The sequence below is a fragment of the Lissotriton helveticus genome, chromosome 11 (genome assembly GCF_964261635.1).
Source record: "Lissotriton helveticus chromosome 11, aLisHel1.1, whole genome shotgun sequence".
Taxonomy (NCBI): domain Eukaryota; kingdom Metazoa; phylum Chordata; class Amphibia; order Caudata; family Salamandridae; genus Lissotriton; species Lissotriton helveticus.
Window position 1 is genome coordinate 379,755,958 of NC_136072.1, and position 72,089 is coordinate 379,828,046.

General features: G+C 44.4%; 1 pseudogene; it reads left to right on the forward strand.

Annotated features, from left to right (window-relative positions):
• Positions 1-16,416: 16,416 nt before the first annotated feature.
• LOC144790800 (betaine--homocysteine S-methyltransferase 1 pseudogene) lies at positions 16,417-28,069 on the forward strand (annotated as a pseudogene).
• The last annotated feature ends 44,020 nt before the right edge of the window (positions 28,070-72,089 follow it).

Below are 72,089 nucleotides of genomic sequence, written 5' to 3' on the forward strand. Positions count from 1 at the left end.
CAAAAAATCCCCTATACAAAAGTCAAGATATGAATCGTTCAATATTAAATGCAGTTATAGTGTTTAGAAAACAATAGCTCCAACTGGGGTTAATTGATCGTGTGCAACCGAGACAAATCCACAAGTTCAGTCCGACAGCAATGGAGCGCGGGATGGCTGCAGCTGTCGCATGGTACAGTACATACAGTACCTTGAATGCATACTGCATACTGCAAGATACTGCATGCAGTACCTTGAATGCATCACAAAGTCAAAGATGGTGAGATGTGCAGAGAAGTTGAGACGTCACAAAGGTAGGTGATGTGTCATTTTTTTACTGCTATTGAGGTCGTTGGCATGTTGGCGCTCGGGGACTATGCATTGAGCAAAGGAGATGAGTCGTCACTGTAGCAAAGTGATCTGTCGGTGCCTGAAGGCAGTGCAGGGTCATGGAGCCGCTAACACCCGGCGACAGTGCGGGGTGCAGGGAAGGTGATGCATCGGTTGCAGGAGTGAGACCTCAGGTTTTGAAGGCAACACAGTGTCAATGGTGCATTGATTTCATTACGTGCTGCATCGATTCCACTGCGGCGTTGTTGAACCAGCAGGCCGCAGGCGCTGCGTCAGAGTTATAGCGGTGTGTCTCGGACTTCAGTGAAGCGGTGCTCGAGACTCATGCAGCGGTTGTACTTTGGAGGTGCTGCATCACCATCGGGCTTGTGTTGTAAGTTGAGGTTGTTGCATTGAGCACTCACCGAGCGGGGGCCATGGTTTTGGTGCAGGCTGCACCGAACACATCAATTTCACAAGGATGTACCGGTTTCGAAGTGACGCTTGGAGTCTATGCGCCAATTTCTTGGTTGTAGCCTCAGAATCACCTCCAAGTGTCCAGGACTTGGGTTTGCACCATTTGGTAGGTCAAGACACACAGCAGAGGAACCCAAGTGCTGGTAGCAAGATGCAAGTGAAGTCTTTGATGGCCCTGAGACTTCCAACAGGAAGCAAGCTCCTTTCAAGCCCTTGGAGAAACTTTAAAAAGCAAGATGCATTCCTCTCACTCCCTGGTAAGAAGCAGCAGGCCAACTCAGTGGAGCAAGTAATAAAGTGGCGGTACCACCAGTCAGTTTAACAGCTCTTCTTCCTGGCAGAATGTCCTCAGTCCAGAAGTGTTACTACTGTTATGCTGTCAAAGGTCCCATTCTTATACCCATTTTGACCTTTAAAGTAGGGAGACGTCAAAGAAAGGTATTTGTTGTGCACAAAAACCTGCCCTTCTAGGCCCTGGCTCCAGACACACTACAGGGGGTATGCAGTTCCTTATGTGGGGACAGACACAGCCCCACTCAGGTGTGTGTCAACTTCTCCCACAACTCTCGCTCAGTAAGACCCATCAGACCAATGATGGGCCGTCAGGATATGCAGGGCATACCTCAGCCCCCATTGTGTGTAACGTTCTAGAGTGAATTCACAAAGCCAAACTGTCATTCAACCCATACGTGTATTCTAGGGTCATGCAGAGGCACTGAATGGTTAAAGTAAGAAAATGCAAACTTTCTAAATGTGTCATTTCAGACCTGCAATTTAAAAATTAATTTCACAAAAAGATGTGTTTTTAAATGGTAAGTCCAAAGACACAGAATTCCAATTTTCTATCAGTTCCCAATTGGAAGATACTCATGTAAGAGGCTACAGGGCAGTTCCAATGCTATTCTAGGGGAGAAATTGCTCTTGTTGTAGTGAAAAGGCAAATTTAGCAGCTTTTCACTACCAGGACATGTAAAACTTAAAAGCACATATCCCACCTATTAGACACACAGCATTCAGCCCTTGGGGGTACCTGGGACCTACCCTAGGGGTGCCTTACATGTAGTAAAAGGAATGTGTTAGGCCCAGCAAGTAGGAGGACTTGTCAGGTTGACATGGCAGTAAAAACTGGGCACAACGGCTCTGCAATGGCAGGCCTGATACAAAGTTGGAGGGCTACTTATGTGGGTGACACAATCAGTGCTGCATACCCAATAGTAGTATTTGGTTTACAGGCCCTGGGCACATGTAGTGCACTGTATGAGGGATTTCCTAGTAAATTACATGTGCCAATCATGGAGAAACCAAATGTCATTACAAATTAGACACAGAAAACATGCACTTTAGCACTGGTAAGCAATGCTAAAGCACCCAGAGTCCAAACACCAGCAAAAACTAAGTCCATCACGCAATCAAAAATAGGAGACCAGAAGGAAAAAGACATGAGCAACCATGCCAAAAGATGCCAGGTCTAGCATAAGTATTCCTACAATTAAAATTATTGTGATAAAAATTAATCAGAACAGTAAACGAGGATGCAGCAAAAGAAAGGCAAATTATATGGAAAAAAGGAGTATTAAAAAAGTTAGGCCAACATCATAATGGAATAAAGCCCTTTAACATGAAGGTTGCTACATGACCATTTCTCCTGTAAACGAACACTATGAAGATCCTTGATCACATTGGTCCAATTAGCATCATCTAACTTGCTTGCAATAGCAGCAATATTCCATAAAAGCAAGTTAAAATCTGAGACAGAGGGCATGATACATGTTTTGTGGCTTGGAGCATCTCCAGTATATTCTATGTGAGCAGGGATTTGCAAGTCAGTTGAAGTTATATTTTTAGCAAACCTCATATCACCATTGTCGACATTGGCCATATTGCACCTGTGCGGACTGATTGATGACTTGTACTATTGCACTAGGTTTTGTATAGGAGCAACTTGACAGGGCTTTAAAGTCTAAGGCCACTGAATCCATTCAGGCCTTCCTTTCTATCCGTCTATGATCTTGATCATACAGAGTCCAATTCCTTGCTGCAGTTGAACCTTTGTTGCATCCATGTCAATCAACTTGTGCTAAAAGGGAGTAGCAAATGACCACTTTCTTTCAGTGTGTTAATCACTTGTATGTTCGACTTCTAAGTGGCCAAAGGTATATTTCTAGATCCTGCATTTGCCTGTCATGCCCTTCTTTTTTGCCAGCGTAGATCCCGCCGAGCCTGTATAAGATGTATTATCAGAAATAATTTCTAGATCAGCTGGGAAAACAAGGGAATTATTGGGCACCTTCCCTTGGCCTTCCTGTAGGTGCTCTGCACTTGTACGAACTAGCAAGGAATCTGCTAGCCAGGAACATAGATAGGGCCTTCTTTGTAGCTCCTAGTCTCTGTTGCACACAGTCAATTTCAAAATTAATGGTACCCACAGAAGTGGTCAAGATCATATTATTGGTATTCAATCAATCAATCAATCAGGGGTTATAGAGCGTAAGCTACACAGTCGGAATGGGTCTCAAGGTGCTGAGGGAAGGGGGCAGGTGGGGGGTGTTCTGCAGATCCTGGAGGTTCACTTTAGGAACTTAGGGAGCAAGGCAATCTGTCGGAGGGGGAGGGAGTTCCATGCCTTTGCCGAGAGGATGGAGAAGGAGCGCCCTCCTGTTCTGTTTTTCTAGATGTGAGGTATTGTTGCAAGGGAGAACTTAGCCGAGCGGAGAAAGCGCTGGGGTGCGTGGTGCATGAGGTGATGGTTCAGGTTGGTGGGTCCGGTTCATGGAAGACCTTGTGTGCGTGGGTGAGAATCTTGAAGGTGATTCTCTTCTAGACAGGCAGCCAGTGTAGGGTCCGTGGGTGTTGGCTGATGAGGCAGTGGCGCAGTAGGTTGAAGACTAGTCTAGCGGCGGCGTTCTGGATGTTCTGGAGTTTGAGGGTGAGGTTCTTGTTGATCCTGGTGTAGAGTGTGTTGCCGTTGTCCAGTCTGCTACTGATGAGGGCATGTGTGACTGTTTTCCTGTGTTCAGGGGGGATCCCCTTGAAGGTTTTATGGAGTAGGCGGAGGGTGTTGTAGCAGGAGGAGGTCATTGCGTTGACCTGGCGGTCCATTTTGAGTTCGGAGTCTAGGATAATTCCGAGGTTGCATGCGTGGTCCGAAGGGGGAGGAGGTTGCCGAGAGTGGGGGCCACAGGTGTCGCTCGGGGTGTGGGCCCATGATGAGTATCTCGGTTTTGTCAGTGTTGAGTTGAAGGCAGCTGTTCTTTATCCATCTGGTGACGGCTTCCATTCCATCTTGGAAGTTGCGTTTGATGATGTTGGGTTAATTGGACAGGGAGAGGATGAGTTGGGTGTTATCTGCATACGATGTGGTGTTGAGTCCGTGTGCTCTGAAATTTGATGTGAGAGGGGCGATGTAGATGTTGAACAGGGTCAGACTGATGGAGGATCTGAAGGATCTGGAGGAGATTCTGTCCTGAAGTGCTTTCTTCCTGGAGAGACTGAAGAGCTTGTGGTGTGCCGCGGTGGCTGTTTTGAAGTTGTCATGGTCAGTCAGGATTTTGGAGTTCCTCCACAGTTTTTCGAGTCATCTGCAGGTGTGTCTGTAGTCTCAGAGTTCAGTGGAAAATCAGCTGGATTTCTTGGCGTGGGGCCTGGAGTCTTTCTTGAGGGGGGCGATGGTGTTGGCACAGTTGGTGATCCAGTTGTGTAGGGTGCGGGTGGAGGTGGTGGGGTCATCGTCTTTGGTGGTGGTGGGAGCTGGGCTGCCGAGGGCGGCAGCAAGCTGGTCGTTGGAGATCTTGTTCCAATTCCTGCGTTGAAGCTGATGTGGACATCTGCGGGGGATGTTGGATTTGAAGGTAAAGTGAACGCAGCGGTGGTCTGTCCATGCGAGTTCGGAGGTGTTGCTGAAGGTGATGGCAATTAGTAATTAATTCTTTATTGTTTGATTACTTAAAATCCTACAATTTGACATATAACATTTACTGTAATGTAAAATCATTAAAAACAAGATAAACAATGCAACATCAAGTTCTAAACCAGTTACAATAAAAATATACCAAAAGTGTAAATACGGTTTCATACTATGCAAAAGATTTCTTAATTATTATCTCCGTTTTACTTTTACTCTTAATAAAAACTTTACAAAAGCAGAATTCATACTTATATCATTAGAATGCAGACATCTTATCAAAGCCTGCCTATATGTCCTTATTCCTCGTGCATTAAAACATGTTTTAAGTATAGTTTTTCTTTCCGTTTGGAGTTCAGGGCAGATGTATAACAAATGGACAATATTCTCCTCTCCAGTTTTATACAATCTGCATATTGTATCCCCCTCTGACTTCATCCATGGGGAAGATGACTTAGTCTGGGGAGTGCACCAAATCTTGCTTTTATAAAGATTTGTTTATTTTTTAATGTCCATGGTATTTCCAAATAGGGTTGAATCTGCTTTTTTGTAAACCCATTAATTATTGGCCATGCATGTTTTCTTTTTGCCAATATATCTTTATCTCGTATGATTGATAGGTGATTTGTTGTTCTGTTCATTGCCTTTTTAAACTATTCCTTGTTTATTGTATTGTTCCAAATTGGCATGACAGCAAATTCTTCCAACGCTATTTTTAGATAATTCCATGCTTGTGAATTTCTATTGTTATTTATTTCTTGCCATAGTAACTGAGACAATTGATTGTCTTGATCATTTTTTATCCTGTTCCATGCTTTGATAAATTGACCCTTTTGTGTGTACAACTGGTTACTTAGACCAAACTCCAGCCTTATTTGTGCTGGTGATGCATTATTTGGTAGATAAAAAAGGGATTTAAAAGTTTTTGAGACTGCATTATTTATAGTCACAGTATCTTTCCCAATTAATGCCTCACTACCGGAAGTAAGAGTGGGGAGGTGTTTTGCCGATATAACCTTTAAAAGGGGACAAAAAGTAAGATTTCCTAATGATTTCTGCAGTACCCTGAATGCTGCCGTCAAAGCATTTGCCTTCCTTTGGATATCCGATTTTTGTGGGCAAAAGTTTCCTTTTTCTTCGTACAGTACTCCCAAGTACCTGTATGTTTCAACTTGTTCTAGCTCGATATCCTCATAAACCATTCTGATTTATGTTTTGATCTTCCATTTTTAGCAATAACTTTAGTGTTGGTTTCATTTATCACCATTCCGTTTTCTTTTGAGTATGAGGCTATTCGATTAATTAGGCGTTGTAGTCCCACTTTTGTTTGGCTTAAAAGAATGACATCATCTGCATATAGCAGATTAGAAATTTGTTTGCAGGCTAGTTTTGGTGGATGTGCATTTATTTCATCCAAGGTCTCCATTAAATCCGCTAGAAACAAGTTAAAATGTAAGGGTGCCAGTACTCATCCCTGCTTAAGACCTGCTATTGTTAATATTTCGTTTGTTAGTGTGTGGCCATTCCTCATACACACTCTAACCCATGTATTGCTGTACAAAAGTTGGATAAGTTTTAGCAATTGGTCTGGAATATTTTTTTGCTGTAATTTCCTCCATAGGACTCATCTTTGGACACAATCAAATCAGCTCTAAAATCTACAAAGCATAAGTACAGCGGCTGTTTCTTTAATGTTGATTTGTCAATTAAAACTGATAAAGCTAATATATTTGTTGTTGTTCCTAGTCCCTTAACAAACCCAGTCTGATTAGGAGGTAATACCTTGTTACCCATTGCCCATTCAGTAAGATTTATAAGTAGGATCCCTGCAAACAGCTTAGCATCTGTATCTTGTGATGTTAAGAGACGGTAATTTTCAGGGTGTGCCCAGTTTCCTTTTTTATAAATAGGGGATATTAACGACCCTCTCCAGGATTCTGGTATAGTTCCTGTCCGTACAATTTCTTTAAACACTTCCGTAAGGTATTCTGACCATAAATCCGGTTTCTCTTTGTAGAGGGCAAACGGAATTCCATTAGGACCTGGTGCCCCATCTCTCTGTTTAGTAATTAATTTAGTTACTTGGGATTCCGATAATGTTGATGACACCACTAACTTATTTGGTCTCACTAAGCCATTTATTATTTTCCAGAATTCCCTTGAATTTGTTTGGTTGCTTGCGTAAAACAGTTTTGACCAGAAGTCTTGCTTAGTATGATTTCTTTCATTCCATTTCAGTTTCCTTAAATTCTGATTTAAGGTTTTTAGTTTAATTGATAATTCATCGTTTTGCGGGAAATTTATTATCTGTCTTCTTAAGGTATTACGAGTGCTCTTCAATTTTTTTTATTGTGTAAGGAAGATTAATATGTGATTTCCTTTTCTCTCCTTGTGTAGTTTGGTTCTTCTTAACTACATATGTAGTGACCTGAGGTTTGACAAGTTTACAAGTAAAGTTTAACCATTTTTCAATTGGTGAACTCAAGCTTTTATTTTTAAAGCAGTCTTTAATGAGTTTCTGCACCAATTCATTGGTCCCCTCTTTGTTATGTACCGTCCAAATAAGATTCCTGTAGTTGATCGTTCCCGTCTGACCGTGCATGGACAGGTACGTTTGATGTTTTTTACTCGAGAAGTTTGTAGTGATTGTCTGTTGACTATGATCACTATCTGGAACCTTCCTCAATTGATACGAGGTAATATTGCTAAAAATGTTAAGCGATGCGATCGTATAATCAATTCTTGTCTTTGCATTAAAGGACTGGAAAGTAAATGCTGCTGGTGAATCTAACATAAATCTCCCATTTAGTATTTGTAGTCCCATCACTTCTATATCCTTTACAAATTGTGTTCCAATTTTAATTCGTGGCTGATTTGTCTCCATTTCTAATACCTGGTGAGGGATAGCCCATTGATGATCTTGTGACTGTGTACGTCATCTCTGGTAAATGGTATTAATAGATTTAGATTAAAAACCCCCGTCAGAACAGAATCCACCAACATTTGTTCCAACTGAAAGCAATTAAGGGTGGCACACTTTTTTTCTCTTATACTTTGAGTTGGGTGTATATATACATTAATTAAAACTAAGGTCTTTGGTTTATTGTGATCATTTGCTTTGAATTCCAACGTAACCATTAGGATATTAGGACTAATTGTATCTAGTTGCTCATGTTCAGCTAGTAAGTCAATGGATATAAAAGTTGCTACACCCCCACTCGGACGGCCATATTTATGTGTTTTATTTGCAGGCTCGAAGTAGCCTTTATATCCCTGTAGTATGATTGGATTGGTTTCCCATGTTTCTTGCAGAAAAATAATTTGGTATGGGTTAAAGATAGAATTTAAGTGGGCACTGTTAACCTTACTTCCTACCCCGTTTATGTTCCATGAACACATCATGAATTTTTCAGTGTCCTTTTTTTCCTACTTTGTCGAAGCAATACCTATATTCTGTCCTAGGTCTTTATTACCGTGCAATGCCGAAGCTATCCATTTTTCATTTATTCCCGCTGACTTTTCTATTGTGCTTTGTGCCAATACTACCTCAATATTTTGATCAGATCTGCCAATGGCATTTTTTAATACGGAGCAAATTTGCTTGTTGTTTTTTGCCTTCTCTGCCATATTTTCATTGTTAATGAGAGGGGTTGGATAAACCTTTGGAACTGGCTTACTAATTATTATACCCCAGCTGTTGAAGATTTGTTGTTCATTTATGACTTGCTCTGCAATTAACGCAGAATTTACAATACTCAAAGTTGATCCCTGGGTGCCCTCGATATTTAATATGAATACTATAGATTCAATATCCTTACTTGTCACTTTTGCTAGAGACGGGATTGATTTAAATAGGTAAAGGATTTTCCCTCTGTTTAGTATATATTGATTACCTCTCGAGTCAAATTCTGGTTTAAAAATCAGCTGCACCTTCTCATTAGTTGAATGTTTTTTATACCTATCTTCTTCCATGTTTTGTATGGCCCTATATGTAACGTGTTTCTCCCCACCGTATCTTTCAATGACCAGATGATCCCATTTTGGTAATCGCCTTGTCATTTCTGCTTGTTCTATTATAATATTTCTCCCCTCAATATTTGGATTAAATTTATTTTGCTTTTCTGTATTTTGTCCAATCTGTTGTTGGGTTATTTTTAAATTTGTACTATGGGGTATGTTATAATCCCAAACCTGGGGCCTATGTACAATAGGGAAGGTATCGTTTTCTTCATCGTCTTTTTCTAGTACCCTATCTTTAGCTATAAAAGGAATAGGTACAGTCTTTAGCTTCACTATCTCTTCTGATGGTTCCCTTTTTATATCCTCTGGTGCCTGATCTATTATGCACCCATTTCCTGTTGTCTTCAATTTCTTCTCATTCATACATTCCTCCATTATTTCCAATGTATCCCCAGTATGTTTTACATTGGCTGTTGTAGTAAGTATATTTTTCTGTGAACTCATTTGGTCAATAGTTTGTTCTTTTTTTAACATAGCAGCATATTTATTATCCTTGTTCTTTGTTATGGGAGGCCAATTTTTGTTTGAGACTTTTTCTTCTATCCTAGACGTTTCCTTCCATAATTCATTTCCTTGACTCTCTACAAATGGTGGTGCTTTGTCCTAGGACTGTTCTAATAGAGTATTTGACTGTTTCACCTTTTTTCATGCTTTCGTAATTTTTTCCTATGTCTTTTTGACATGATAAAAAATGGAGAAACTAGGTATTTAACTTCTTGATCGTCCATTAAATATTCCTTTTGAGCAGCCGAAGATTTTGTACCTATCATCTCTTCCCTTTCCTCGTCCCGTTTCTGCAATTTTGCCGGTGTTGTTCTATCTTGCCCGACTTGCTGCAAGATCCGCAATTTTCTAGGGGTTATTAGATCCAGGCCATCCACATCTTCTTGGGAACTGAACTGCTCCATATCGGTAACTATAGTGGTGTTGTCACTTTCTTTTGTTCTACCACTGTCTTCTTTTCTTTCCCTCCAGATGTTCATTTTGACATCTTCTAGTATGGTATTTACAACCTCTGGTATTGTGGCCAATTTGTCTATTATAGGTGCACAAGTACAATCAGTGCTTATTTTGGCACTTTCGCTTTGAGCTCTAACTATCAAACCATTCAGCTGGGCAAGTTTGTGATTAATCCCAGCAACTGAATTTGCCATCCTTCTTAGTAGATCTATTTGTATGTCCATTTTATTTGATTGATATGTTAGTGCTTCCAATGTTAATGATCAGGTTTGATAGAAGATATCCCAAATAGACCCCATATCCTGGTTATCTGTAGTTTGTATCTTTTGTTTATTTAGTTGATCATGAACACTAATGGTAGTGCCTTTAAGTAGAATACTCAGGTTTTCTTGTACTGCAGTTGTTTTGATTAAATTATTCATATCCATGCCGTATGTTTGCTGAGATCTTGTTCTTGTCCATTATATTGTATTTTACTAATATTGCTGGTGTTTTTAGATAAAATGTCTGCCTTAATTCCTAAATTTTCAGTTATTCTCAGTCGACTATCTTGCACAGGTCCTACCCTTTGTTCTTTATTGGTCACTGGGTTGAGATAATCCTCCATATCCTCATTTTTTATTTTTGGATTGCTTCCTCCATTTAATTTAAATGTTAAGGTAACCTCCGAATTGTGATTATCCTGATTATCATCTTGATAATCCTGAGTATTTCTGGATATCCCCAAGCCACGGTTGTGGTTGGCTAATTGGCTATAGATTGCAATATAACCAGTTGTTTGTATTATTTTCCATATTTCTACGTTCACTTCTAAAGGTAATATGGACCTTGGAGTCTGCATTCTTTGATCTGCTTCTCCCTGATATGTCTCATCTTGCAGGATTCCTGACATATACATATCTTTTTTACTTATATTGGTAGGTGATGTTATGTTTAGCATTAGAAGCTCAGTAATTTGAAAATCATTGTCAGCAGCGTGTTATGTCTTATCTTGTAAATGTCGCTCCTCCTATTGTTGACTGATTTGTATGCTTTGTATACTTTGTATCTCATTACTAATTGGTTTAATTGGAGTTTGTAATTTAATTTTTTCCGATTCTATTTGCATTGTAATTAGAGCTCCAGACGGATCTTTCATAAAATCAGATTTAGCTGGGACTTTTGTGTACAACTGGTTACTTAGACCAAACTCCAGCCTTATTTGTGCTGGTGATGCATTATTTGGTAGATAAAAAAGGGATTTAAAAGTTTTTGAGACTGCATTATTTATAGTCACAGTATCTTTCCCAATTAATGCCTCACTACCGGAAGTAAGAGTGGGGAGGTGTTTTGCCGATATAACCTTTAAAAGGGGACAAAAAGTAAGATTTCCTAATGATTTCTGCAGTACCCTGAATGCTGCCGTCAAAGCATTTGCCTTCCTTTGGATATCCGATTTTTGTGGGCAAAAGTTTCCTTTTTCTTCGTACAGTACTCCCAAGTACCTGTATGTTTCAACTTGTTCTAGCTCGATATCCTCATAAACCATTCTGATTTATGTTTTGATCTTCCATTTTTAGCAATAACTTTAGTGTTGGTTTCATTTATCACCATTCCGTTTTCTTTTGAGTATGAGGCTATTCGATTAATTAGGCGTTGTAGTCCCACTTTTGTTTGGCTTAAAAGAATGACATCATCTGCATATAGCAGATTAGAAATTTGTTTGCAGGCTAGTTTTGGTGGATGTGCATTTATTTCATCCAAGGTCTCCATTAAATCCGCTAGAAACAAGTTAAAATGTAAGGGTGCCAGTACTCATCCCTGCTTAAGACCTGCTATTGTTAATATTTCGTTTGTTAGTGTGTGGCCATTCCTCATACACACTCTAACCCATGTATTGCTGTACAAAAGTTGGATAAGTTTTAGCAATTGGTCTGGAATATTTTTTTGCTGTAATTTCCTCCATAGGACTCATCTTTGGACACAATCAAATCAGCTCTAAAATCTACAAAGCATAAGTACAGCGGCTGTTTCTTTAATGTTGATTTGTCAATTAAAACTGATAAAGCTAATATATTTGTTGTTGTTCCTAGTCCCTTAACAAACCCAGTCTGATTAGGAGGTAATACCTTGTTACCCATTGCCCATTCAGTAAGATTTATAAGTAGGATCCCTGCAAACAGCTTAGCATCTGTATCTTGTGATGTTAAGAGACGGTAATTTTCAGGGTGTGCCCAGTTTCCTTTTTTATAAATAGGGGATATTAACGACCCTCTCCAGGATTCTGGTATAGTTCCTGTCCGTACAATTTCTTTAAACACTTCCGTAAGGTATTCTGACCATAAATCCGGTTTCTCTTTGTAGAGGGCAAACGGAATTCCATTAGGACCTGGTGCCCCATCTCTCTGTTTAGTAATTAATTTAGTTACTTGGGATTCCGATAATGTTGATGACACCACTAACTTATTTGGTCTCACTAAGCCATTTATTATTTTCCAGAATTCCCTTGAATTTGTTTGGTTGCTTGCGTAAAACAGTTTTGACCAGAAGTCTTGCTTAGTATGATTTCTTTCATTCCATTTCAGTTTCCTTAAATTCTGATTTAAGGTTTTTAGTTTAATTGATAATTCATCGTTTTGCGGGAAATTTATTATCTGTCTTCTTAAGGTATTACGAGTGCTCTTCAATTTTTTTTATTGTGTAAGGAAGATTAATATGTGATTTCCTTTTCTCTCCTTGTGTAGTTTGGTTCTTCTTAACTACATATGTAGTGACCTGAGGTTTGACAAGTTTACAAGTAAAGTTTAACCATTTTTCAATTGGTGAACTCAAGCTTTTATTTTTAAAGCAGTCTTTAATGAGTTTCTGCACCAATTCATTGGTCCCCTCTTTGTTATGTACCGTCCAAATAAGATTCCTGTAGTTGATCGTTCCCGTCTGACCGTGCATGGACAGGTACGTTTGATGTTTTTTACTCGAGAAGTTTGTAGTGATTGTCTGTTGACTATGATCACTATCTGGAACCTTCCTCAATTGATACGAGGTAATATTGCTAAAAATGTTAAGCGATGCGATCGTATAATCAATTCTTGTCTTTGCATTAAAGGACTGGAAAGTAAATGCTGCTGGTGAATCTAACATAAATCTCCCATTTAGTATTTGTAGTCCCATCACTTCTATATCCTTTACAAATTGTGTTCCAATTTTAATTCGTGGCTGATTTGTCTCCATTTCTAATACCTGGTGAGGGATAGCCCATTGATGATCTTGTGACTGTGTACGTCATCTCTGGTAAATGGTATTAATAGATTTAGATTAAAAACCCCCGTCAGAACAGAATCCACCAACATTTGTTCCAACTGAAAGCAATTAAGGGTGGCACACTTTTTTCTCTTATACTTTGAGTTGGGTGTATATATACATTAATTAAAACTAAGGTCTTTGGTTTATTGTGATCATTTGCTTTGAATTCCAACGTAACCATTAGGATATTAGGACTAATTGTATCTAGTTGCTCATGTTCAGCTAGTAAGTCAATGGATATAAAAGTTGCTACACCCCCACTCGGACGGCCATATTTATGTGTTTTATTTGCAGGCTCGAAGTAGCCTTTATATCCCTGTAGTATGATTGGATTGGTTTCCCATGTTTCTTGCAGAAAAATAATTTGGTATGGGTTAAAGATAGAATTTAAGTGGGCACTGTTAACCTTACTTCCTACCCCGTTTATGTTCCATGAACACATCATGAATTTTTCAGTGTCCTTTTTTTCCTACTTTGTCGAAGCAATACCTATATTCTGTCCTAGGTCTTTATTACCGTGCAATGCCGAAGCTATCCATTTTTCATTTATTCCCGCTGACTTTTCTATTGTGCTTTGTGCCAATACTACCTCAATATTTTGATCAGATCTGCCAATGGCATTTTTTAATACGGAGCAAATTTGCTTGTTGTTTTTTGCCTTCTCTGCCATATTTTCATTGTTAATGAGAGGGGTTGGATAAACCTTTGGAACTGGCTTACTAATTATTATACCCCAGCTGTTGAAGATTTGTTGTTCATTTATGACTTGCTCTGCAATTAACGCAGAATTTACAATACTCAAAGTTGATCCCTGGGTGCCCTCGATATTTAATATGAATACTATAGATTCAATATCCTTACTTGTCACTTTTGCTAGAGACGGGATTGATTTAAATAGGTAAAGGATTTTCCCTCTGTTTAGTATATATTGATTACCTCTCGAGTCAAATTCTGGTTTAAAAATCAGCTGCACCTTCTCATTAGTTGAATGTTTTTTATACCTATCTTCTTCCATGTTTTGTATGGCCCTATATGTAACGTGTTTCTCCCCACCGTATCTTTCAATGACCAGATGATCCCATTTTGGTAATCGCCTTGTCATTTCTGCTTGTTCTATTATAATATTTCTCCCCTCAATATTTGGATTAAATTTATTTTGCTTTTCTGTATTTTGTCCAATCTGTTGTTGGGTTATTTTTAAATTTGTACTATGGGGTATGTTATAATCCCAAACCTGGGGCCTATGTACAATAGGGAAGGTATCGTTTTCTTCATCGTCTTTTTCTAGTACCCTATCTTTAGCTATAAAAGGAATAGGTACAGTCTTTAGCTTCACTATCTCTTCTGATGGTTCCCTTTTTATATCCTCTGGTGCCTGATCTATTATGCACCCATTTCCTGTTGTCTTCAATTTCTTCTCATTCATACATTCCTCCATTATTTCCAATGTATTCCCAGTATGTTTTACATTGGCTGTTGTAGTAAGTATATTTTTCTGTGAACTCATTTGGTCAATAGTTTGTTCTTTTTTTAACATAGCAGCATATTTATTATCCTTGTTCTTTGTTATGGGAGGCCAATTTTTGTTTGAGACTTTTTCTTCTATCCTAGACGTTTCCTTCCATAATTCATTTCCTTGACTCTCTACAAATGGTGGTGCTTTGTCCTAGGACTGTTCTAATAGAGTATTTGACTGTTTCACCTTTTTTCATGCTTTCGTAATTTTTTCCTATGTCTTTTTGACATGATAAAAAATGGAGAAACTAGGTATTTAACTTCTTGATCGTCCATTAAATATTCCTTTTGAGCAGCCGAAGATTTTGTACCTATCATCTCTTCCCTTTCCTCGTCCCGTTTCTGCAATTTTGCCGGTGTTGTTCTATCTTGCCCGACTTGCTGCAAGATCCGCAATTTTCTAGGGGTTATTAGATCCAGGCCATCCACATCTTCTTGGGAACTGAACTGCTCCATATCGGTAACTATAGTGGTGTTGTCACTTTCTTTTGTTCTACCACTGTCTTCTTTTCTTTCCCTCCAGATGTTCATTTTGACATCTTCTAGTATGGTATTTACAACCTCTGGTATTGTGGCCAATTTGTCTATTATAGGTGCACAAGTACAATCAGTGCTTATTTTGGCACTTTCGCTTTGAGCTCTAACTATCAAACCATTCAGCTGGGCAAGTTTGTGATTAATCCCAGCAACTGAATTTGCCATCCTTCTTAGTAGATCTATTTGTATGTCCATTTTATTTGATTGATATGTTAGTGCTTCCAATGTTAATGATCAGGTTTGATAGAAGATATCCCAAATAGACCCCATATCCTGGTTATCTGTAGTTTGTATCTTTTGTTTATTTAGTTGATCATGAACACTAATGGTAGTGCCTTTAAGTAGAATACTCAGGTTTTCTTGTACTGCAGTTGTTTTGATTAAATTATTCATATCCATGCCGTATGTTTGCTGAGATCTTGTTCTTGTCCATTATATTGTATTTTACTAATATTGCTGGTGTTTTTAGATAAAATGTCTGCCTTAATTCCTAAATTTTCAGTTATTCTCAGTCGACTATCTTGCACAGGTCCTACCCTTTGTTCTTTATTGGTCACTGGGTTGAGATAATCCTCCATATCCTCATTTTTTATTTTTGGATTGCTTCCTCCATTTAATTTAAATGTTAAGGTAACCTCCGAATTGTGATTATCCTGATTATCATCTTGATAATCCTGAGTATTTCTGGATATCCCCAAGCCACGGTTGTGGTTGGCTAATTGGCTATAGATTGCAATATAACCAGTTGTTTGTATTATTTTCCATATTTCTACGTTCACTTCTAAAGGTAATATGGACCTTGGAGTCTGCATTCTTTGATCTGCTTCTCCCTGATATGTCTCATCTTGCAGGATTCCTGACATATACATATCTTTTTTACTTATATTGGTAGGTGATGTTATGTTTAGCATTAGAAGCTCAGTAATTTGAAAATCATTGTCAGCAGCGTGTTATGTCTTATCTTGTAAATGTCGCTCCTCCTATTGTTGACTGATTTGTATGCTTTGTATACTTTGTATCTCATTACTAATTGGTTTAATTGGAGTTTGTAATTTAATTTTTTCCGATTCTATTTGCATTGTAATTAGAGCTCCAGACGGATCTTTCATAAAATCAGATTTAGCTGGGACTTTTGTGGATTTCTCAAACATCCGTGCTATTGGCGAGATTAAAGATTAATTCAATCCTATTGAATTAGCTTTTGCCTTTTTTAACACTTTTGGTATTTGTATTTTCTTTGTAGAAGGACCTGTCACCCTCTCTTTGCCTGAGCGCATAGTTCTCTCTTTATTTAATGATAATAGTTAGCCACCTGGAGTCCTTCCTGTTCTCCTGCAGTACCCTTTGACAACAGAGACTGACTTCTCCCTCAGCAGCTTCTTATTTTCCCTAGCTTAGGGAAGAGGGTGAAAGGGATGATCCGGCTGGTGCAGGTGCAGGTGAGCAGGTGAGCAAGGTAAGCAAACAAGCAGAGTAATGGCCTTTCCCAGCCAGTTCCCAGGCTGAAAATACTCTGCACTTAACGGTACCAGCATCAGCCCAACCCAAACCTCTGCTCAACTGATTCTCCAAGAGCGACCCACCTTAAGTGTCTATCTCAGGAGAGGACAGTGCTGAGCAAAAAAAACAGGGAACACAACAGATGAGATGGAGGGCAGCGCTATAAGCAAATAGCCTCTTTGGATTTCAATTTTGCGCTTATCCGCTTCCCCGTCAGGGACCTTGTCCTTTTTTTTTTTGCAGAGTTTTTTATAGCGCGAACTAGACCCGAACCGAATCAGGTATCAGAGCGCTTTACATAGCACCAGTTACGTTACATGAGGACACACTTTCATTTTAGGCACGGGGAGATTAAATGATTTGCCCAGAATCACAGGAGGTTTTTGGCGTCGTTACCGAGGCTCGAACCCAGATCCCCAGGTCCGAGGTCGAGCACCTTAGCCGTTAGGCCAACTCCTCTCCCCAATCGTTGATAGTGTCCTGTCCACGCTTCTGACCCCCCGTGGCCCTCCGCAGACCCGTATCCTCTGCTTCCTACCTGAAGATCACCGGTAAGAATCACCGCATCTCCAGCTCCTGCTGCACATCTTATCCGACTGCCTTCCTCCGGGGGATGCAGGAATATGGGGGGGGTCCGAGGAGATTACTTCTGCAGCTTCCAACACACAACCAACTGCCGAGGGGGAGAACACTCGCAACTCCCCCGCCACACGGCTTGGTTCGGAGGCTGGTTGCTCTGCTTTGCGCAGCTTGTGCGTCATGTGCAGGTTTTCCCCCTTCTGGGCGTTCTTACTGACGACTAGTATCTGAACTCACGCTGGACTCCTACTGCTTTCTGCAGCTCCCACCGTTCTTCACTGTCCGCCCACCAGCCAGCTGCCTCAGCTGCCACAGATCACAGGGGTTGGGCCAGCAGGTGCCGGTAGGAGGTGAGGACTGGGGGCTGGGAACTGTCGCGAGGCATCTTCCGTGTCCGCGTCTATTTTCCTCGGATGCCACAGATCACAAGGTGAGAAATAGCAAAGGCGCAAGTGCAGAAAGAGCTGGATCAGGCATGAAGGTGATGGCGTTTCCTGCTGTGAAAACAGGATTGAGGATGTGCCCAGCTGAGTACGTTGGTTCAGGTACGATCTGCTTGAGTCCTATTGTGTGGAGGTTGTCCAGGAGGGGGGAGGAGTTGGCATCCTGGCGGTTGGTGAGTTGGAAGTTGGGGTCTCCTATTGTGGTATTAAGGTACTGATGCAGATGATTGGAAATCATTTGGGGGTGGGGGCTGAGGCACAGTTAAAACAGCAGACTTTCTCCTACCCATTCTCTTTTAGAGATCATTGGTATCCTTTGAGGCAGTGTTGGCACTTTAATTAATTGTAAACAATAGGAGCAGGAGGTGTGGCCCAACACAGCCTTGTTTGGCTGTGGATGGGCGCACACAGGCCCTGCTCTTGACCTGGTCTTAGCCCTGGCACGTCCTACGCTGTGGGGAATGTAAGGGCGCCATAAGCACATTCAGCGACTCCTCCTGCACCTTGGGGACAAGTAGGAGCAGGGCATCCTGGGCGATGCAGATCCCAACACCAGCAGGAACATGTCCAGAATCAGCCATGGTCATAGCTATATCTAAGTCGCCATCCATTTACTTTATGCACTTTATAACTAGCCTTCAAATATTGCTTACTATTGTGGTTTTGTAGTTTGTATTGTGCTCCACAATTTACCTGTCAATATATTCTTTAAATTGTTTGGATGCCACTCTCTTAAGATCAGCAATCTCAACTCAGAGACATATGGCATTCACTGTATTATTCTTAACTCTGCCTACAATCACCTCATGTGGTATGTATAAGTGGAGTCTCGAACAGTAACTATATACTGACATTGCACTGGATACTTCGGTGTATTGGATGTAGTATTACCATTGTGTGATAATATGACCCCACACTGGTATGTTAGATGGTTTGAGGGAATGTGCTAGAGTGCTGTCTCGGCACATTCACATAAACAAGTGCTTACCATAATTTTATTGTGAATTTCACTAGATTTGAACATCATATGCATTAAATGCATATGATAGGTTACATGTATAGGATGGTGTTGTGTGTGTCTGTGTGCACACCACGGATTTTCACTGTGCATTCAGTTTCAATTTATGTTTTGTGGTTCACTTTGGTTATGGGATCGAGCTGGTTATTGTAAAGTGATCTGTGTCCATATATGTCTGGGTGTCACTTTCTGCACTCTTTATGTGCTCTTTACCTATTTTGGATAATATCTTCAATGTTAACACAGGATCTGCAGTGTTAGATGGGAGGGATCAATCCACAAAGATCATACAGCATATATCTTGAGAAGTACAGAACAGAATGTGCCACTCTTTCGTATGAAAGATACTTTGTTATTAGCCTAATGGGAAAGCTGCCGATGAGTGGTAGCAATAGCTGTAACGGGAGGTGATACACTGGATAACTAGTATTACTTGGGCTTCTTTTTGTTAGTGATCACAGCACACAAAGCAGACACATAGCAAAACAAGCAATGCAATAGGTCTCGCATTTGTGAGAGTTTGAACTAATGGCATTGTAAATGACAGTGACTTTTATTTATGTGTTTTGAAAACCTGCAAGTGGAGCACATAAAAAACCTGCAAGTGGAGCACATAAATAAAAGGCATTGTCATTGACAATGCCAATAGCTCAAACTCTCGCAAATGCGAGACCTATTGCATTGCAAATGCTTGTTTACCTTAATACCCCTGAACTGTCCAACATGTGCTTGGCTCAGGGGAAAGGTGATAGAGTGATAGGGGTCCCATCTGAATAGTGCCTACCTTGGTGAGTCCTGCCAACTAAAGCCATGCAGTGCTAGAGTGTAGCTAAATATTATTTTCACCACTTTGTGCTGGAGAGGAATGAAAAAAGTGCATTACAGAAGACTCCCCTCTTAAACTTGATGTTGACATATTCTATGCTATATGTCCTTAGAGAAGATGTGGGTTTATGTTGATAACTGCTGTCTCTATTTTTGAGTGACATAGCAATAACTCTTTATTAAAAGTTCTGTAGCAGGAAGGGTTCAGGCCCATTCTCAGCAAAGCACTCACATAACCAGCCTGGCTGCCACAAAACTTCATATCGTAAGAACACTTTGTTTTGAGCCTAGGGCTTTACAAGGAGACAAGGGGCGGACCCAGGGACAAACACTCACGATGCCTCCCCAAACCCACCCGTCCCTCACTTGCTTTGGACGCGGCACCTCGGGTGACTGCTCTGCCTGCCCTGCCGAGGGTAGGGGCCGGAGAGAGCAGCTCCGCCCATGCCTCCTGGCTCTATTGCTGCTTTACATTGCCACTGCACGAGCGCAGGGGGAGCAGATGAACGTGGAGCAGAAGCTATGGGCTGTGCTGGGCCCTTGATACATGCTGTGCTGCCATACCTGCCGGGTGGCACCAGGGGCTCAGGAAATGGGAGAAGTCACGATACAGTAGACTTCCATGATTAACCCACTGCATCATAACCTACCAGCCGGCTCAAAACACCCGACCGCAACTGTGATATTACCAGGCGCATTTATCAGCAGCAGCCTCCAGCAGCGCTTTGTATGATCTTGACCCCCGAGAGTTTTGATGTGATGGGACAATGATCAAAAAGTAATTATGAAAGCGGGTGCCGTGCTAAAATGTAAAGCGCTGCACCTGTGCATATGTAACTTATGTGCAATGCCGCCCATAAAATGGGAGCCATAGTTAATATTTTTTTTAAATGATGAAAGCAGGTGCCGCACTAAAATATAAAGTGCTGCACCTGTGCATGTGTAACTTATGTGAATGGATGTATGACGTTACAACACATACTTTTACAACGCCTACCTTTACATCGCAAGTTTTACAACGCATACCTTTACAAAGCATAGTGCTTTTAGGCGCTGGATAGTGAATAGTTTAATTTACTATTCCAACTCCAGTCCCCGTGGATAGTAGGGAAGGTGTTGGATAGTACATTAAACCTATTCCCTATCCTAGAGCGCCCCCCAGCGCTATGCGTTGTAATAGTTTGCGTTGTAAAAGTTGCGTCGTAAAGGCACTGCGTGGTAAAAGTTGCGTTGTAAAGGATGTTTACCGTGTGAATCAGTCTTCATCAATGGGGATACCCAGTAAAGTGCAGGACCTGGGGACAATTACATGAAACAAATAGTGGTTCTCCCACAGCACACTTATCCAAAGCTGAATTACTTCAAAGTTGTATCCTCTTCTATGTCTGGGATATCAATGAATGCTATAGATCTCTGTCTAAACACATACTCCAATTCAAATGGCACAAACTAATTGTGTTATTCTGTAATTTATTCAATATTAGGCAGAAAGAATCCTTTATCAAAAAATGAAAAGCAGGTCATTTACACATGGTTAACAGGTTCAGCGGGGAGACAAGGTGAAATAAAGTGTGTAATTTACATGTAACATATGTGAATGGTGGCCCGTGAAGCAGGCGCCATGATGAAAAAATAAAGATGAAACCAGGCACCATGGTGACATAACCAATAGAAAATAAAACAAGTAGTCCCTAAACATAACATATGAACCGTTGCAGATTAATAAAACTGTAGTTGGTGGGTGCTCCTTCCGATAAAACGGAAGTAATTTATTGGGAGCACACGTCAATAAGAACCCCGGAAATCAATATAATGCATAAATTAACCAATCACAAGCAGCAGGCAGGATTACACTTGCTACACTGCTTACAGCAGGTCTTTCAGACAGCTCCTAAGCGCTGCTTCGGCTCAACCTAAAAAGGCTCTAAAAACCTTAAGAGTTGCTGAAAGATGACCCTGATGTACATTTTTTGGTTAAGAGGGCAGAGAGGTGATCCTGAGACCTCAACCTGAAATGAGTTTTCAAAGGAGATTCTAATTTACTAACCAAACTCCATTGCCAAGAAAAAGGTTAACAGATTAGATAGCTACAATGTCTTCACAGGACACAAGGTTGTGGATTTCCTAAAGATCATATAGCACCATGGATCTTTTATTTAACAAGAGGGTGAATGTGAATACTCAATCTGCTCCGTTAGTGAGAATGTAGACCCTGTGATATAAATGTGAATGGGATCCAATCAAGGCAATGGCCACTTTGATCCACGTAAAAACACATTTATGACCCGACAATAATGCATTTAAAGAAAACATTTATGACTCTTGAATACAGCATTTAAGAGGAGGCCGAATGCAACATGGGGCCAGATGTAGGTAAATTCAATTTAGCGAGTCCTTAATAGCGATTTTTACCAAATTGCTATTAAGGACTCGCTAAATTGAATATAGGAAGGAATCGCAAAAATATTTGGAATTCCTGAGTATTCCTTAATGAGAAACGCAAATTGAGATTCGCAATCAAGGAATACCATCCCATTAATTCTTATGGGCCAAGAGGCCCATAGGAATGAATAGGATTTGCGCCCGCAATTTGCGAGTAACCAAGAGGCACTCGAAAATTGCAGGCGCAATTTCAAGGGTGCAAGAGTTCCAAAAGGACACCCTGTTGCACCCCTGGAATCTGCATGTGTGCACATGTGGCACACATACATGCCCTAAAGGCATGAATGAATGCCGCATGGCACTTGAAAAAAAGGAAAAAAGTGCTTTTTTAAAGGAAATTGCTAATTACCACCAACTTGAAGTTGGTGGTAATTAGCGATTTCTTAAGGCTAAAGTGCAATTTCTTTTGTGCTACTTACATTGCATTTAAGGAATCACCATTTGCGATTCCTTAAATGAAATTGCAAAATAGGGAATCACAATTTCTGCAGTTCCTTATTTTGCGAGTAGGTTTAATCTTACCTACATTGCTACAAACCAAATTGCGATTGCAAAGGCTGAAATTCTGCGAATTTCTGTGTTTGTGGTCGCTATTTGGCTTCCTACATCTGGCCCTAAATCTTTTAGCCTGCTGACGAGCTCTATAATGGTAGTTAAAGGAGCTCAATTTGAGTTATCGACCTGAGCCGAAGACCATGGTATTTAATGAGTGAGAGAGCGTATAATAATAGCTACAGCCTGAGGGAGTGGGTGCATATGGCCATTAGAACATTCCATTACTGAGGGTAGAATGTTTGAAATTAAAAATTGAGAAACAGAAAGACAAGGATTGGCATGATGGAGCAGAAGTCTTATACCTGCCATTATAAACCCTGAGAGACCCTATGGTCTTCAATGGAGCTCCCAACATTCCAGTGTTTTAATTTGATGTTCTAGCCTGACAAACATGTTAATTACCATCCAAAATGATGTTTCTTGGTACAAACTTTAGCTCACTAAAGATTCCCCACTTGTTGCACATCCTCAGGTGTCAGGCTGGATCCAGAAACATTTGCATAGCAATTCTCTTGTGTGCTGACAGGTGACATCATGCAGCCTTGTTTTACCTCATGCCATGTCATCTCAAGCAGCTGTGATGTTAGAACCAGTATATACCCGCCACCTTCTTTAACTGGCATAATTTTCTTTTTAAACATCCTTGCCAACAGATGTGGAGCCTATAAAAACGAATATGAAAGGATGTGTGGAATTTTTTAAGATGGAATCTTATTATCATTGGACGGAATGAGAGCATTCCACAGAACGGGGAGGAGAGAGGGCTAGTAAGGAATCTACACTTGGATACAGTCTCTACCAGCTAAGGCCATACCAAAGGTATATAATTTGTTCTTCTGATAGAGACTTCTAACCACAGATTTCTCACCATTTGAATAGATATCAAAGCAGTCCCTCTCAGGTGGTGTGTGTGTGAATGCCTCAGATCAGGAAATCCTGCAGTACCGATTGGGAAAAATGCCTGAAACCCCAAATCTGTCTGTCTAGTCTGTAATGCTTAGTGAACGTATGGAGAGACGCTCATGTAGCAGCTTGGCAGATGTTCAAGACTGTCGCATCACATGCTAGCATCGTGTTATCAGTAAGCATGGAAACATTTAGGGGGGTGCTTTTTGGTTAGCCTATAGCAAATCTTAGTACATAAGAATCCATCTAGAGATGGTTATTATCGATACTGCTTTGTCCTTCTTTGCCAGAGAAAAACTGACAAACAGTTGGCCCTGGTCCTCTCAATTTAAAAGCTGAGGGCCCTTCAAAGATCGAAGCAATGTAGCAGTTCTTCCTTCTTCAATGGATGAGTCAGTACATGAAATATTGATAGGGTGATCGATTCGCTTGTCTGAAAAGGGTGTGATTACTTTAGGCAGCACTGCTGCTTTGGTTCGAGGAATAATTTGTCTGGAAAAAAAGGACTCAAATGACGGAACTGAAGACAAGGCCTGATGTTCACTCGCTCGCCTGGCAGATGTTACCGTGATAAGGAACACCGTTTTAGGTAAGTAGGTGTAAAGGACAACTGTACATAGGCTCAAAAGTCAAGAACATTAGGTAGGTCAAGGCTAGATTTAAATAGCATTGCAGCATTATAAAAGGAGTAGGTGGGACCAATTGTTCAGCCTTTGTGAAAAACAAATCACAACAGGTGATCTGATGAGGGATAGCTGATCTGGTAAATGTAAAAAGGATGAATGTGCCAATAAGTAACCTTTAACTGTGGCCTCAACAAGATGTTGCTTGGTCGATGATCAACAAAATATCAGATAACTATACTTGTTAAGGTTGAAAGTGACGAGAAGAACACCTCACACAAAACTTCTAGCATCCTTTATAGACAGACTTCATTGAAAGACTCCTGGCTGCCAGAATAATACTAAGCACTTTGGGAGGAAAGTTGAATGTCATCAACTGTCACCTGTCAATCTCCATGCAGGCTCAGTTGCAAGACCTGGCCCGGCTGCTGTGACTAGACATCTTCCCTATAGGGCAAGTAGATCAGAGGGCATTGGCTCATTGCTAGAAATTCCGGGTACCACACTCTCATCACTCACTACAGAGCCACTAATATTACTTAGGCCTGGTCCCTTCTTCATTTTCCTGAGCACTCTGGCCAGGAAAGTTAGGGGCAGAAATGCATATAGGAATCCTGAGATCCGATGTAGGTGAAAGACGTCTCCTAAATAAGACTGCCTTGGGAATTCCAATAAACAAAATGTGTGACACCTTCTCTGTGGTGGCAAATAAATTGAGGCAGGGTTCTCCCCATTGCTAGAATACATCCTGTGTCACCTCTGAGTTAAACTTCCATTACTGATCCTAACACCACCATTTGAATCTGCCCTGGTGTTAAAAGATCTTGCCTGGTCTGGGCAATCAGTGAAGTGTCCTGAGCATTCAGCCTCTTCCAAAGGTGTGCAACGTCCAGGCAGAAGACTCACAACCTTACTACTCCCTGTTTGCTGCAGTACCACATAGCAGTTGGGTTGTCTGTGAAAACCTGTACATGTTCCCCCTTAATCATTGAAAGGAACGCTTTCAATGACAAGTGAATCACTCTTAACTCCAACACATTGATGTGGAGATGAGCCTCTGGTAGAGTCCAGAGTCCTCTGATCGCCACCTCACCTGGACAACTTACCCAGCCCAGCAACAATGCATCCATCCCAACTTTCTTGCATAGGGAGGACCTGGTTGAAATTAATGAATTTCCTTTCTGCTACGCCCACTAGAATTTCAGCTCCCACTGCAGAAGCCACCTGGTGTGGTTCACAAGGGAGATGAAGGAGGTCTGTAGGGAAAAGGTCAAGAAACCTCAGAGCTGCCCTCACTATAACTAAGGTTGCAGTTTGAAATATCTGGATCATAGCCTGAATAGCCTCGACTTGTTGAGGCAAAGGGGAATTGATATGCGAACGTTTCCGAATCCAGTCTGACTCCTGGGGACATTCAAGAGGTGGGGAATCTGCATTCAGAAGTCTCTATGAGCCCAAAGGCGAATCAGATTCCTGAATGCTAGGCCAGTGCAGTCTGACAATGTATATTCTTTCCAGTTCCTAGGGAAGTGTTGGTCTACCAACGCCCTTCCCTAACAGCCCAGATCAACTTCACTAGGGATTTTTTAATTAGGCCTAGGTGAAATTGTGTTTATTGCTGACGTAATCTTGATTAATTTCCAGTATTTTGTGTTACATAAAATAACCCAGAGTACACCATAAAGCTAGGCCGCATAGTTAATATTTCGTAAGGGTAAACATCCTATTGTAGGAGCACAGAAAAAATGTGAACAAACCAAAAGGGAGTGGCTGTTTACATCAAGTTTGTGTTGTTTTAGCGCAAAATGCAACAAAAGTGGATACAAAGGTGTATTTAATGTTAAATAATAGTGCAAAAGGCTGAACTAGCATTACGCATAATAATGTGTAATTTTGTTTGCCCATTTCTAATCATTTCCACTAAGGAAAGTAGGCAAAGTTTGCTCACCGGTTTTTCAGTGTGAGAAAGAAATCCTATGGTAATTGTATGGAGCCATTTACTGTGATCCAGCTGGTAAATATGGGGTGTGTAAGTAAGCCCTTGAAAGGCAGTACTCCTTTCTGCCAGGCCAATTGAAGGGCTTCCACTTTTGCCCAGCCAGACCACAACCCACCATATATATAGAGATCTTTTTCTGCCTGGGACAGAAGCAATCACCATTGGATGCTGGCAAAATAGTAATTGGAGATGGTGGTTTTATGTTTGCATTGGAGAAGAGGGGTTACGTGAAAGCTGGACCATGGACCCCAGAAGCTGCAGTGGAGCACCTAGAAGCAGTCCAACAGCTTCAGTGAGAGTTTCTTCGTGCTGGATCAAATGTCATGCAGACATTCACTTTCTATGCAAGGGAGGACAAGCTGGAATACAGAGGCAACTATGTAGCGTCTAAAATTTCTGGGCGGAAGGTGAACGAAGCGGCCTGTGATATTGCGAGAGAGGTGGCCACGTAGGGCGATGCTCTAGTGGCCGGCGGTGTCAGCCAGACCCCCTCTTACCTCAGCAACAGGAGCGAGACAGAGGTGAGGGGCATCTTCCGACAGCAGCTGGGAGTCTTCACATGTAAAAAAGTGGGGGGCAGATTTACAAGTCCTTTGCGCCCGTTTTACGCTGCCGTTGCATCACTTTTGTGACACAGCGGTGACGCAAAAGATGTGTCATGCTGCAGGGTATTTACAACGTGACGCATCTGGGAGATGTGTTACGTTGTTAAGCCCTGCGCCAGATGGAGGCATTCCTGTGCAGGGCCGGGGTCGTTCCAGCGCAGGAATACCTCCTAAAAGTGGCTGAGTGAAATATACAAGATTTCACTCAGTCACTTTTGGGCCAATGATGCGTCATAACCCTGCGCCTGCTTGAAGCAGGCGTAAGGATTGACGCAGCATTGTAAGAATAGGGCCCCCAGAGCATTGATGGAGCTGTGTCGCGCTTGCGATGGAACTCCAGCAATGCGCCGCCTTTATGGCACAGATGCGTGACGCATCTGTGCCGTTTGTGCCCCATGGTGCGCCACATTGTAAATGCTGCGCATCCATGGTGGTGGAGCAGCCACGGCCCGTGGAGGGAGTTTCGGTGGGGCGGAGAGGCGGGGCGGGGGAGGGGCAGGGTGGGGGGTGCTAAAAACCGGAGTATGGATAATTGAAGGTAAGTAAACAATTTAATTAATAAAACAAATTTCGTAGCACACTCTGCATCACATTTTGCGATGCAGGGCACGCTACAAAATTTGTTTTATTAATTACATTGTTTACTTACCTTCAATTATCCATACTCTGGTTTTTAGCACCCCCCACCCTGCCCCTCCCCCGCCCCACCTCTCCGCCCCACCGAAACTCCCTCCACGGGCCGTGGCTGTGGTGGAGGCATGGCGCACAATAACTGGTGCATCCCTGCTGATATGCAGGGATGCGCCAGTTATTGTAAATCTGCCCCTGGATTTCTTAATTGCAGAGTACTTTGAACACATGGAAGAAGCCGCCTGGGTTGTCGACGTCCTGAAGGAGTCGGGGCTGCCAGTAGCTGCTACCATGTGCATCGGTCCGGAGGGGGACATGAATGGGGTGTCGCCTTGCGAATGTGCAGTAAGGCTGGTCAAGGCTGGTGCAGCAATTGTTGTCGTGAACTGCCATTTTGACCCAACGTTTTCTCTCAAAACCATGAAACTCATGAAAGAGGGCCTGGAAGCAGCAAACATCAAAGCACATCTGATGGTCCAACTACTCGCTTACCACACCCCCGACTGTGGCAAACAGGGATTCATTGATCTTCCACAGTTTCCTTTTGCTTTGGAGCCAAGGATAGTCAACAGGTGGGATATTCAGAAATATGCGAGGGATGCCTACAATCTGGGCATCCGGTATATTGGCGGTTGCTACGGATTTGAACCTTACCACATCCGAGCAATAGCGGAGGAGCTTGCACCAGAAAGAGGATTTTTGCCAATAGGATCTGAAAAACATGGCAGCTGGGGCAGTGGTTTGGACAGCACACTAAACCCTGGGTTAGACCACGAAGAGATTACTGGGAGAGAACAGCCCCTGCTTCTGGCAGACCATATTGTCCTTCAATGTCCATGCCTGATGCTCGGGAGTGACCAAAGGAGCAACTAAGCTGATGCAGCAGAAGGAGCCCACCACAGAGGACCAACTCAAGGAGCTGTTCGCAAAACAAAAACTGTGAAGTGTCTCACTTATCCTGACTTTCCTGTTTGTTAGTAAATGAAAAAATAAAAGCCCTGAAATATCAACACAAAAAAAAATCAAACTTCCAAAGTGGGAGTTTATTTTTGAAAATCAATAAAAAATGCCCCTGACCTGCTGGGAGTTTTCTTCAAGCTTCTGCTAGTCACTTATGTGCTTCCAGTTTAGGACCAAATCCTGACGGTCTCAAACAGGAAATAAATATACCAGAATGTCTGCACTAAATAGGGTGGATAATTTGAAGTGAGTTGGCTGGCGGTTCAAGGCTTTAAACCCCAAAGCCAACACGGGGTCCACAGGTGGAACAACTGCAAATAGAGTGGACAAACTTGGAATTAGGTGGACAAGGTACTCTTCCACACTTAGGGTTCAATACTTTTTTACACTTGCTAAAGAAAAAGCTTCTCGGGACGGGGAGACATGGGTTGACTGATGTCGCATCCAAAGCATCATGGAATTTTACAGACCAGTATTTCCAGCTGGTGAAATCGGGGCCGATGTTACTGCACCCTTGAAATCTAGGTCTGGCACACTGGGCCATTTATGAACAGGTGGAGCGGTATACCGCACCCCAAGATTTGGTGCCACCCGCACTGTAAACATGAGTTCGATATTTAAACTAATTTTCCAACCATGGCCACAGGGTCACCTCATCTTTACAGTTTGTACTTACCTTCAAAACATACACTGCTCCCTTTGAAATAGTGAATCTCTGAACTAGAAAGGCTCCCATGTGTAATTATTTCTTGAAAAATGACAAAGAGAGGTTAGGTCTGGATCCCCCCAAAAACGGCATATCAACACTGATTATTAGTATCTTTATGAATTTGTCTTTGCAGCCTTATATAGATGTTTAGCCGCTATTTAACCCGAGGTTGTTCATTGGCTGTCTTTAGCCTTCTTTTGAGAAGTTACTCAGAAGAACATGGGATCTGATGGGCGTTCAGAACAAAGAGATGGCAGCTAAAATTGTCTTACCTGTAGCAGAGAGGACACTCTTACAAGACTGTCTTTTGAGTTGAGAAACTAATCATTGGTTACAGCACTTTTGTATCTAGACTGGATGGTTTAACAACACCTGTGTTCAGACTGAAAAAAAGTAGCTAGGCAAGATTTCTCAAGGTCCTTTAAAAGTTGCCTGGGTAACAAAATAGGTTTTGATTTATTAAAATACTGCATTTTTAACCACACTTAATATTTATCATTTAATTTGAGCAGTTCTCTTACATTTTATGGTCCTTATGATGGTGGAAATTTTCCAAAATTAAATGTGTATCATTTAGAAGTTTGGGGGTAATTGTTTTAATTGTTTGTACCCTCCAGTTGGATTTGCCTGAGGACGTTCTTTCCCGCAATGGTCCATATATATGGATCTCTTCTTAGTGCTGTTGCAGCCTGGTCTTGTAACCCCTACATCCTGGGTGACCTATTTTGCCTGGTTCAGAGAACTAGGAGAGTAGTAGCTTGGTGCCAGGCACTTTAGAATCTGTAGAGGTACGCGCAAGGTCAAGGTGAGGAATCTCTTTATCATCCTACTCTGCCTGAGTTAGGAATAGATTACTGTACACAAAAATATACATTTTTGTTTAACAAGTATGTATTAAACTTTAAGATATTTGGCTTTCAGGGACCAGCAGCATTTCTCTACTTGTTTTAAAAGTCTACCTAACATTTCAACATTTTATGTTCGACCTTTTAGCTTGCTTTTCTCATTATAAGTTTGGGCTTACAAGTCACAGAAAGCAATATGATTCAGGTTTGGAAGCCTGAGCAGGATAAAAATGACACTGTATAGCTAAGTCAGAGTTTCCTTAGGAAGCTTTTTTGTTTGTTTCGTTAATAAACTTGGTGTCGTTTTAGGAATCTTCACAAGACTTTCCCCCAAAAAAGTTAATTCGACTCATCTCCTTCATAGAAAGTTTTTGACAAATCCATAAAGTGGGGGTATTGGTTTTGCCTTAGAAATGATGGTTAATGCTCTTGAAAGCTAAAATGAGAAGATATTTTCTATGAGTTCTCAACTATCTTTCTCATCCATGTCAGTAAATCACTCTGACATGCAGACTGACCACAGAGTTCTAATTAACAACTAGAACACTAACATTATATATTAAAAGTAAAAGTGAGGCACTCCTGATTGCCATTTTGCTGGAATAGGAGCTGTTGAATGTAAAGCATTTCCTACAGTGCAGACTCAAGTAAATGGGCATTGAGATGTTTATGCAGCCATGAAAAAATAGGATTACAGAAGTTTGTGGAGATGTGTTTTTTTAATTTTGAGGCACACTGTATTTTAAAGGGCTAAGAATAGTTAGCGTGATGTCTGCATAAGCATGCATCCCCTTTATACATCTGAGCACTCAACATGAGCCTTCTCATCTTCATATTTGATTGACAGCTCCCTAATTTTAAAATAGCAACATTTTGACACGCAAAAATATATGCAAGTGTGTGTACATATTTTTGTGTATATGTGTGTGTATATATATATGATATGAAACCGTAGGTTTTTTCAGTGAATTTCTAAGGTTTTTTTAATGCATAGTAAGCTATCATTGCCATACCTAACTATAACGTCACTTTCACCTTTGATTTTTACAGTAAAGTTTTACACATTTTAGCATAATATTTTATTACCATAAGTAACGCCAATCCCATGCTGCGCAGGCCTTCGGCTGTGTATGGCCATCCCAGCGCAACCAGCCAACACCACGCTGTTTAAGACTTGCAGCCAGGCCCGGCTCCCAATGACTCACTGAAAAGCAACCCCAAAGACTTTGTGTGGCGTGGGGTTGGCTGTAGGGCCTAGCCTGAAACCAGATCCTGCTTCCAACCCCTCATGAGCAGCTAACCCCCTGCAATACACGTCAGACTGCCGGCGACTATGCCCTATGTCCAAAACCCCACAGGCAAACAAATTCATGCTGTTGCGCAGCCTTCTGGCATGTGCAGTGTGTGGTTGGCCTTCATGTCCTGGCCAAACTCAAGCCGACTTACTGACTTTGTGAAAGAGTCACAACACCAAAATATAAAAAGTGGGCCTATTAGATTCATTAATGGGTGAGCAAATAATATTTATAAAGCAGAGCTATCATGTTTTTTCAAAACTCACCAATATTATCAATAAATTGTATTTTTTAGTAATTCACACAATGCAATGTTTAATAATAGTGATTAGTATGAAAATGTTTAAGAAAGTTTTAATAAACAAAATAAAACCAACATGTCGCTGAGTCGTTCTTCAAGCATTTTTCAGCCCACAAAACGCAATCATCCAAAAAAAACACAGAAGAGCCTTGCACGCCAGCTAAAAAGCATAGAGCTCCAGTGTATAGTAAGTTCTCCTAGGGTCATGGATGCAAGGTCGCAGAGATTTACTGCTTTTTTTAAATGTTGCTTGGGAGCTGCTGCAGTCGATGCACCTGTACCAAAAATGTTTGGGATGCCCCTGCCCCTTCTAGGGGCATCACTAAGTGGCAAAGAAAAAAGTTTAGAGAACCCTCGCAGGGCATAATGGGGCACTCCTCCAATGAACAGTGAATAATAAAAGAGTGACTCCTGCTGCTCATTTATTATTCATATTTTCTTTTTTCTTATTTGTTTACTTATTAGAGAGGAGGGAATTTGGTCCTGCTCTCTGAATACATACTGGACTCATGACCACATCACCTTATTTTAAAGGAGAGTGGATCTTATGGCCCCCTTCCAGATTCGCTACAGACCCTGGGCACCCTTTACCCAGGGCCACATTCTCGTTTAAGTGGAATGGGCACACAGCCGGCTTCCCCAAGTCAATACTGGCCCCAGAGATCCCATACCTTTTGGCTGTTTTACTTTTGAAGGGTATGGGGTGCGCTGTCCCCTGACCGAGCCACTGCTGGTACGGGGATCTCATCTCCTGGGGCTTGAGGAGAGTGCCCTGTTGCCCAGCCGGGGCACCCAAAGTACACAACGTTGGTGGGCTGTGGGGGGAAATTCAGTGCCCACGTAGCCCGACTGCTCCCCTACACACACCCAACCTGAGTGCAGTTGGTGTCAGAAATGCTCCAGTCTGGTGGGAGCTGGCTCTTTTCTCTGCTCTTGTCAGGGTGGAGCAATCTCAGTTTCTGTAACTGCCTGAAATGTGGCTTGGAAAAAATGTATACTCTCACCTAGCAGTGGCCAATTTTTTAAGTTCTTGCCAAGTGGGAGCATAAAAGTCTTCCATGTTGGTGGTCTTGTAGCCAGGAAACAATGTCACAGGGGTAGCCTCCACGTGGCACAGGTGTGCATGCCCCAGGGGCCTTTGGTGGCTCAAGGAGGTGGGCTGCATGTCCCCATTTACTTTTAAAATACGACACTGGGGAATGGGATCCCTGGGGCCTTCTAGATTCAGGGAGGGAGGCTGATGCCCCAGACTCTTTAAAAATGATGCCGCCCTCACGAGATGGGGCCCCCAGGGCCTTATTCGACTCAGCCAAGAGGGGAGAGGCCCAAATATGCCCCTCTCCTAAATTTTTATTTTGTTTAACTCCCAGGTCTGCCCCATGTTCTGTGTCATTTTTATACAAAAATGAATGGTGGTTGCCATTTTAAAATGTGTAACCTCCAAAAGACGTCTTTCTGAGACCTTAACACAAGGGGTAGGGGGGCAGAGTATACCCCTACCCTGCCCCTTTTACTTTTTAAAAAAAAAACATTCTTACTTAGACTGTAAATGGTTTAGGATCTGCTAACAAAAGTTATAACATGAAAGCAGAGTTATAGCCCATTGCCTCCAAAATTATATGCCTTGGGAACACGCCTCACTAAGATCGATTTAAAAAAATGATCACAACTCAGCTTTGCAATTATTGTTGTATCCATTAAGAAAGTTCCAAGAAGGGGAGTTGCTCTGTTGCTGAACTGTAATACTTGGCTGTGTTCAAAATTGAAAAATGATGATAACTCTTGGACCCTCCTGAGGCTCAGCTGGGAGTAGATACGAACGCTCTCTGTTTTTTTAACTTGTTGTTTGTTTTAACAATTCCACTCACCTAGCTCTCCTTGCACACGATTACTGTCTGCAAGCACTCCTAAGGCAGCGGATATTAGCGCTCAGAGGGAGATTCCTGGGCAAATTCCAGCCGCCATTCCCCACGCTGTGACTAGGGACACGCCCACCTTGAGGCCACGCCCCCCGCAACAAGCACAAAAGCGCGCTGAATCGCTAGCGCGTTAGATAACTCTTGGACCCTCCTGAGGCTCAGACGGGAGTAGATACGAACGCTCTCTGTTTTTTTAACTTGTTGTTTGTTTTAACAATTCCACTCACCTAGCTCTCCTTGCACACGATTACTGTCTGCAAGCACTCCTAAGGCAGCGGATATTAGCGCTCAGAGGGAGATTTCCTGGGCAAATTCCAGCCGCCATTCCCCACGCTGTGACTAGGGACACGCCCACCTTGAGGCCATGCCCCCCGCAAATAGCACAAAAGCGCGCTGAATCGCTAGCGCGTTAGATAACTCTTGGACCCTCCTGAGGCTCAGCCGGGAGTAGATACGAACGCTCTCTGTTTTTTTAACTTGTTGTTTGTTTTAACAATTCCACTCACCTAGCTCTCCTTGCACACGATTACTGTCTGCAAACACTCCTAAGGCAGCGGATATTAGCGCTCAGAGGGAGATTTCCTGGGCAAATTCCAGCCGCCATTCCCCACGCTGTGACTAGGGACACGCCCACCTTGAGGCCACGCCCCTTCCCCTCTCCCTGACCCACAAGAATGTGCATCTCCCGGAAGCGCAGCGGACGAGCGCAGCGGGCGCGACGATTGCTCGCCGAAGGCGCGCATAAGGCAAGCTCGTCTGCGCTCGTCCGCGCCGAGTCCGAGCCCAGGGCCATACCCCCTGCATCGCAGTTTCCAGAGCCCAGGTATTACAGTGCGGAAACCCTGTATAGCCTTAGGCCCCCTGCTATCTTCTGCACTCGGCATCTCTACCACGCTGATCTTATGCCACAAACCTGCCCTAAATGTAAGTCCTTCTTAAACCCAAACCCCCGTCGAACTAACCGATGACTTTCATATGTTCCTATTGAACTGCCGTTCCCTGCTGAAACATAAGGCTGAAATTGCACTTTTAATAGAGGAGCATACGCCAGACATATTGTTTCTGACGGAAACCTGGCTCACCTCTGAGTCCGACTCCGCCTAGGTCGACGCCCTCCCTCCAGGCTTCCAAATCACGCGGCAAGACAGACTTAAAGGGAGAGGAGGAGGCCTAGCAATTATTTATAAGGAACGGTTTCAATGTCGAGTCACCTCTGAAACCATTCCCGAATGTGAGAGCCTTACTTTTGACATCGATCTCTCACCTAATAGCTGCTTCTCAGGCACTCTTATTTACCGCCCCCCTGGCCCCTCAAAGCAGTTCCACGAGTGCCTACCTTCGAGTTTGGCGGAACGGGCTAGCACCTCGTCCAATTTCACTCTGCTAGGTGATTTTAATCTTTACTTTGATTCCTCTTCATATCACACAGCCACTACCCTGGCAGACGACTTGGCAACCCTGCAACTCACCCAACACGTGAAGACTTCTACACACATCAAGGGCCACTTGTTGGACCCTGTTTTTAGCAACTGTGCTGACCTTGTAGCCAGGCCGCCAATCCCACTGCCTTGGACAGACCACTCACTGGTCCCCTTTAGCTGAACCTCACTTAAGCCCCCACCGACTGGACCCACCACAAGGGTCATGCGAGCTTGGTCTCGCCTCTCAATTGACGACTGGTCTTTCAAACTTGCCAGCAATCAACCCCCTTATAATGAAGATCCTTGCTTAGCCAACCAGGCTTACGCTGGCTGGATTACTCAAACCCTGGATGCCACACTCCCAAAAAAGAAAGTCACGCTGAAACGCCCCCACAAAACTGCCCCCTGGTATACGGAAGCTCTTAGGGTCAAGAAGCGCCAGTGCAGGAAAACGGAAGACGATGGCGTCTAGATTATTCGCTGGATAACAAAACCTTTTACCGAGAATCAATTAGTAAATATAAAGCAGAAGTTAAAGCTGCTCAGGCTGCATACTTCTCGAACAGAATTCTGCTTGCTAAGTCAAAACCTAAAGAAATTTTTCAAATCGTGAAAAAATTAACAAAACCTTTCCCCGCCCTACAGATTACTAAATCCACCACCCACTGTAATAACGTTGCTGAGTTCTTCCACCAAAAAGTGAACATGATCTACTCAGCTTTCCCCCCTAGGGACGTCACTTCCTCAGCCCAATCCAATGAAGTCTCACTTTCCCTCCCCCCTCATCCTCTAACCACTCTGACTCACTTCCCCCCCCTAGACCTTGCAACCCTCGAATCCATAGCTCGGAAAGTAAGGTCCGGATCCCCTGATGATCCAGCCCCTCCAGACATCATAATGGCAGCCTCACAGTTCATTCTGCCTACCATTAGGGATGTTTTAAACGCATCCATCACATCCGGCACTGTCCCGCCCATCTGGAAGCGGGTCATGGTCAGATCATTATTGAAGAAACCTAACTTAGATCCGACTGACCTTGGTAACTACCGGCCCATCTCCCTGCTCCCATGGGTGAGCAAGCTTCTGGAAAAATATATAAATCTCTAACTGGTAAACTTTCTAGAAGAGCACCAATTACTAGACCCCACCCAGACGGGCTTCAGACCTAAACATGGGACCGAGATCGCCCTTCTTATGGTCACGGAGGAATCCAGAAAAATCCTGGATCAAGGAGGATCAGTGGCAGTGATCGTCCTTGACCTCAGCGCGGTATTTGACACGGCCAGCCACGACACCTTGCTGTACCGAATGTCCAATGCCGGGATCAGGGACAAAGCCTGGCTGTGGTTCAAATCCTTTCTAGAGGACAGATCCTTTCGAGTCTTCGAGGGTGAATCTGTGTCCACCAGGAGACCTTTAAAGTGCGGAGTCCCCCAGGGCTCCTCTTTAAGCCCCGCACTTTTTAACATATACATGAGGCCACTGGCTGAGGTCGTCCGCCCTTTTGGGATTAAGATCATCTCTTATGCGGACGACACGCAGCTGGTGGTCTCACTGGCGCAGGAGGCTAACATGCCTGCGTCAGGCGGTCTTAAAGAATGCCTAGAAAAGGTCAAGGGCTGGATGTCCTCATCATCCCTCAAACTGAATGGGGACAAAACGGAGCTGATGCTCCTAGGCTCCCCTGATCTCTGCCTCCCCAACTCTCTGTGGCCCACTTGTCTAGGCCTTCCTCCAACCCCTAAAAATAACATCAAGAGCCTTGGGGTCTGGTTGGACAGATCCCTATCTTTTAGTGCCCAGGCCACAAAACTCTCAGCCACCTGTTTCGGCCTCATAAGGATGCTAAATAAAATCTTCCCTCTCCTTCCCATGGAGGCCAAACAGGTGGCTGTACAGGGTCTAATACAGTCACGCCTAGACTTTAACAACGTGCTTTACTTCGGCGCCCCAGAGTACACCCTTCGCAGACTCCAGATAGTGCAGAACTGCGCAGCACGCTTACTGCTCGAGCTCCCTCGCAGACAATCAGTGAGGGCCGGGTTGGTCAGCCTCCACTGACTGCCAGTGCGCCAGAGAATTCTGTTCAAAGCCATGTACATTGCACATCAGGCCTTCTGGGACACGGGCCCCAGGATTACCCGCGACTTAGTCACCCACTACCTTCCCAGCAGAAATCTCCAGACTTTTTTGGCTGTGGCACCAAGAATAAAAAGGTCCAGATCTGGCGGCAGGACGTTCGCCTACAACGCATCCAGGGCCTGGAAAAACCTTCCCCTGCATCTTAGAGCCAACTCCAACCTCCCCACCTTTCGTAAACAGTTAAAAACGTTCCTCTTTAACCTGCACCACTAATCTCAGCTAGCCCCCCCTCGTAGGTTCCTGGTTATTCTTAGCGCTTGGACGCCTCCGGGCAGCAATTCGCGCTTTATAAATCCACATCCATTTCCATTTCCATTTCCATGATCAAGATAGATACGCTATAGCTAAATTTAAGAACCAAACATGTACCCTTACGGTTTGCAAACCTTCAGCCCCAAATAATGATGATCCCTCAATTTTCCAGTGGCTTTTGCTTGAACTTTCTCTTTTAAGGGTACTTTCATTCTTTGCATCAATATTGATCTATCATTTCAACCAAAAAAAGATTTTCCAAATCCAGATATTGTTTCTTGTATGTGTTTTCATCATGCAGCACTGCAACTTATCATACATTCCTATGGATTTATACATGTTTGATGTGGCCATAATCCGAATAGACTAGGCTTTACCTTTTATTCTTTTACAAATAATGCGCACTCTTGAATCAATGCTTTTTAATTTTAATTCATATATGTTCACAGGCCTCTATTTGGATGTACCCTCAGGTAATTTTTGATCACAACTCTTCAGTATTAATCATATTTTTTCAATTTCCTTCAAATACTAAATATTTTACGCAAATAGATGTTCGATAGAAAAAAACCTGTCACATTTATATCCCTTAAAGAATTGCCAATTATTGGGAAAGTAATTTGAACTTGTCTAGGATTAATTTGACCTAGTACTGACGAAAAACAGCTATAGGAGGAGGGTTGTAAACGCATGCGAAAAAAGGTATATATTCCTCTTGAGGACTTGCTTTTGCTCTCATGTATAAGGAAAGGCCAGGATTTAGTATTTTTTCTCGTCTAACTTCCCAAATTTCCTTTCTACGTTTCTTCCGAGTCTGCTTAACCCAACTTTTGGTATCTTTATCTTTCGCGTGTTTTCGCAAAGCCCTAATCTCCTTCTTTAGAAGCTTCATTAGCATCTTGATTTCTTTAGTGGCCAGTCTGGGGTTCTGATCTTCAAAAGGGTAAGCCTTATAGGCTGATGTACTTGGATATTGCTGTGAGATCCACAACGTTTTTCCACATCTCGATGTTACAACTTTCTCTGCCCATGTTTGAATTCAAAAGAGAGATGTCAAAATTAGATATTGCTGTTATGGACAAATCCCTCCGTTTAAGTTTTTTCATATTTTCCATGAAAGGGCCCACCTGTAGGATATGTAGGCTGATTCATGGAGTACACATGTGTCCGCAATTTGATCGCCTGGGGTCAATAGCCGCTCTCCGATCGCATTCTATTTTATAAAGCGATATAAGTTTCAGCAATGTCGTGCTAACTAGGGAGCAGTCTTGGTAGGAAGTGGATATATATGAGATTTGTGTCCATGCGGGAGGGTTATTGTCTGGAAATCTTCCATTTAGCACAAGTAAACTGATCTTATTACATTGCTTTACTAGACTTTTGTCTAGCTTGTCTCACCACAGATCAGTAGGCACTATTTGGTATGGAAGGTCAAGATTACGATTGTACTGTAGCGCCTGGTCATCTTTGGTTAAGCCATGAATAAGATTTGTATGAAAGTATCCCATTAAAATGATACTTGCAGCCTGGTGCGCTACTGTTAGGTTCAATAAGGTATCAATCAGTGTGTCCACTAATTTTTTTTGCGCTATGGGCTGGGGTTGACTTAAATATTCACCAAAAGTAGAGGATGTGGTCGTCTCTTGACCACCATTCCAGCTTGAGTGCTTTAATCCATGGTTCGCTGATCGGGATTTGCTTGACTCGTGTCTTTAACTGGGAGCTGATATAAACCAATAGCATAACAGAGTTTCAAATGTATTTTAAAGTGTTTTGCATACATGAAATGTTTCATTGCACACTACTAACATTGACAAAGCCAACAAATCTGGCTTTGGCAGGCTTGTACACTCTCTAATTTCTTTTCATTTTCTTATTAAAAGCATATGCCAAAAAAAGGAAATATGGAAAAAATATGCCACCTTCTAAACATGGCTGTCACAGGTTTACAATAAAAAATAGATTTAAATGTAGATTTGTTTTTTAGTATGTGATTGAGTCAAGAATAAATCACAACCTAACAAGGCGCTAAAATCACAGGCATATACAATGTTACAATGTCACTTAAGCAATGCATACCAGCAAAAAAGTAGGAGAAAAATTAAATCCCATCTATCTGGGCAGCTGATGTCCAGACACAATAAATCCCAAGGGGCAGATTTATGAAGGCCTTGCGCCGCCGGTGCGTCACTTTTAACTTGGGAAAAAGTGACGCACCGGCGGCGCAAGGCCTTCATAAATCTGCCCCCAAGTATTTAATAAGAAAGTATGCACAGGTTTTGTGCGGTCAGTCAAAGTGAAGGTAGCTATTGCATAAAGTGGGTGGGACCGTGCCCCTTTCTACTTGCTGTTGTGAAAGCAAACAAAATGAGAATGGCCATTTAACTGACCAATGAATGAAGCCTTTTGACCAATGGAGTTTTGGGGGGCAGCTGACCATCGGGAGGCCTGTCCCCCACGGGGGACTTTGGGGTCCGGAGGGGGGGGGGGGAGACCTGAGCACTGGTTGTCCGGGGTTCGGGCTGGTTGGGCTTCCTTGTGCGGGTTGGGCTGTTTTTGGGCTGGGTTTTTTGGGCTGGGTGGGCTGGGGGGTATTTATGCGGCCATCTTGTGTCACTGTCCACCATTTCGGTGGCAGTGACACAGCGGCCGGAGGGGGTCCCTGGGCTCGTGGTTTTTGTTGTGATTGGCGTGGCGTTTGGTTGTCCTGCTCGGGTGATAAGGGCAGTGTCCGCGCTATTGTCGGCGTCGAGCGTACCTGTTGGTTGCAGTGGCCATGGCGGGCATGCAGAATCCTCGAGTGGTGGAGGCTCTGAGATTGCTGGGGGATGCAGGGAGGCTCGACCTGGTACGGCCGGATGTGCAGGTGAGGCCACCGCGGCAGCTGTCATAGCCTGCGGGCCCCGCGGTCCCGGCAGCGGAGGGCTCATGGTACAGGAGAAAGGAGCGGGAGCAGCGCAGAGGGCGGGCGGCGGGGGGCGGGCGACGATGAGGCTGGGGACGCGGAGGAGAGAGGCGGGGAGAACAAAGGCGGCGGCATCGAGGGCTGAGCTGGCATTTGTGAACGGGGCGGGGGCGAGAGGTGGGGGCGGGTGGGACACCGGTAAGTGAGGTGCCACGCGGCGGGGAGGGTGGGCCAGGTACTGCTCCGCAGGACGGGGGGCGGGATGATGGGGCCCCTGGTAGTGGCGGGGGGGCAATCGCGAGGCCGCAGGAGGTAGGGGTGGGGGGGATGGAACAGCTGCTGCGGGGCAAGGCGCAGGGACAGTGGTGGGGGGAGGGGCACCGGGGAGTGGGGGGGAGTCCCCATTGCTGAACGAGGAATCCGAGCTGGAGGAGGAGGGGGAGGGGCTGGGTGAGGGGGGGAGACGTACCTGAATTGGGGATTGTCGCCTGGGGAGGGGGAGAATGTGGTGGGGCCCAGCAGGACAGCGTCGCCGGCGGGGGAGCGAGGGAGGGGGAGGACGGGGGGTGCGGGGAGGGTCGCTGGGGGGAGCCGGGGGTGAGGCAGGGGAGGGGGATTCAGGGGGCCTGGGGGGGCAAGTGGGGTGGGGGAAGTGGATCAGAGCATACCGGGGTGGGACTGGGGGACATGGAGCGGGGGGCCGAGTTGGGGGGGGCGGTTGGGGGGGCCGGGGTTGGGAGGAGGGGGGATCGGTGTCAGGCGGCGTGGGGGGCCTGGGGCAGGGAGGAGATGGCAGGGGTAGGGGGGGTGGCGGGAGCAGCCGGCAACAAGGGGGGGCATTCCGTGGGTTGGGGTAGGGGGCCACAGAGGGGCTGGGGTGGGGGCAGTGAGTGGGGTGAATGGGGGGTGTTTCTTCTCCGGCATGCAGGACTCCCTGTTTTTTCCATGGCAGGAGCAGTGGGAGAGGTTCTCGGGTAAGCAGCTTGCGGCTCCGGTCCACCGAGGGGATGGGCCGGCTCTGCCTAGTACGGGCGGTCGCGCTCCAACGAGGGACATGGCAGGAGATCATGACAGCTGACGGGGCATAGGGTCCCCGCCCGCCCTAACCCGAAGGGTCGGAACGGCCGCCGGGGGGGCGAAGAGTGCGAGAGGATGCGGTGAACATTGAGCACGAGTCAGATGTAGCGGATGGGAGGAGAGTGAGTGTGGACTTGGGTGCGTTGATGAGGGTGTGTAGGGAGAAGGCTGGTTTGAGTTGTGTGGATGGCCAGGTGGGAGAGCGAGAATGACAGCAAGGGGATGGTGATGGCGAGCCTGAAGAGGAGGGGGAAATTCGGGATGGGGGGACAGTAATGCTGTTGGCAGTATGTTGCAGGTTTGACTGCCGCTGGACGCGCCCAGAGTGACGGCCCGCCCAGCTCCACTGGTTAGGTGGCGGGATCCGGTTCGGACGCCAGCCTTGACGCCAGGTAAGGTGGTAAACGGAGCGGGGTGCGGTTGGGGCAGGAAGCAGGTGTGCCGTTTTCGCCACGAATGCTCGAAGTGCGGGCGAAGACACCCGGTGGTGTGCTGCTGGGGTGTCGGAGGCCCCCGGGTCAGCAGCATGCAGCGGCAGGGTACCAGCAGGCAGCGGCGGGCAACCAGGCTGGGGGGAGGGGAGGGGGGCTAGGGGGGGCAGGAGCCCTGGGAAAGGGCTCGTACGCCAGTTAGGCTGGACCGACTAGAGCCGTTGCTGGCGGATTACCCACGGGTGGACGATGCGGCTGTTCTGCGACGGGGCTTCCGGGAGGGTTTTCGGTTGGGATACGAGGGGCCGCGGATTGCGTGCTGGGCGGACAACTTGAAGTCGGTGAACGCGCGGAAAGGGGTTGTGCGAGAAAAATTGTTCAAAGAGGTGAGGGAGGGCCAGATGGCGGGCCCTTTCGCTGAACCGCCGGTGCCGAATCTGATCATCTCCCCGATAGGGGTGGTGCCCACAAAGGAGCCGGGGCAGTTCAGGCTGATTCAGCACTTGTCGTGGCCGGAGGGGTCATCTGTGAATGACTTCATATCGGCGGAACTCGCGTCGGTGTTGTACTCGTCCATGGACGTGGCGCAGAAGATTGTGGCGGCGGTAGGGCCCGGTGCTCTGATGGCGAAGTGCGACATTAAATTGGCATTTAGGTTGCTCCCGGTGCACCCGGAGGATTACCACATGTTGGGAATTCAATTCGAGGGGAGCATTTTTGTGGACAAGGCACTTCCGATGGGATGCTCGATCTCCTGCGCGTTGTTTGAGCATTTTATCTCTTTCCTGCAGTGGGTTTTTTCCTGGCGCACAGGCTCTGAGACAGTGACGCACTATTTGGATGATTTATTTCTGGTGGGACGGCCCGGTTCGACAGATTGTCAGCAACAGCTGCACAATTTCCAGGAACTAATGGGTTACTTGGGAGTTCCCCTGGCGCCAGAGAAGACTCACGGTCCCAGCTTGGTGCTGTCATTCTTAGGCATAGATCTCGACTCAGCGGCCATGGAAGCACGCCTACCGGACGACAAGAAAGCGGCTATGGTGGCACTGGTACGCGGCATGTTGGAAAGGCGGAAGGTGACGGTGCGGGAGGTACAGGTGTTGTTGGGGCACTTAAATTTTGCGTGTCGGGTAGTGCGAGCGGGGCGGACGTTCAGCCGTGGGTTGGGCCTGGCGTGGTCGGGTTTGACTTTGCTGCATCATCACGTGAGGCTGTCGGCGGGGTCGAATGAGGATTTGCGGATGTGACTGGCGTTCCTGGAGCGCTTTAATGGTGTGCCCATGGCGCCGCCAGAGGACTGGGAGTGGGACGTCACGATGTATTCCGACGGGCGGGTGTTGGAGGCTTCGGTTTGTACTGGGCGGGTCGCAGGTGCGCAGAGCAGTGGCCGCCGCAGTGGCAGGCGGGGGGGCGCAGCATCGCTTTTTTGGAGTTGTTCCCGTTGCTGGTGGCAGTGATAGTGTGGGTGCAGGAGTTAGCGCACAAGTGGGTGTTGTTCAGAGTGGATAACATGTCCGTGGTACAGGTGGTGAACAGGCAGTCGGCACGGGATCTCCAGGTGCTCAAATTGATGAGAGTGTTCGTGCTTCGCTGCCTTGAACATGACATCTTGTTTCAGGCCAGTCATGTGCCTGGGGTGGACAATTACATTGCGGATGCTTTGTCTCGTTCACAGTGGCAGAGGTTCCATGGGCTAGCCACGGAGGCGGAGGAGACAAATACACCGGTGCCGTCGGAGATGTGGTCGGTGGGAGACGCAGGGTCGTTCAGCTGGTGACAAGGAATACACAGCCTAGCAGAGGCAAGCTTGGATAGTTCGGCAAGAAAATATCTACTTTCTAAAAGTGGTATTTTCAAACACAGAATTTTAAATCAAACTTCACGAAAATATGTATTTTATCATTTTTATTTATGTATTTATTTATTTATGCATTTTTATATAGCGCGGACTTTACCCGAAGGTGTCAGAGTGCTTCACAATAGGAACAGAACTGATACATGAGAACATTACAAGTGAACAAAATACAAAAGCAAACGTTACATTAAATGAAGCAAAAATGACAATTGTGAGCCAACAAAATACAAGAGGTAGCAAACGGTGCATTACAAAAGTAACAATCGTGAACCAGCAAAATAAAAGAGGTAGCAAACGGTGCATTACAGTAGGAAAAAGTGACGTGTGCATGTTACAAAAGCGTACAAAGTAAACATAGAGGTATAATACTGCAATATATGGAGGACACTCAAGCACAAGAACATTCTGAATGCAGGCATACTAAACTTGAGTTTCTACCTAGTTCCCTGAGACAGTTAGGATTATAAGATGTTATAATCAAACAGCCCATGCTGGCCTATGGGAACAGGTAGCCTTGCAATAGTGAAACAGGTAAATGGCTGTAATTCACTATTAGGACATGCCACCCACTCCAGGGCATGTCCTACCTTATACTTACAATGCACCCTGCCCAAAGGCCTACTTTAGGGGTGTATGATAGGAAGAATAGGGAAGGTTTAGGGACTGGCAAGTGGGTGCACTTACCAAGTCGACATGGCAGTACCAGACTGCACACAGGCTCTGCAATGGCAGGCCTGAGACACACTTTACAAGCTGCTTCTGTGGGTGAAACAACCAGTGCTGCAAGCCTGCCAGCAACATTTGATTTACAAGCCCTGGGCACAGACGGTGCACTGTACTAGGATCTGACAAGTAAATCAAATAACCCAATCATGGAGTCACTAATCAATACATCAATTTAACATAGGGAGCACTTGCACTGTGGCACTGAATAGCAGTGGCGCAGTGCCTAAAGCATCTAACCAGCAAAACAGATCAACAACAGAGTAGGCAATCAGTAAACAAATTGAAGGGAGACTCACTCCAATGATACCAGGTCTAACACTCATGTTCTGCATCCTTCAAGGGTTCTTCCTGTATGTCTGCTCATGGTTTAGTACTGAGTTCAGTAAAGTCGAGACAGTCATGTTCGACTTCATCTTTCACCTCTTTCTAGTATGGATTTGGCAACAAGGTAGCTGGGTTCAGTACAGTGCAACTTGCTATGGTCACATTCTCAGCCCCTAGTATAACTCGCTCATACTTTGTCAATCGACTAGGAGTAAGATACTGAGTTTGTGTTCTTGTCAACAGAATTACAACTGAATGTGGGACATACACTTAACCAGGGTGTCCCATCACAATTGATTTGCTTTGTTATAGACTTATACACGTTGCAGCTACAGCTTTTAGACAACATGGCAATGCAGATGCCACAGGATCCAAAGTAGCAGAAAAATATGCCACAAGCCGTCACATTAGGCCATGTCTCTGGGTTAGGACTGAGAGTGCACAAATATCTCTCTCATAGAAGAATAATGCAAACTCTTTCGAGTAGTCTGGCATTCCACGGGCAGGTGCTTCACACAGACAGTCTCGTACCTTTAAGAAAGCCTTCATACTTTCATCATCCCACTCTACTGGATCTTTTGCACGTTTCTTGGTCATTTGTATCAAGGGTTTGGCAAGGAAGGAAAATCCCACAATCCACGGCCTGCAATAACCTATGACTCCAAGAAACACCCTTATTTCTTTTTGGGGTTTTGGTAATCCCATTTGTCTTATTATTTTTATTCTTTCTGTGGTCACTTTCCTAACTACTCGTTCTATTTGGTGTCCCAAATATTTGACATAATTTTTGCAAAACTGTAACTTCTCTGGTGATACTTTATGTCCACCTTTTGCCAAATTATTTAGCAAAGTAATTGAATCAGTAACACAGTCACTTCGGGTCAACGACGCAACCAATAGGTCGTCACTTTATTGCACCAACACTGATTGTCTGGGCAACACCAGAGATTCAAGACATCTTTTTTAAAATTTGGTTAAAGATTGAAGGACTTTCAGTGTACCCTTGAGGAACACGATTCCAAACATAAACACGCTCCTCAAATTGAAAATAAATAAAAACTGACTATCAGGATGCAATGGAATAGAGAAAAGGGCATGGCATAAATTAATTACAGTAAACCATCCTGCTGTCCATGGTATTTGGTATAAAATTACTGCTGGTTTTGGCACTATAGGGCAACATGGTATGACAATCTTATTCATTTTCCTCAGATCTTGAACCACCCTATATTTCCCGTTAGGTTTCTTTATACCAATTATGGGTGAGTTACAAAGACTACTCATTATTTCCTTCGGTATGCCTTGCTCAACCAATCGATCAATTTCTGCTGCAACACCAGCTTTAAATTTGGACTCATTTTGTATTGTCTGGTATTTGGATAAACTGCACCTTCTTTCACAGTTACTTTTACTGGATCTACATTTGCCATTAATCCTACTTCTTTTCCTGTAAAATCCCACACTGCAGAATTTACAGTAGTTCTGACCTCATCTGGTAGCTCGTCTTCGGTCATCATGGGAAACATTTCATTTACTTCTGTTCCCTGCTTGGCTAACATGATTTTGTAAACTCCGTATTTATCGGGGGTCTGAATTGCAACACCACCCGGTGTGCAGAATATTGTGCAATTCATTTTTACACAATAAATCCCTTCCTAATAAATTTACAGGACTTGAGTCACACACCACAAACTTATGCATCTATTTAAAATTACCAATATGTACCTCCATTGGTTTTATAATTGGGGTCCTAATTTTTTTATTAAAAACGCCCACTACTTGGATCGCTTCTCCTGAGAGGGGTAGGTTTGGGATGTCTGCTGTTCTCACAGTAGAACGGGTAGCACCAGTATCCAACAAGAAGGAGATATCATTCAACCTTACCATCTATATATGGACCTGACTGATCTACCAGCAAGGATGCGCCAAGTACGCACTCCTCTTCCTCCCCTCTCAGGCACCGTCATTGTATCTCATTATCGAAATAGGAATCCTGCAAAATTAACTGTGGTGTTACAACATTTTTCTTACAACTTCCTTCTTGGAACCCGGTGTGCACAATGTACTTGGCTTGACTCACAAGATTAGGCATAGGGACAGGTGGCAATTGACTCTGTAGATTTACAACCTGCTTTGGTTGACACATTAACACCTCATTATGTGTCTGTGGATTTAAATTTAGATTTTGGGTGTTATTATTCTGTAGAAGTTTACACTTGTTTTTCCAATGTCCCAGGGAAACTTTTTCTTTGCCTCTTCACTGTTTAATCTTCCTCTTGGTTTACCCACTCTATTTTCACCTTGGCCTTGCTCTTTTCCTTGGTTTCCTGCCTGATTTTTTATTGGAGTTCTTGCTGTTGTGATAATTTAACTTGGGCCCACATTACTTTTTCTTCTAAATTCTTTCATCTATTATCGAGTTTATCTCCACAGTACTTTGCGTACTTGAGGATTTCATCTATGGGCTTTGCTTGCCAGCATAACATGTGCTGCTTAATCATTTGCGATATGTCCAACCTTAACCCAGACACAAACCGATACACGAAATGTGTCATGTCTTTGTCTACAATATTCTCAAACCCACTGTACTGCTTGAACACCTGTAAAAGACGTTCATAGTAGGCATGTACTGATTCATCTTTTTCTTGGGTTGTTCTATCTATTTTTATCCAATCAGTTTCTTTTGGGGGAATTTTCCCTTTCAGGAAAGTGATTACCTGGTGATATTTTTTCATTACGTCTTCGTATGGGGCTCCTGTCTTTGCATCCCTCAGACACTCATCATTGGGCAAATCTACTGTAATTGTACATTCTGTCCACAAATCAGCAGGCACAACTATGTCGAATAGACCATCTAAGTCTTTTAACACATCTTTTGAAACCTTCACAAACCTTTCAACTTGCCTGTACCATTCCACTGTTTTTTCTCTCAGGTTTGGGAAATCATTGGTAAAAGATCAAATATCCTGTCGAGTCTATGGGACATGTACATAACCTCCTCCTGAAACTTCTCTCATTGGGCACAATCTTTCAACTTTTTCTGTTTCTTTCATTAAATACACAGATGTTGTTCGATTCGCCTGTGCTTCTTCCTTTTTCTTTGTCCACCTGGTTTTCCATCTATCTAAATCTCCCAATTTTTGCAACAGAGTTAACAACTCTTTTAACTGTAATATCCTTCCAGACACATACATGTTTTCTAAATCCTTTTTCTGCTCAATATGGTTTCTGCAAAACTTTGGATTTCCCTATGTCAATTCCCATTTCTGAGGCCAAATTCATCAATTTCTCATGAAATATTTTTGTATTTCGGGTGATGATTCTGCATATAAATAACAACTCTTCCTCACTAAAGGTGTTTAATCTATCCATTCCTACATTCCCAGCTATCATCTCTTCCAATTCCACTCTTACCTTAAATATATCTAATATCTTTGGTTGGGGTTTTGGTCTATCTATTTCTCGTTTCCATCTTTCTATTTCTTCTGGGGTTACCATTGTGGCACTTCTCGTTCCTATAGATGCTTCAATTTGCACTTCTTTCTAACAACTTTGTGTGACATCACCACCTTTGGTTTTCTTCACTTTTCTGGGTGAATCATTTATTTGCTCTCCTATTGGTAAATCCATTAAGGAAATTATCGATTCACATTCACAGGCTTGATCATCAATTATAATATTTTCTTTTCTGGGTTGTATGATCGGTGTAGTCATGACAGGTGTCTTAGGGCAATTTTGCTTATCCCCATATAAGGGTACAAGAGGACCTATAGTTACGGGTATTGTTAGTGCTTCAGGATTTGTGTTCAGCTGGCTTATTTTCTGAATTAATTAAGTTCTATTTTTATTTATTGCATCCTTTTCTCTTTCTTGAAGTACCCTTTCCAATGTAGTCTCATGTAAAACCTGCGGAACTAAAGGTGTTTTCAGAATTGGGGCACTAGGAGTAATTCTATTTAACTCCTCTTGGTAAGGTGGTGGATTTTTCATTAAAATATCTTAAAAATAATCTGTATTTATTTATTTATTTATTTTAAGGTTTTAAAGAGCGCGAACTTGACCCGTGAGGGTATCAGAGCACTTTACAGATTCATAGAGTAATACAAAAGGCAGGTCATCACAGGAGACCTGTACATCAGAGAGCTTACAGAGTCGAGGGGTCATAAGGTAGGGAGGATATCACACGAGTACTGTACATTGGAGATAGGAAAAATTATACATCAGGGCATTTTACAGAGATAAGAGTCATACAATAGGCAGGATATCACACGAGTACTGTACAAGGTCGCAGGATAAGGCAATAGTCTCTCAGGTGGCTGTGGAACGGGTTTAGCCAAGGAATTTACCCATGAGGAAGGATTTAGCCTCTTTTTTGAAGCATGCCAGGGAGGGGATTCTTCTGATGTCGGGAGGGAGGGAGTTCCATATTCTTGGTGCAGTCCCGGCGAAAGCTCGATTGTAGGTTTTTATTTTCCTAAAGCGTGCAGGCCGGAGTAGGAGGGCATTGGCCGATCGTGAGTTTCTGCTTCCTCCGGATATCACAAGCTTCTGTGCAAGATACACAGGGGAGTTAGAGAGTAAGGCCTTCTGCGTGATGCATACCAGTTTGAGGTGGATCCCAGCCTCGAAGGGGTGCCAGTTCAACGCTTTCAAGTGAGGAGTGATGTGATCGAATTTTCTAGAGCCTGTAAGTAGTCTGGCGGCTGCGTTGAGGCAGGCTTTTAAGGGTGCCAGCGAGATCTTGGGTAAGTTGGAGAGGGGGGAGCAACCATATTCCAGCCTAGAGATAACTAAAGATTGGACTGCTAGTTTTAGGTCAGGAGCGTCTAGTAAGGGTTTCAATTTCCATAGGTAGCTCAGGTGGAATCTGGCAGATTTGGCCATTGCGTTGATGTGGTCTCGCATGTTTAGGTTATAATCCAAGGTAATTCCCAGAGATTTGGCCGAATCCACAATGGTCGGTGAACAGTTTAAGGCTGTGATAGCTTTAATCCAAGTCTGGATCTCAGAGTTGCTCTTGGGCGGGGAGATTAGAAGGAACTCAGTTTTCTTAGCATTGAGTTTGAGTTGGTTGGAGGAGAGCCATCCGACGGTCAGCTTCAGGGCCTCATTCAAGGTGAGGATCTCCACAAGAGAAGAGATCTTTATGTGGATCTGAGTGTCATCAGCGTACATATGGAAGAAGATATTTGCAGTGCAAAGGACTTCGGCAAGGGGTTCTAAATAGAGATTGAAAAGAGTGGGGGACAACGTTGATCCTTGAGGGACTCCCACCCTGACCACGGAGGGAGCAGACAGTTCGCCATTGGTTAGGAATCTCTGAGATCGGTTTTGGAGGTAGGAACTAAACCAGTCAAGGACAGTGCCATCTAATCCCATCCTCAGTTTGAGGTGTTCGAGTAGCATCTCGTGGTTGACCGTGTCGAAGGCCGAGGATAGATCAAAGAGGATTAGGAGACAGGGTTTGTCTTGGTCAAGGGCTTGAAGAGCGTCATCGACAATGTGGAGCATGGTGGTTTCAGTGCTGTGTTCCGGTCGGAAGCCGGATTGGCAGTCGTCGAGTAGATGGAAGTTGTTGATGTGGTGACTTAGCTGTATTTGTACACACTTTTCCAGCACTGTAGCCAAGAGAGGAATGTTGGAAATTGGTCTAAAGTTGTCTGGGGAGGCTGGGTCCAGTGACGGCTTTTTCAGAATGGGGAAGACTTGGCCTGCTTTCAGCGAGGCCGGTATTGATCCGTGCCGGAGAGAGGCATTGAATATCACAGTCCAGCTAAGAATAATGGATTTGGCAACAGTTGTGAGACAGTTGGAAGGGAGCAGGTCATTGAAGTGGTTGTTAGGGTTCAGGGTGGAAAGGATTGTTGTGACAGCGTCTTCATCATAGGGTGCAAATTCAGACCAGTGTGCTAGATTCTTTGGTGAGGACCATGGTGGCAGGGGGGGAGGAGGCGGGAGGTCGAGGTTCGGACGGGGGAGTGAGGCAGCCTTGAGTTTGATATCTAAGGTTTTGATTTTGTTTGCGAACAACTAGGAGAAATCCTCGGAGGAGGTGAGAGACTTGGGGGTTTCTTTTGCTGTTTTGGACAGTTTGTTTGATTGGATTTTGACCATCTCAAAGAGTTTGCGTGGTCTGTTCTGGGCATTTCCTAATTCCGCTCTGAAAAACTCTTTTTTTGAGTTGACGATATTCTTGTTGTAAGTATTTCTTGCCTGGCGAAGAAGTTTTAGGTGATCTGCCGAGGGGTGCTGTCTCCAGATTCTTTCAGTTTGTCGGAGGGATCTCCTCTCGTCATCTTCTGAATATCCACTACAGGAGATCATGACAGCTGACGGGGCATAGGGTCCCCGCCCGCCCTAACCCGAAGGGTCGGAACGGCCGCCGGGGGGGGCGAAGAGTGCGAGAGGATGCGGTGAACATTGAGCACGAGTCAGATGTAGCGGATGGGAGGAGAGTGAGTGTGGACTTGGGTGCGTTGATGAGGGTGTGTAGGGAGAAGGCTGGTTTGAGTTGTGTGGATGGCCAGGTGGGAGAGCGAGAATGACAGCAAGGGGATGGTGATGGCGAGCCTGAAGAGGAGGGGGAAATTCGGGATGGGGGGACAGTAATGCTGTTGGCAGTATGTTGCAGGTTTGACTGCCGCTGGACGCGCCCAGAGTGACGGCCCGCCCAGCTCCACTGGTTAGGTGGCGGGATCCGGTTCGGACGCCAGCCTTGACGCCAGGTAAGGTGGTAAACGGAGCGGGGTGCGGTTGGGGCAGGAAGCAGGTGTGCCGTTTTCGCCACGAATGCTCGAAGTGCGGGCGAAGACACCCGGTGGTGTGCTGCTGGGGTGTCGGAGGCCCCCTGGTCAGCAGCATGCAGCGGCAGGGTACCAGCAGGCAGCGGCGGGCAACCAGGCTGGGGGGAGGGGAGGGGGGCTAGGGGGGGCAGGAGCCCTGGGAAAGGGCTCGTACGCCAGTTAGGCTGGACCGACTAGAGCCGTTGCTGGCGGATTACCCACGGGTGGACGATGCGGCTGTTCTGCGACGGGGCTTCCGGGAGGGTTTTCGGTTGGGATACGAGGGGCCGCGGATTGCGTGCTGGGCGGACAACTTGAAGTCGGTGAACGCGCGGAAAGGGGTTGTGCGAGAAAAATTGTTCAAAGAGGTGAGGGAGGGCCAGATGGCGGGCCCTTTCGCCGAACCGCCGGTGCCGAATCTGATCATCTCCCCGATAGGGGTGGTGCCCACAAAGGAGCCGGGGCAGTTCAGGCTGATTCAGCACTTGTCGTGGCCGGAGGGGTCATCTGTGAATGACTTCATATCGGCGGAACTCGCGTCGGTGTTGTACTCGTCCATGGACGTGGCGCAGAAGATTGTGGCGGCGGTAGGGCCCGGTGCTCTGATGGCGAAGTGCGACATTAAATTGGCATTTAGGTTGCTCCCGGTGCACCCGGAGGATTACCACATGTTGGGAATTCAATTCGAGGGGAGCATTTTTGTGGACAAGGCACTTCCGATGGGATGCTCGATCTCCTGCGCGTTGTTTGAGCATTTTATCTCTTTCCTGCAGTGGGTTTTTTCCTGGCGCACAGGCTCTGAGACAGTGACGCACTATTTGGATGATTTATTTCTGGTGGGACGGCCCGGTTCGACAGATTGTCAGCAACAGCTGCACAATTTCCAGGAACTAATGGGTTACTTGGGAGTTCCCCTGGCGCCAGAGAAGACTCACGGTCCCAGCTTGGTGCTGTCATTCTTAGGCATAGATCTCGACTCAGCGGCCATGGAAGCACGCCTACCGGACGACAAGAAAGCGGCTATGGTGGCACTGGTACGCGGCATGTTGGAAAGGCGGAAGGTGACGGTGCGGGAAGTACAGGTGTTGTTGGGGCACTTAAATTTTGCGTGTCGGGTAGTGCGAGCGGGGCGGACGTTCAGCCGTGGGTTGGGCCTGGCGTGGTCGGGTTTGACTTTGCTGCATCATCACGTGAGGCTGTCGGCGGGGTCGAATGAGGATTTGCGGATGTGACTGGCGTTCCTGGAGCGCTTTAATGGTGTGCCCATGGCGCCGCCAGAGGACTGGGAGTGGGACGTCACGATGTATTCCGACGGGCGGGTGTTGGAGGCTTCGGTTTGTACTGGGCGGGTCGCAGGTGCGCAGAGCAGTGGCCGCCGCAGTGGCAGGCGGGGGGGCGCAGCATCGCTTTTTTGGAGTTGTTCCCGTTGGTGGTGGCAGTGATAGTGTGGGTGCAGGAGTTAGCGCACAAGTGGGTGTTGTTCAGAGTGGATAACATGTCCGTGGTACAGGTGGTGAACAGGCAGTCGGCACGGGATCTCCAGGTGCTCAAATTGATGAGAGTGTTCGTGCTTCGCTGCCTTGAACATGACATCTTGTTTCAGGCCAGTCATGTGCCTGGGGTGGACAATTACATTGCGGATGCTTTGTCTCGTTCACAGTGGCAGAGGTTCCATGGGCTAGCCACGGAGGCGGAGGAGACAAATACACCGGTGCCGTCGGAGATGTGGTCGGTGGGAGACGCAGGGTCGTTCAGCTGGTGACAAGGAATACACAGCCTAGCAGAGGCAAGCTTGGATAGTTCGGCAAGAAAATATCTACTTTCTAAAAGTGGTATTTTCAAACACAGAATTTTAAATCAAACTTCACGAAAATATGTATTTTATCATTTTTATTTATGTATTTATTTATTTATGCATTTTTATATAGCGCGGACTTTACCCGAAGGTGTCAGAGTGCTTCACAATAGGAACAGAACTGATACATGAGAACATTACAAGTGAACAAAATACAAAAGCAAACGTTACATTAAATGAAGCAAAAATGACAATTGTGAGCCAACAAAATACAAGAGGTAGCAAACGGTGCATTACAAAAGTAACAATCGTGAACCAGCAAAATAAAAGAGGTAGCAAACGGTGCATTACAGTAGGAAAAAGTGACGTGTGCAGGTTACAAAAGCGTACAAAGTAAACATAGAGGTATAATACTGCAATATATGGAGGACACTCAAGCACAAGAACATTCTGAATGCAGGCATACTAAACTTGAGTTTCTACCTAGTTCCCTGAGACAGTTAGGATTATAAGATGTTATAATCAAACAGCCCATGCTGGCCTATGGGAACAGGTAGCCTTGCAATAGTGAAACAGGTAAATGGCTGTAATTCACTATTAGGACATGCCACCCACTCCAGGGCATGTCCTACCTTATACTTACAATGCACCCTGCCCAAAGGCCTACTTTAGGGGTGTATGATAGGAAGAATAGGGAAGGTTTAGGGACTGGCAAGTGGGTGCACTTACCAAGTCGACATGGCAGTACCAGACTGCACACAGGCTCTGCAATGGCAGGCCTGAGACACACTTTACAAGCTGCTTCTGTGGGTGAAACAACCAGTGCTGCAAGCCTGCCAGCAGCATTTGATTTACAAGCCCTGGGCACAGACGGTGCACTGTACTAGGATCTGACAAGTAAATCAAATAACCCAATCATGGAGTCACTAATCAATACATCAATTTAACATAGGGAGCACTTGCACTGTGGCACTGAATAGCAGTGGCGCAGTGCCTAAAGCATCTAACCAGCAAAACAGATCAACAACAGAGTAGGCAATCAGTAAACAAATTGAAGGGAGACTCACTCCAATGATACCAGGTCTAACACTCATGTTCTGCATCCTTCAAGGGTTCTTCCTGTATGTCTGCTCATGGTTTAGTACTGAGTTCAGTAAAGTTGAGACAGTCATGTTCGACTTCATCTTTCACCTCTTTCTAGTATGGATTTGGCAACAAGGTAGCTGGGTTCAGTACAGTGCAACTTGCTATGGTCACATTCTCAGCCCCTAGTATAACTCGCTCATACTTTGTCAATCGACTAGGAGTAAGATACTGAGTTTGTGTTCTTGTCAACAGAATTACAACTGAATGTGGGACATACACTTAACCAGGGTGTCCCATCACAATTGATTTGCTTTGTTATAGACTTATACACGTTGCAGCTACAGCTTTTAGACAACATGGCAATGCAGATGCCACAGGATCCAAAGTAGCAGAAAAATATGCCACAAGCCGTCACATTAGGCCATGTCTCTGGGTTAGGACTGAGAGTGCACAAATATCTCTCTCATAGAAGAATAATGCAAACTCTTTCGAGTAGTCTGGCATTCCACGGGCAGGTGCTTCACACAGACAGTCTCGTACCTTTAAGAAAGCCTTCATACTTTCATCATCCCACTCTACTGGATCTTTTGCACGTTTCTTGGTCATTTGTATCAAGGGTTTGGCAAGGAAGGAAAATCCCACAATCCACGGCCTGCAATAACCTATGACTCCAAGAAACACCCTTATTTCTTTTTGGGGTTTTGGTAATCCCATTTGTCTTATTATTTTTATTCTTTCTGTGGTCACTTTCCTAACTACTCGTTCTATTTGGTGTCCCAAATATTTGACATAATTTTTGCAAAACTGTAACTTCTCTGGTGATACTTTATGTCCACCTTTTGCCAAATTATTTAGCAAAGTAATTGAATCAGTAACACAGTCACTTCGGGTCAACGACGCAACCAATAGGTCGTCACTTTATTGCACCAACACTGATTGTCTGGGCAACACCAGAGATTCAAGACATCTTTTTTAAAATTTGGTTAAAGATTGAAGGACTTTCAGTGTACCCTTGAGGAACACGATTCCAAACATAAACACGCTCCTCAAATTGAAAATAAATAAAAACTGACTATCAGGATGCAATGGAATAGAGAAAAGGGCATGGCATAAATTAATTACAGTAAACCATCCTGCTGTCCATGGTATTTGGTATAAAATTACTGCTGGTTTTGGCACTATAGGGCAACATGGTATGACAATCTTATTCATTTTCCTCAGATCTTGAACCACCCTATATTTCCCGTTAGGTTTCTTTATACCAATTATGGGTGAGTTACAAAGACTACTCATTATTTCCTTCGGTATGCCTTGCTCAACCAATCGATCAATTTCTGCTGCAACACCAGCTTTAAATTTGGACTCATTTTGTATTGTCTGGTATTTGGATAAACTGCACCTTCTTTCACAGTTACTTTTACTGGATCTACATTTGCCATTAATCCTACTTCTTTTCCTGTAAAATCCCACACTGCAGAATTTACAGTAGTTCTGACCTCATCTGGTAGCTCGTCTTCGGTCATCATGGGAAACATTTCATTTACTTCTGTTCCCTGCTTGGCTAACATGATTTTGTAAACTCCGTATTTATCGGGGGTCTGAATTGCAACACCACCCGGTGTGCAGAATATTGTGCAATTCATTTTTACACAATAAATCCCTTCCTAATAAATTTACAGGACTTGAGTCACACACCACAAACTTATGCATCTATTTAAAATTACCAATATGTACCTCCATTGGTTTTATAATTGGGGTCCTAATTTTTCTATTAAAAACGCCCACTACTTGGATCGCTTCTCCTGAGAGGGGTAGGTTTGGGATGTCTGCTGTTCTCACAGTAGAACGGGTAGCACCAGTATCCAACAAGAAGGAGATATCATTCAACCTTACCATCTATATATGGACCTGACTGATCTACCAGCAAGGATGCGCCAAGTACGCACTCCTCTTCCTCCCCTCTCAGGCACCGTCATTGTATCTCATTATCGAAATAGGAATCCTGCAAAATTAACTGTGGTGTTACAACATTTTTCTTACAACTTCCTTCTTGGAACCCGGTGTCCACAATGTACTTGGCTTGACTCACAAGATTAGGCATAGGGACAGGTGGCAATTGACTCTGTAGATTTACAACCTGCTTTGGTTGACACATTAACACCTCATTATGTGTCTGTGGATTTAAATTTAGATTTTGGGTGTTATTATTCTGTAGAAGTTTACACTTGTTTTTCCAATGTCCCAGGGAAACTTTTTCTTTGCCTCTTCACTGTTTAATCTTCCTCTTGGTTTACCCACTCTATTTTCACCTTGGCCTTGCTCTTTTCCTTGGTTTCCTGCCTGATTTTTTATTGGAGTTCTTGCTGTTGTGATAATTTAACTTGGGCCCACATTACTTTTTCTTCTAAATTCTTTCATCTATTATCGAGTTTATCTCCACAGTACTTTGCGTACTTGAGGATTTCATCTATGGGCTTTGCTTGCCAGCATAACATGTGCTGCTTAATCATTTGCGATATGTCCAACCTTAACCCAGACACAAACCGATACACGAAATGTGTCATGTCTTTGTCTACAATATTCTCAAACCCACTGTACTGCTTGAACACCTGTAAAAGACGTTCATAGTAGGCATGTACTGATTCATCTTTTTCTTGGGTTGTTCTATCTATTTTTATCCAATCAGTTTCTTTTGGGGGAATTTTCCCTTTCAGGAAAGTGATTACCTGGTGATATTTTTTCATTACGTCTTCGTATGGGGCTCCTGTCTTTGCATCCCTCAGACACTCATCATTGGGCAAATCTACTGTAATTGTACATTCTGTCCACAAATCAGCAGGCACAACTATGTCGAATAGACCATCTAAGTCTTTTAACACATCTTTTGAAACCTTCACAAACCTTTCAACTTGCCTGTACCATTCCACTGTTTTTTCTCTCAGGTTTGGGAAATCATTGGTAAAAGATCAAATATCCTGTCGAGTCTATGGGACATGTACATAACCTCCTCCTGAAACTTCTCTCATTGGGCACAATCTTTCAACTTTTTCTGTTTCTTTCATTAAATACACAGATGTTGTTCGATTCGCCTGTGCTTCTTCCTTTTTCTTTGTCCACCTGGTTTTCCATCTATCTAAATCTCCCAATTTTTGCAACAGAGTTAACAACTCTTTTAACTGTAATATCCTTCCAGACACATACATGTTTTCTAAATCCTTTTTCTGCTCAATATGGTTTCTGCAAAACTTTGGATTTCCCTATGTCAATTCCCATTTCTGAGGCCAAATTCATCAATTTCTCATGAAATATTTTTGTATTTCGGGTGATGATTCTGCATATAAATAACAACTCTTCCTCACTAAAGGTGTTTAATCTATCCATTCCTACATTCCCAGCTATCATCTCTTCCAATTCCACTCTTACCTTAAATATATCTAATATCTTTGGTTGGGGTTTTGGTCTATCTATTTCTCGTTTCCATCTTTCTATTTCTTCTGGGGTTACCATTGTGGCACTTCTCGTTCCTATAGATGCTTCAATTTGCACTTCTTTCTAACAACTTGGTGTGACATCACCACCTTTGGTTTTCTTCACTTTTCTGGGTGAATCATTTATTTGCTCTCCTATTGGTAAATCCATTAAGGAAATTATCGATTCACATTCACAGGCTTGATCATCAATTATAATATTTTCTTTTCTGGGTTGTATGATCGGTGTAGTCATGACAGGTGTCTTAGGGCAATTTTGCTTATCCCCATATAAGGGTACAAGAGGACCTATAGTTACGGGTATTGTTAGTGCTTCAGGATTTGTGTTCAGCTGGCTTATTTTCTGAATTAATTAAGTTCTATTTTTATTTATTGCTTCCTTTTCTCTTTCTTGAAGTACCCTTTCCAATGTAGTCTCATGTAAAACCTGCGGAACTAAAGGTGTTTTCAGAATTGGGGCACTAGGAGTAATTCTATTTAACTCCTCTTGGTAAGGTGGTGGATTTTTCATTAAAATATCTTAAAAATAATCTGTATTTATTTATTTATTTATTTTAAGGTTTTAAAGAGCGCGAACTTGACCCGTGAGGGTATCAGAGCACTTTACAGATTCATAGAGTAATACAAAAGGCAGGTCATCACAGGAGACCTGTACATCAGAGAGCTTACAGAGTCGAGGGGTCATAAGGTAGGGAGGATATCACACGAGTACTGTACATTGGAGATAGGAAAAATTATACATCAGGGCATTTTACAGAGATAAGAGTCATACAATAGGCAGGATATCACACGAGTACTGTACAAGGTCGCAGGATAAGGCAATAGTCTCTCAGGTGGCTGTGGAACGGGTTTAGCCAAGGAATTTACCCATGAGGAAGGATTTAGCCTCTTTTTTGAAGCATGCCAGGGAGGGGATTCTTCTGATGTCGGGAGGGAGGGAGTTCCATATTCTTGGTGCAGTCCCGGCGAAAGCTCGATTGTAGGTTTTTATTTTCCTAAAGCGTGCAGGCCGGAGTAGGAGGGCATTGGCCGATCGTGAGTTTCTGCTTCCTCCGGATATCACAAGCTTCTGTGCAAGATACACAGGGGAGTTAGAGAGTAAGGCCTTCTGCGTGATGCATACCAGTTTGAGGTGGATCCCAGCCTCGAAGGGGTGCCAGTTCAACGCTTTCAAGTGAGGAGTGATGTGATCGAATTTTCTAGAGCCTGTAAGTAGTCTGGCGGCTGCGTTGAGGCAGGCTTTTAAGGGTGCCAGCGAGATCTTGGGTAAGTTGGAGAGGGGGGAGCAACCATATTCCAGCCTAGAGATAACTAAAGATTGGACTGCTAGTTTTAGGTCAGGAGCGTCTAGTAAGGGTTTCAATTTCCATAGGTAGCTCAGGTGGAATCTGGCAGATTTGGCCATTGCGTTGATGTGGTCTCGCATGTTTAGGTTATAATCCAAGGTAATTCCCAGAGATTTGGCCGAATCCACAATGGTCGGTGAACAGTTTAAGGCTGTGATAGCTTTAATCCAAGTCTGGATCTCAGAGTTGCTCTTGGGCGGGGAGATTAGAAGGAACTCAGTTTTCTTAGCATTGAGTTTGAGTTGGTTGGAGGAGAGCCATCCGACGGTCAGCTTCAGGGCCTCATTCAAGGTGAGGATCTCCACAAGAGAAGAGATCTTTATGTGGATCTGAGTGTCATCAGCGTACATATGGAAGGAGATATTTGCAGTGCAAAGGACTTCGGCAAGGGGTTCTAAATAGAGATTGAAAAGAGTGGGGGACAACGTTGATCCTTGAGGGACTCCCACCCTGACCACGGAGGGAGCAGACAGTTCGCCATTGGTTAGGAATCTCTGAGATCGGTTTTGGAGGTAGGAACTAAACCAGTCAAGGACAGTGCCATCTAATCCCATCCTCAGTTTGAGGTGTTCGAGTAGCATCTCGTGGTTGACCGTGTCGAAGGCCGAGGATAGATCAAAGAGGATTAGGAGACAGGGTTTGTCTTGGTCAAGGGCTTGAAGAGCGTCATCGACAATGTGGAGCATGGTGGTTTCAGTGCTGTGTTCCGGTCGGAAGCCGGATTGGCAGTCGTCGAGTAGATGGAAGTTGTTGATGTGGTGACTTAGCTGTATTTGTACACACTTTTCCAGCACTGTAGCCAAGAGAGGAATGTTGGAAATTGGTCTAAAGTTGTCTGGGGAGGCTGGGTCCAGTGACGGCTTTTTCAGAATGGGGAAGACTTGGCCTGCTTTCAGCGAGGCCGGTATTGATCCGTGCCGGAGAGAGGCATTGAATATCACAGTCCAGCTAAGAATAATGGATTTGGCAACAGTTGTGAGACAGTTGGAAGGGAGCAGGTCATTGAAGTGGTTGTTAGGGTTCAGGGTGGAAAGGATTGTTGTGACAGCGTCTTCATCATAGGGTGCAAATTCAGACCAGTGTGCTAGATTCTTTGGTGAGGACCATGGTGGCAGGGGGGGAGGAGGCGGGAGGTCGAGGTTCGGACGGGGGAGTGAGGCAGCCTTGAGTTTGATATCTAAGGTTTTGATTTTGTTTGCGAAAAACTAGGAGAAATCCTCGGAGGAGGTGAGAGACTTGGGGGTTTCTTTTGCTGTTTTGGACAGTTTGTTTGATTGGATTTTGACCATCTCAAAGAGTTTGCGTGGTCTGTTCTGGGCATTTCCTAATTCCGCTCTGAAAAACTCTTTTTTTGAGTTGACGATATTCTTGTTGTAAGTATTTCTTGCCTGGCGAAGAAGTTTTAGGTGATCTGCCGAGGGGTGCTGTCTCCAGATTCTTTCAGTTTGTCGGAGGGATCTCCTCTCGTCATCTTCTGAATATCCACTACCTGTCACTAAATGTTTTGTTTTCTCTGTACATTTACTTCCTGTCTGTTCTTCTGGCGTTAGTACAGGATATAATCCTTCTACCACCATGGCGTATCTCCATTGTTTCATCTGACTAGCTTGAGTTTCTAGAGGTAATTTGGGATAAAATGTACTCAGGTTTCTGTTACTTCGTGATCTATCACGCTCAAATGCTTCAGTTTCCCATTCTTCCAAAGCTTTGTACTGTGTTAATCTGGGTCTTGGTTCTAACTCATTCATACGAGTTTGTAAATTATGTAAACATCTCCCTTTAAATGTTCCGAACTTAGGAAATGCTAATACTCCATCATCTTTTGTATATTCTATCCAAGTTTCTAGCCATACACTGGTATGATAACCTCTCTCCATCATCATGTATGATGTAGGCGTTTTCGGGGGAGGGATAAGAATTCCTTGTCTAGTTTTAATGGGTTTATCCTTTTTAAAATAATTTTTGATTTTCTGCATGAATTACATTTTTCTCTTTTCTCTGTACATTTTAACTGAATTCCCTTTAAAACAGTGTTTGTGTGCAAACCCAATAAATCTTCTATCTGGACGAGGGATTTCAGTCACTCTCCAGGCCCAAATATGAAGTAATAATAAAGCCAAAGAAAGACATGTTAGAATACGGAAATAAATGAATGCATTGTACACCACTAATTCCTCTTCTATTCCCATTAACTTATTTAATCTTTTTGCATTAGCAATTTAATAAAACATGCAAGGTTTTAATTTAAGCATAGTATGTGCATTAACATGTGAGTATCAAGCAGCCATTTTATTAACTATTGCGCAGCTGCAAAATTTCCCACCAAAAGCAAAGGACGTCATACTACGTAGATACAGTAGACGCATGTGCAGAAATTCCCTGCGTTTTCGGCAGCCATCTTAAATCACTCGGGTTAGTGGTTAGTAATATACATAGGCAAGCTTCCCCTAGATTCAGTATATAGAATGTAATGCAATATTAGTATTTACAAACATGTTGGTTACATTATTATACGTTATTTGCATCCGAGCAAGTTTCTTTCAAACGAAACCTTGCTCCATCACCACTCATGGTTGAACTTCACTATAATCTCTCTGCTCACCCTTGAAAACACAAACAAAATGGAATCCACTCTATGGGTGGGGGTGGTCCCTACTTTGGTGGGGAGCACACCGTGTTGTTTAAATACCCCTCACACACCAACAGGCCCCTTGGTGTCATGCTTCATCATCGGGGTCTTCGCACCCTTCTACGGGGTGCAGCCTGCTGCGACTCACGGATACGTAGGAGCACTCTTTGTGTACTATGTGTTGGTGTGTGATAGGGAATGAATGTGAGAGGTGGGGGAGTGAGACATGATAGTTAAAATAATTAAAAAATACCTGGCTCGTAGGGAAGAAAAAATACTTTATTAAGCCCTCGGCTGGTATTGTTAAAAAGAGGTGCAATATGAGGTTGTTGTTGTATGATTTTGTACCTCAACCTCAGAAAGTGCGTCGACAGGTTTCGGAGTGTAAAACTCCTTCTTTAGGACGGGGTTGCACAACGGTCCCCACCTTACTCACATGTAATGTATATATCAAAGTGTATTATACATAAAAAGTGAACTATAGGTGTAATGTACCTATTTTCGTTCTGCAAGGTAGTCTGTTGCGCCCAGTTGGCGTTAGAACAAGACTTAGAGGCTGTCACTAAATTGCCTCATGAGCCTTTGCATGGTGTTGGGGATTTTGTGTCATCTTGCTCAATTTAGCGATGAACTGGACAGGATCCGGTAGACCTCCTTCCCCTCCATGCGGCTCCAATGGAATCCCTTGAAAACATGCATCACTCTGCCTCCTTCATCCTCGCGCCATTTTTACTTCCCTTATACATCGCACCTTCATAACTCTGTCCCAGCACGCGGGTCCTTGCGCACCTTAATTCTTGGTTTTCAGTTTCATTCTTGCTCTTTCCTTTTTATTCTGCTCTTGAGCTTTGTCACACGGCCCTTGAGGTCGCGGCATAATCAGGCGTCATTAGCCCCAGTGCCCCCTTTTCTTGTACTCTTTAATTACTTGCTTTGTATTACTGACGCTCTTGCCCTCCTGGACATCACCTCGATGCCTGCACAGCTGCGTGTATCCCTGAGAGTGCTCGAGACAGGCAGCAGCTCTCCTGCATCTCCTCTCAAGACGTGACAAGGTCAAGGTCATATCAGGAAAGAAGGATACATTCATTCAAAGAAAATCCCCGTGAGTTTCATATCGCCATAGCAACATCATCCGGTAGGATTCTCAACAGAGAAAGAACAGGAACACAATGCGTGAGACAGAGGCGCGCGGTGCTGTGATGGGGAGAAATACACCAATATGAGAGTACATGTGGAGACAAGTTTGCAAACTGGAGCGAGAGGCAGAGAAGAAATCTACAATTTCACTGGAGTCTGAAATACCTGTGGAGAAGGTTGGAGCTGGGCGAGCCAACAGATTTACGGGGACAGTCCAGTTCGGATCTTAGACCCCGTGCAAGAGTCGAGCCCAGAAAATGTTTGCTAAGTGAATCACACAATAAACATAAAAATATAATAAAGTCGCTTTAGAGTTAAAAAAAAGTGTCTTTGTTTGCATAAAGCTTTGGCATTAGTATGTCACATTACAGCACTGCACTGAGAACTGCTTATTAAAAATGTAGTGCACTCATGGTTTTAGTTTGAAATCTGAGGCAAGACAATTCTCATGTAAAGTCTGTACGTGTCCCACAGCCTACACAATAGGTTTTTGTAAAGCTCGTATTCTGAACTCATATATTTGAAAGTGCTTTCATACACGATAATGAAGAGAAAAGTGTTTTGGTGAAATACAATATTTGACTAAGATGACATAATTTAAGTGGGGACGCCACGAGTTATCCAGGTTTTCTTTATCACTTTGAACAAGTGGGTATCTATTTGTCTTTCCTTATGTCAAGGCTTTGTTTCTAACTCTTTCTACATTTTTATATAGCGTGAACTCGACCCAAAGCATTAGAGTGCTGAACCAGAGCATCAGTTACATTATGCAAGGTCAGATGTATTGCCTATAGGTATGGTTAGTTTAAGTGATTTGCCCACAGTACGCACACAGGTATTTTTCACACACATAAAAATAAATGGCAGCTTCGTGGAGGTGCAGACCAGAACAGAGACAAAGAGGGCACAACGAGGGCCATTGACTTATAAACCTCCTGTCCCTTCCTGCCAAAGGCCACCCCCTGGATGCACACAGGTGGTCCAGACAACGTCTCCCTCCTTTTGTAGAGTCCCTTTATCTTGGACAATCAACAGTCAACCCAACCTGAGGCAGAAGGTAACCCCTGGATAGGGTGACCAGGCAATCAAGGTTTTCACCAGCTGTACTGGCAGATTTCTGCAATTCTGGCTCATGTCCCAGTTTTTAGAAGGGGTCGACTGAAACCAGTGAGAACTTAAGCACGTATTGGGTGTTCTAAAGCTGTACTAGTTAGCAGCTATTTAACGGAAGCAATTTAATCAACCGGTATGAGGTTGATTTTGGAAATAAGGTTTATTTATTTTCTTAGTGCTTCTTCTGTGTTCCTATGCTGACAAGAGTTGTCATTCTGCGCAGCACTGTTGATTTAACATTGTAGTCCTTCTTCTATTTTTGCTAAATGTCCCGTTGTGGTTCTGAGGATCTGGTCATCTCACCCCTGGGGGGAACCTCAGCCAATCCCCTGCTAGGTGCAATGAAAACTATGGGCCAGCGTGTTCAAACGCAACTCGCTATTTGCTTCTACTGGTTGCAGAATTACAGGATGTTTAGCGGACCCGAGACTCGAACCTAGTTTCAAAGTCGGCAACTCTGTCCTTAGTGTAGAGGTGTGGGTGTGCCCAATAATGACAGGAGTCGGTTGTAAGGGATTACGCTGGTTTATTGCTAATTAACTTGCTAATGAGAGCGCCGAGCCGCTGCCTCTCTGTTCGGCGTTTTGCGCTCCTCCGCTATGGGATGCGCGCGCATCCCAAGATGGCCGCTGGTACGTCACGCATGTCGCGCGACGTACGGCTTCTAGACCGTAACACTACATATCTCCCTTTTTTCCAAACAATGAACATTTACTTACAGTACGCCGCTCATGTCAAAGTCTCGAAACCTTGTTGGTTTCACCACAGCTCTGCCCCTCCGGGTCAGCCTTACTGGGGTGGATTGAGTCTCTCTCTCTCATGGGCCTCTGCGCCCCCTCCTTAATGCTCGGTGCAGCCACACTCGCTCCTGCTCTCCTTATGTCCATGTCTGCCCTCGTTCCTTGGCCATCCTGATCTCCTTGTTCCTCCTTGCCATCTCTTCTTCTCTCATTCACTTCCACCTCCACTTGCTCCTTCTCTACATTGGTCTCTTCTGCTCCTTCTAGGTCCATCACATCTTGGCTCCACCGTAGTACCTTGTTGCATCTTGCCATGCGGTCCTGCGACCATACATTGCCGTCGCTCAACAACGCCGCTCTGTCGTACACCTCCTTGACCTGGAGTGGTTTACTGTATTTACTGTCTCCCTTTCTCTGCAACGTTGCCAACTTGACTCGTACCCACTCTCCTTCTACCAGTCCTGTATTTTTCACGTTTCTGCGTTCGTTGTAGTGCTTGGCATAGATTGCCTGCGCCCTTTCCAGGTTGGCTCGGACCACTGCTGGAGACCATTTACTTGTAATGGTTTTCTCCTTCCATGCTCTATTGTCCTTAGTGAAAGGGTCACTGCCCCTCAGTATCTGGAAGGGGCTATATCCTGTTCCCGTTGGAGTGATTCTGTATGCCCATACCATGTGCCAGATTTCCTTCTCCCAGTATTTGTTGTTGGATATTGCTGCCTGCACAGACCCCATTATCACTCTGTTGAAACGTTCCACCAGCCCGTTGCCGGGCAGGTGATATATTGAGGTGTGTTTGGAGAGGATGCCATTTCTCTCCATAAAGTTGACCCACTTCTCTGAGGTGAACTGGGGGCCATTATCACTTAGGATTGATTTTGGAATGCCTTCCCTCACGAACGTGTCTGTCAAAAAACTCAGTATGGTCTCAGTGTCCATTACTTCTTCCACCTTCAGCTCCGGCCATTTCGAATATCTGTCAATGATAACACACACGTACTTCTGGACGCCATGTCCATCTAAGATCGGGCCCAAGATGTCTATGGACAATTCCTCCCACGGGTTCTGTGGAGGATCAAACTTTCCCAAGGCTGGACGTAGGGGTTTGAGTGTCTTGTCTGCTCCCTGGCTTTGTGTGCAGTCTCTAACGTGCCGCTCAGCCCGTAGGTCCATGCCTGGCCACCAGTAATTTTGTTTGGTTCTCGCCTTCATCTTACCGATCCCTAGATGCCCTTCGTGGAGTGTCTCCAGTAAGCTCGGGATGAGGCCTGCAGGAGGTATGACTTTGTCTCCTCTGTAAATGAACACTCCTTGGTCATCCACTGACAATTCCTCCCTGACCTCGTAGTAGGGTCTAAGTCTCTCATCGGTATGCCTTTTATCCGGCCATCCTTTCATGACACATGTCTTCACTTCTTGCATGATCTGGTCCTTGCCATATGCATCGTTGCACTCCTGATTACTGATGACTCTTTCTTGGTCTTCCGTCAAGGCCACCATTTCTTCTCCACCTGCCTGGTCTTCTTCTCCGTCCTCCATGGCCGCCGCCCTGCTTAAGTAATCCGCAACCTTGTTCCGGCTGCCTGGGATGTTTTCTACATCGTATCTGAATTCCAGCAGTTTCAGCGTCATTTTCGAGATCCTGGGAGTGGCACTTGCATGTCCACTGGACATTAGCACCTTCACCAGGGGTTTATGGTCTGTCTTTAACTGGAACCGTGTGCCCCACAGGAACTGTCGGAATCTCGTCATCGCCCACAACACCGCCAGCATTTCCTTTTCTATGACGCTGTATTTCTTTTCTGTGTCATTTAGCGTACGTGATGCAAAGCTGAGGGTTTCCATCACTCCTTGGCCTCGGTCTTGCATCAACATTGCGCCCAATCCCTTGTAGCTGGCGTCTGTGATGAGTACTGTCTTGCCCTGGGGGTCATACCCTTGCAGGGGAATGGTTCCTATCACATCCTTCTTGATTGCTTCGAATTCTCCCTGGGCTTCCTCCGTCCAGCAAAACACCGAGTTCTCTCTGGTTAGTTTCCTCATGTGGTGTGTCTTGGTTGAGAAATGCTGCACAAACTTACTGTAGTATTCCGCCATACCCAAGAAGGATCTGACATCCTCTTTGGTGGCGGGTGGTGGTGCTTCACAGATCGCTCTTACATTCTCAGTCTTAGGAGTGATACCTCGTACTCCTATTTCGTGGCCTAGGTAGGTCACTGATTCCATGCTTAAACGGCATTTGACCCATTCTGCCGTGAGTCCCTTGTCTTCTAACACCTGCAGCACTTTGCTTAGCTTCTTATCGTGGTCTATTTTGTCTCGCCCCATCACTAGGATGTCATCCTGGAAGTATTGGATGCCGTCCATACGTTTGAATAATTGGTGCATAAGCTTCTGAAACACCGCCGCCGATGCTAGGCCAAACGGCATGCGTCGAAACTGGTAGCACCCGAAGGGGGTAATGAATGACGTCAACTTCCTGCTCTCCGGGTGCAATGCAATTTGGTGGTATGCTGAAGTTAAATCAATGGTGGAGTACCACTTGATTCTGCTAGTCTTGGCTAGCATCTCCTCGATCCTTGGTAAGGGGAACTTCTCCACCACGATGTTCTTATTTAGTTCTCGCAGGTCGACGCACAGCCTGACCTTCCCGCTGGGTTTCATAACCACCACCAGTGGCGCCAGCCACTCCGCACACGTGATCGGCTCGATAATCCCCTTCCTTTCCAGTTCCTGCAGTTCTTCCTGCACTGCCTCTCTCACTGCCAATGGTACGTTCCTCACCTTGTGAGTCACCGGTACAGCTTCAGCCTTGAGGATAATCTTGTGTGCGAATTTTTCTAGTTTTCCCACCGTGCCTCCGAATACTTTGGGATACTCTTTCTTCCACTTGTCCAAGTCTTGCCACTCCTCCGGTTCTGTGAGTAGAATCGCTCCTTCCCTCCTGGGTCCAGTTTTATTCCTTGGTCGCCTTGGTCGAGCCAACCCAGCACAGAGGGTCCTCTTTCCGAAATGTACAGTTTGCAGTCAGCGCTGCGTCCTCTGAATTCAAACTTTAATGGTCTGAATCCTACCATGGGAATGCGATCTCCATTGTATGTTACTGGTCGGATGTCTAATTTCTCCAAGTCCGGGCCCAGGTGAGGTTTGAAGGTTTCGTTCCACACCGCCCTCTGGACTATGGTGTAGGGTGAGCCGGTATCTGCCACTATGCTTATAGGTACTCCCCCAATCGTCATGTCCAGCACCGGTTTGGTCGATCTTTTGTTGTCATCGCTCAGCATCTGATCATAGATACAGAGAACGACATCATCATCTGCCTCCCCATCTTCTTCTTGGGCTTCTTGTTCATGGTCGATGAATCTCACCATGTTCCTGGACGCTTTCTTGCGGCAAACCTTTTCGTAGTGCCCCAGGATTCCACAGTGCAAACATTTGGCGCGAAATGCTGGGCACTTCCTGTCATGCGCCTCATGGGACCAACTCCCGCATCTGTAACACGCTTTCTTGTTGTTCCCTGTCTGTTTTCCCGGGGGACCTGGGTTGCCTTGCCACTTGTTGGGTCCCTTGGCTGAGGATCCTTTACTTCTGTAGTCTTTGCGGGGCTCCTCGTCTTCTACCCTGTTCACCATTTGGCTTGTTGTCGTCTCCTTCTTTGCTGCTTCTGCACACCTCCGCGCCAATTCTACCCTCTTGACTATCATCATCACTTCCTTCAGCGTGGTGTCCCCGCTGGCCCACAGCTTGTCCTGTACTGCCGCACTCGTGGTATACATCACGATTTGGTCCTTGATGAACTCATCTTGCCATGTATCGTATTTGCATGTGGCCGCCAATTTTCTTAATGCCGCCACATACTCCTCTACTGATTCTCCTTGTCGTTGCTTCCTCTGCTGGAAGTTGAATCTGTCTATTGATACACAAACTGTCGGCTTGTAATGTTCGTTCAAGTCATCTATGGCGTGAGCATACACGTCGTCGTCCGTGCTTCCTCGTTGTTTGGGTACTAGATTTTTGTACACTCTGAGGCGCTCCGGTCCCAGATTGAGTAACAGTATCCGCTTCTTCCTCTTGCTGGAGAACTTCTCATCATTTTCATCCTCCAGTACCCCTATGAAATTGTCTATGTAGTCCCGCCAATCCTCCCATTTCATGAGGGGTTCCCCAGGCTTTGGTAAGAATTGCACCGGGGCTGTTGCATACGCCGCATGTGCGCACATCTTTTCGCGTCTTTCTGCTGTTGGCGTGTCGCTGTGGTTTCCTGGACTGCCTGGCGCCCTAGTACCTTCCTGTTTCTCTGTTCGTTGGTAAGGATTATCTGAGTCTCCTCCTTCTCTCTCCCCTGAAGTAGCCAGTGCGGGTGCCTTCAGTGGTGGGGCCGTGGACTGTTGTGGGTGCTTTATTTTTTTTTTTTCTAGTTATTGCCGGTGGTTTGTGGGCTCTGCAGCGCTCTCTAGCGATGTTGTGCTGCTTCTGGCTGCTTACTTGGTGCTTGCAGATTGTCTCCTTGCCAGTCGTCCCTGTTGGTTGACTCCTGTTGGGTTGCTTCCTTTATCCTGCTGTTGGCTTCCGTGCTGTAGCCTCCAATGGCGCACTCCTGCTCTTTATCCCACCCTCGTTGCCATTGTAGAGGTGTGGGTGTGCCCAATAATGACAGGAGTCGGTTGTAATTTATTGCGAATTAACTTGCTAATGAGAGCGCCGGACCGCTGCCTCTCTGTTCGGCGTTTCGCGCTCCTCCGTTATGGGATGCACGCGCATCCCAAGATGGCCGCTGACACGTCACGCACGTCGCGCGACGTACGGCTGCTAGACCGTAACACTACACCTAGCGCCTCATCCAGGGTGCGAGAAAGGAGACAGGCAGCTTAGCTTGGCTGCTGATGGGATCGAGGCACTCGAACTGAGCGAGAGCCAGGCTTCAGGCTCGAGCCTGGCTCGAGCTTTCAGTGGCTCGCCCAGGGCTATAAAAAGTGCCGTGTTTCCCTCTGGTACGCTGCTTGTGACATCAGGTGTCCTTTGTGAAAGAAAGAAAAATGATGTCACTGTTCTACTGTAATATGTTTTACAAGGGCTGTGGTGTAACAACGAACCAGCATGTCGCTTGAGAAACAGCCCCTTGTGCAACAAGTGCGACTGATGACTAGCTTCAGCAATCTCTTTCACTGTGCACAGTGTGCTGCTGACAAGGAAACATTTGTGGCAGGCTGTTTATTTAACACACTAATGGAATTCTGCACAGGAGGGCAGTCTACATGTTATAACTCCTTTTAAATGGGACAGCTTTATACATTTGTTTCCAGCTAAGTAGCAACCGCATAATTGTTTATTCCCAGCCCACCGTTTGCCTACTTTTTTGATGCCTCTAAGAACTTTAGACGCATGGCATCAGAGAGAGCATGAATTACGTATTGACAGGGGTTGGTAACGAAGGTTTACCATTTATTTTAAGAAAAAATACACACCTGCTGCACATAAAGCTTCACCCTGGATTTCCTGAACTCACCAAGGACCTATATCTTCTGCTTCAGTCCCTTTTCCCCTCCAAATCTTTATAACGTACAATAGAGTGATTTATCATACATCTACATAGTGGTTGCTGGTGGGGCCCACTGCCAGGTATATTTGGGGACTCGTACTTATTTTATCTCCTCAGACATTGACCCACAGCAAGAGCGAGAAAAACATACAAAAGGGGGAAAAATGGAGGAACAGAAAGACTATAAAACGGTGGCAAAGGGAGAAAGCAAGTACGAAAAAGAACCTGAAAAAGTAAGATAAAGGAGCAGGGAGTGGCAAGTGCAGGTGGATGAAAGAGGCATAAGGTGGAAGCTTGACTAGGAAGCCCCGGTATTTGGTACCCCCGACACCGGTCGTGGGCTTCTGAGCTCAGCATTGGGCTCCAGAACTTATTTTGCTGTTTCTTTTTTAAACAAAATGTAAGCACTAGATATACATTTTTACCTAATGTTGCATCACAAGTGTTTGTGTTTTCAAACACCTGTAATCAGGGCCCCTGGAATTGTGCAGTTCTACTTTTGAAATGTTTTCCACATGGTTATGGATTTACCACCCTTGTCACATAATCCTACATCGCCTGCATATTTCCATATGTCAACATGGACAATGTTTTGGCTCAAACAGTTCAACGTTCATTAGAAGAGAAACAGGTAACACTGTGGGTGGTGCTTGGTGGCACTAAGGGTAACTGCTCTCCTTTCTGTTGCCAATTGTTATATCCTGCTGCTAAACTGATAGCAATGAGGTGAACCATGTGTCCAGGCAGTTTTCATTTAATATACTAATATAGTAAAATAGTGTTGCCACTTTATGATCCACTCTTTGCCTTTTCTTGATGCTTAACTTAGCCTACAGTGGGCCTGATTGAGAGTTTGGTGGATGGCTTCTTTATTAGAAATGTGATAAATAACCTGATCAGAAAAAGCATTATATTCTATGGCACTACTAATAAGGCCGGATATCCGTCACATTTGCAGTGTGTATTTTGACTTGTGTATTTTCGCACCCAGTTTCTATATTTCTGTAAACATCAAGTTACATTTATAAACCTACTAAAACATATACGGTGCCCACCTCCACAGTGCAATGTCTCGAGTAAACCAGTTTCTGTGATTTTTGTGGAAATATGTTCAAAATTGTATGTAAACGGTGATTTTGTGTAAATCTTTTCTTGTGCTTTATACCGCTTGCAGGGTCATATTATGTTGTCTTACCAAGAAATTATTTTTTTCCCATTTCTTTCTGTCGATTTTTTTTTGTGTTGATGACTATACATCGGATTATATGAGTATTCACGCACATTTTCTAGTTATTGTTTTTGTTCATGTCTACGTGTATGTCAATTTCTATGAGTACCAACCTTTTTAATGCATTTGTCAAAAAAGCCCTGCTTGTTAGCTTGTCTATGTTGTTTGCTATAGTTGTGCATGTATTTTTCTGGTCCTGATTTCCTCTGCTGTTTAGTACTATTTTATTTGTGTCTGTCTTTCATTCATTGTATATGTCTTTGTCTGCCTATTTGTTATTGTGCTTAGATAATCTAGTCTTGCTGACAGCCAGTTCCCATCTAGATGTCTGTTTACCTAGATGTTTTCGTCCTTGATTTTCAGTTACTGTATATCGTTGTATTTCCATATTGTCTTTCAGAAAGCTGGTGGCCCTGCGAGTGCAACTCTGAGTGTTTGTCTTTTTTGTCTCTCATTGACATCTTTGTCTGCTGGTGTTTGTGGTTGTACCGCCGTTTGATGATATGTGTTAGCGTGTGTAGCCATCCATAAATCTAAGTTAATATATTTGACACTTCTTGTGCTTTTCGTTTTTCTCTGCTTTTAATTGGGGCTTGTGTTTGTCGCAATCCAAGCTTCAGTCCATTCTCGGGATTATGTTTGTCGTAGTTGATATCTTTGTTTCTTGTTGGAGGGTTTGCCCATAGTATGGGTGTCTCGCAGGTATTTTGTTTGTGCATATGATGGTCAGGGTCAGACTGATTTGCATATAGCCATGTCTGAACTGGGGTGGCAGAGTGGGCTAAAGAACGGTGATGGATCAAACCCAGATCTTTTGACTGGGTGTGAGTGTTTGATTGGTTCTGATGCTCCGTCCATCACCACCCCCTTTTGTACCGCTTTGGCCGCCATAAGTGTGGCAGGGTATGCTCA